General features: G+C 37.6%; 1 protein-coding gene across 4 annotated transcripts; it reads right to left on the bottom strand.

The window, feature by feature from the left end:
* Positions 1-32188: 32188 nt before the first annotated feature.
* Positions 32189-66738, bottom strand: LOC132268167 (ceramide kinase). Of its 4 annotated transcripts, none has more exons than XM_059768940.1 (13): positions 66384-66738; positions 64578-64739; positions 64323-64490; positions 64102-64194; positions 63540-63632; positions 45489-45726; positions 45386-45412; positions 45146-45233; positions 42821-42970; positions 36996-37097; positions 33322-33705; positions 32677-32743; positions 32189-32596 (listed from the first exon to the last, which is right to left on the bottom strand). In XM_059768940.1, exons 1-13 carry the CDS (start codon positions 66552-66554, stop codon positions 32459-32461), a joined length of 1881 nt encoding a protein of 626 aa, XP_059624923.1. In that variant the 5' UTR covers positions 66555-66738; the 3' UTR covers positions 32189-32458. The 4 variants fall into 4 exon arrangements, with proteins under 4 accessions (XP_059624923.1, XP_059624924.1, XP_059624925.1 ...); XM_059768941.1 differs by having other exon boundaries at positions 45146-45230; XM_059768942.1 differs by having other exon boundaries at positions 45501-45726.
* Between the last annotated feature and the right edge of the window lie 5351 nt (positions 66739-72089).

Below are 72089 nucleotides of genomic sequence, written 5' to 3'. Positions count from 1 at the left end.
CTCTTTGTTGCTTTCTACCTCAGAGGTTAGTTTTGTTCCTTTTTACTTTCGGCAGGTTTCTTTTTACCCTTTTAGATCCTTCAATCACTTCCACCATGGTTGTAGATCTAGATGTTCTTCGTATGAGACTTAGACTTCCTGACAACATCCAAGTTAGGGTGTGCCCTAAGGACGTTAATATTATGACCGGTGCCGGCCTCCTCCCCGGCGAAGTTTTATTTTCAAACCTTTAATTGAATGTCGTTAGGTTCCCTCTGCATCCCTTCTTTAATTATGTCTTCAATAGGTAGGGATATCCCCCCTGCAGGTAAACCCCAATTTTTAGAATCATATCCGTTATGCTACTGTTGATTCGTGACAGAAGTCTGGAACTTGACCTCATAGATCTTCTTCTGTGTTATAAGGTCAGTAAGATCCGAATTAACGAGCCCTTCTACTACCTCTACCCGATCGAGAAGATGTCCATATGCACGGACACAATCAAATCTGAAAAGGGTTGGAGGGATAACATTGTGGGTATTAGTGGGGCTTGGTCTTCGCCGGCTGCAGAGGATTATCCAATCCCGAGCGCCTTTGGCGTCTGTTCTGTTTCCTCATATAAGAAATTCAAATCTCACAAAAATGATTGCCCCTGCGAAACATGCGTTCCTCGCTTTTTTACTTTCTTATGCCGCTCCTTAGGAATACCTTGTGATGACTTGAGCTACAGTGTTTGCAGGGATAGGAGTAATTACTTGAAGAAATACGTTCTGAACGATATTCCTTCCTGCTCAGACCTCCTCATTTCAGACAACCTCCTAGCGCTCTCATCCCTCGGCTATAACATGAGCAGGCTTCAGATCCCCTCTTTTGGCAGGAAGAAAAATACTCCCCCAGCCACTTCTGCTGCTGGGGCAACCTCCTCTCCTGCATCAGCCTCTTCCTCAGCCACCATCTCTGACACCATCCCGAGCACGGTGGCTATTGACTCTGTTGTTAGCACCCCTGCTACCAACCCAAGCGTGTCTCATCAAATCACTACAGCCCCTGTTGCCGTTGGGGGCGCTCGGGACAAAGAACGAGGCAAAAGGCCTCATCCTGACAATGGAGTCGACCCTGAAGAGGAACCTCTCATAAGAAGGACCCGGGTCTCTGGGCCGGGTGCTCTCCTGCATCGCCCGATCAGAGCTCCTACCCCCTCCGGGCCTGTTGCAGCTGGTGCCTCTGCTTCTGCTTCAGGCTCCCCTTCTCTTCCCACTTTACCACCATGGGCTCCTCGGTACACCTGAACGGATGGGACGTTCGTGAAGCCGAACGAGACCATGCTAAAGGATGGCCAGACCGCCATGGCGTATTATAGGAGCATGTGGACTCCAAAAGACCTTGAGGCGGCGAAAGGCCTATCCCAGAAGGATGTGTTCAGCCGCTTTCCCCAATCTGCCATGGAGGTGACTTTTATTTTCAACTCATGAATTCCCTCATATTGTTTGGTCTTGCCTTCGCCCGACCAGACTATCGGTTTAACCATTATTAATGTACATCTATGCAGACTCTGTTCGGAATGATGGCTATGCAAAAGCAGGTAGAGATGGGGAACGCCAGGGCTCGTAAGTTTTCTGACAGCCTGGAAGTGGCCAATAAAGAAAACGACCTTCTCGCCAGCAAGAATGCCGAGGTATTGGCTCGGCTTGAAAAAACTGAACAAGAAAGAGATGTCTTGAAGAAGGAGAACGACTCTCTTCAGGATGAGAAGGATGCCCTCCAGCTTGAAAAGAGCGTCTGGCAGACTGAGCGTGATTCGATCAGAGACGAAAAGGCAGAGCTCCAGCGCCTTCTGGCTGATGAACAGTCTGCTCGGATGGCTTTTAAGAAGAGAGCTCTGGACGAGCGTACTGCTCTGATTGATACAATCAGGAGAGTGAACGGTGGGATGCTGGCTCTTCATGCTCGGCTCTCAAGGGTCGGCGCTCTTAGATATGCTCAAGGATTCCGAGAAGGTTTCTCCGACCGAGTTCCGGATGAGGGACAGACCAGCTCCACTCCAGATGAGGTCGATAAGGATTTAGGGGTTGACCCTCTGGGGTCTATGTTGACCCAGAACCCACCGAAGCGGAGCACATATTTGATGAGTGCTAGGACATTACTTCCTCAAGGATCACTACAGCTCCTCCTACCGCTCTGCCTCTAACCGTTCCTCAATCGTCAATTGTGGTACCTCCCATAGCCACTGCTGACGTTGGCCCCCAACAGAATGACTTTGTTATTCATCTTGATTCCCCACCTCGTGAGGGTGAGACGGCTGATGGGACCGAGGAGGCGGGTCGGCACAACCAGGATACTGTCGGTACTGAGGTAGCTAGCTAGGACTCCTCCGGACTCTTCGATTCCATACTTTTTTGTAACAATGTGACTTGAATATTTCATTTTTTGTAAACTCAATGCTTATTATGAATGAGATGACAGAACTCTTTTTCTCTTTTTCCTTTGTGTTGCGCTCTGTTCAAACCCATTTTCAATATAGATATACGCTTTCTCTCTTTTTTTTTCTATATTAACTTTGTCGTGTGCTTGTTTATGGCAAGTGCTTGGCGTTCGGCTAGCAGTGCCAGCTGCCACTTATCGTGCTCAAGTGCCTGGCGCTCGGCTAGAATGCCATTTGCCACTTGGCTTTTTATTTTTTAGCAAGTGTCTGGCGTTCAGCTTATGGTGCCAGCTGCCACTTATCTTGCTTAAGTGCCTGGCGCTCGGCTAGAATGCCACTTGCCACTTGGCTTTTCATTTTTTAGCAAGTGTCTGGCGTTCGACTTATGGTGCCAGCTGCCACTTATCTTTCTTAAGTGCCTGGTGCTCGGCTAGAATGCCACTTGCCACTTGGCTTTTTATTTTTATTTTTTTTTAGCAAGTGTCTGGCGTTCGGCTTATGGTGCCAGCTGCCACTTATCTTGCTTAAGTGCCTGGCGCTCGGCTAGAATGCCACTTGCCACTTGGCTTTTTATTTTTTTTTAGCAAGTGTCTGGCGTTCGGCTTATGGTGCCAGCTGCCACTTATCTTGCTTAAGTGCCTGGCGCTCTGCTAGAATGCCACTTGCCACTTGGCTTTTCATTTTTTAGCAAGTGTCTGGCGTTCGGCTTATGGTTCCAGCTGCCACTTATCTTGCTTAAGTGCCTGGCACTCGGCTAGAATGCCACTTGCCACTTGGCTTTTTATTTTTTTTTAGCAAGTGTCTGGCGTTCGGCTTATGGTGCCAGCTGCCACTTATCTTGCTTAAGTGCCTGGCGCTCGGCTAGAATGCCACTTGCCACTTGGCTTTTTATTTTTTTAGCAAGTGTCTGGCGTTCGGCTTATGGTGCCAGCTGCCACTTATCTTGCTTAAGTGCCTGGCGCTCGGCTAGAATGCCACTTGCCACTTGGCTTTTCATTTTTTAGCAAGTGTCTGGCGTTCGGCTTATGGTGCCAGCTGCCACTTATCTTGCTCAAGTGCCTGGCGCTCGGCTAGAATGCCACTTACCACTTGGCTTTTTATTTATTTATTTTTTTTTAAAACCCTTTCAAAAAGGAAAACTTATTTTTATAAATTTCAGGAATTTGCACATTCACACGTACTTGATTGAAAACATACGACACCCAATAAAGCTGAAACTTAGCTTTTATTGATAGTACCTCTTCAAAGATGTTGCATTCCAGGGCTTGTTGACCAACCTACCCGCCATAGTCTCTAATGTATATGCCCCCTTCCCTATGACTTCTGCAATTCTGTATGGGCCTTCCCAGGGTGGCATCATTTTTTTGACTATCCCCACCTTTCTTTTCAGAACCAGATCACCAGGGGCAAAATCTCTGTGTTTCACTTTTTTGTTGTGACTATTCGCCAACACTTGCTGGTATGATGCTAACCTTATTGCTGCAGCGTCCCTCTTTTCGTCTATCAGATCGAGGTTCAATTTTAACATTCTGTCGTTCTGGTTTCGACTCCATGCTACGCTTCTTCTAGTTGGGACCAAGTGCTCAACCGGTATAACCGCCTCGGTACCATACGCCATTGCAAACGGGCTCTCCCCAGTCGGCCGCCTCGGGGTGGTTCTGTAAGCCTATAGAACGTTCGGGAGCTCATCCAACCACTTCCCTTTATGGTCTTCCAGCTTCTTCTTAATGCAGGCGAAAATTGTTCTGTTTGTAATTTCTGCTTGTCCATTGGCCTGGGGATGACTTACTGCAGCTAACGTCTGATTAATTCCATATTCCTCCAGCAGCTCTCTTACTTGCTTGCTGTCGAGGTTCGTGCCATTATCCATGACTATCGACCTCGGAACGCCAAAACGGCAGATAATATTGCTCCAAATAAATCGTCTCACATGAGTCTGAGTCACGCTTGGATATGGTTCTGCTTCCACCCACTTAGTGAAGTAATCCGTGGCCAGTAGCACATACTTATTCTGAGCTCTTGCCGTTGGCAGAGGACCGACCACATCCATCCCCCATTGCGCGAAAGGCCATGGTGAGGCCATTACGTGCAATTCCTCAGGTGGTTGGTGGATCAATGGCCCATATCGTTGGCATTTATCGTACCTTCGAGAGAACTCCTCCGCATCTCTTGACATGTTCAGCCAAAAATACCCTTGGGTCATTGCTTTATGCGCTAACGATCTTCCCCCAGATTGATTGCCACATACACCTTCATGAATAGCTCGCAGCACCTGCTGCGACTCTGCGGGGGTGACACACTTCAAGTATGGGCCAGAGTAGGACCTTCTATACAGCTGGTTACGCACGATGGCGTATTTTCCAGCATTCTTCTTGATTTTCCTAGCTTCATCCCTTTGCATAGGCAAAACGCCATCTCGAATATAAGTGATGATGGGGTCAATCCAACTTGGTTCATACGGTATGACATTGACTTGCCAAGGGTCAGAGTCCAGAGGTTCTTCGAAAATAGATGGCTGGGTCAATATTCCTATTGGAATCACCCTCGCCAACGTCTCACCAGAACTCGAAGCACTACACGCTAACCGGTCTGCATCTGCGTTCTGCTCCCTCGGTAACTGTATGAATTCAATCTTTGCAAAGTCCTTGGCTTTATGCAGAACGGCAGAACGATATGCCTCCATCGTGTCATCCTTGGTCGCGTACTCACCATTTACCTGCCGCACAATCAACTGCGAGTCACTATAAACAGTCAAACTTTTGACCTGTAGCTCTCTGGCCAACTTTAACCCATTCAGCAACGCCTCGTATTCCGCTTCATTATTGGTGGCTCGGAACTCAAGTCTGAGTGCTTGACTCAAAGAAGTACCCTCTGGGGTTTGCAGTTTAACCCCAATTCCAGCCCCCATCTGGTTAGAGGAGCCATCCACATAAAGTTTCCAAGAGCCGCATCTAAGGTCTTCTTCCGTATCCTCAGAATCACATTCTAGCAAGAAATCGGCTACCGCTTGCCCTTTGACAGTTGTTCTCGGCTCATACGTTATGTCAAATGAACTTAACTCTATGGCCCACTTTGTCATTCTGCCCGAGAGCTTTGGCTTGTGCATAAGCATTCTGATTGGAAAAGTTGTTAGAACAGCTATAGGGTGGGATTCGAAATAATGCCTCAACTTTCTTTTTGCATTTACAAGCGCAAGTATCACCCATTCGGCCTTTGAGTATCTTTGTTCTGCCTCTGTCATTGTTTTACTTACATAAAATACCGGGTGTTGCACCCCTTCCTTGCAACGAATCAGAACGGCACTTGTCGCGACACCAGATACTCCAAGGTATAGAAATAACTTTTCTTCTGGATCCGGGGCTGACAGGACTGGTGGATTCTGCATATATTCCTTCAAATAGGTCAATGCTTGTCGTTGCTCATCCCCCCAGACCTGTCTTCCATAACTCCGAATCGTGTCAAAGAACGGCTTGCAGCGATCTGACAATTTTGAAATGAATCGACTTAATGCAGTTATTCGTCCTGTGAGGGCTTGCACCTCTCTGAATGTCTTTGGCTCGGCATTCTTAATCAAAGCCTCTGCTTGAGCGGGGCTAACTTCGATGCCTCTGCGGTTGACCACGTGTCCCAAAAACTGACCGGAACTCACACCGAACGAGCACTTGGTTGGATTGAGCCTCATCCCATATCGCCTCAGTACATCAAATACATCTTGCAGATGTTTTAGATGATCATCCTTCTTCCTACTCTTTACCACCGTATCATCAATATAGGCTTCCACAATCTTTCCTATTTGATCCTTGAAAATTTTGCTAACAAGTCTTTGATAAGTTGCTCCCGCATTCTTTAGTCCGAAAGGCATAACTTTGTAGCAGTATGTTCCTCGCTCGGTTACAAAAGAAGTTTTTTCTTCATCTGCGGGGTCCATAGGGATCTGATTATAACCTGAATAAGCGTCCAGAAAGGTTAAACGCTCATACCCGGTGGTGGCATCCACCATTTGATCAATCTTAGGCAGCGGGAAGCTATCTTTCGGACAGGCTTTGTTCAAATTGGTGAAATCAATGCATACTCGCCATTTCCCATTCTTCTTCTGCACGACAATGACATTGGACAACCAATCAGGGTAGTGTACTTCTCTGATAAATCCCGCATCAAGCAGCCTATCAACTTCTTCCGCTATGATTTGATTGCGTTCTGGAGCAAATCTTCGTTGCTTCTGCTTCACTGGTTTGAAATTGGGATTGACATTCAAGGAATGACAGGATACGGAGGGATTAATTCCAGGCATGTTTAGGTGACTCCATGCAAATACATCGGCATTGTGAGACAAGAAGTCCACTAGCTCTTGCTGCTCTTCCCTGGTCAGTCTTATTCCTACTCTGGTAGCTCGTTCTGGCCTGGACTGATCGATCTGCACATCCAGAAGGGGCTCTTCGGTCAAGTCAACTGACTCCTCCACCCTGTTCTGCTTGGGCGGAGGTTCCTGTAATTGCTATCTGGGGCTTACCGGTCGGACGGACGCCTTCCCTTTCCCAGCATACTTTAGTGTGACGGAATAACACTCTTTGGCTGCAACCTGATCCCCCCGAATGTCTATCACTTTATCTCCATCGGGTCCGAGGCACCTCATGACCTGGTGCAGAGTTGAGGGTACACATTGGACTCTGTGAATCCATCCTCTTCCCATCAGGAGATTATACGAGGGGTGAATTTCTACAACCACAAAAGTTTCCATAAGAGCTCGTTCTGCAGCTTGAACTTCTACTTCCACCATCCCGACGGGCTCCACCCTCTTGCCATCGAACCCTAACAGGGGATTTCCAGTGGGCTTGAGCCTCTCTGGTTTAATCTCGAGCCGATCAAATGTGTCCCTCGGCATGACATTCGCACTGCTCCCGGGATCGATCAGAACTCTGCGCACCAAACAGTCCGCCACTGTCAAACTGACTACCAACGGGTCTTCATGGGGGACTTGAACACGCTGCAGGTCTGTCCTGTCGAACTTTATCTGCATCGACGTGATCTGCTGGTGTAGAGTATTCACACTGCTGACCCTTTTCTTCATCTGCGCCTGCCGTAGGCGCGCTCGGAGTAGCTCATCTGACTCTTCGCTAGGCTCGGGTCGACCGTGGATAGCATTGATTATACGAACTGGTTGTGAATTGTGGGAGCTTTGTTTATGACTCCTTTTTATTTGTTCCGCCAGTCGATTCTGCTCTATCACCGAGCCTTGAACATAACTCTCGAACTCCCCTCTAGCTATCAACATCTCCACTTGCCTTCTCAAATTCCTGCATTCGTTAGTCTGATGACCGAAATCGGAATGGAAAGCACAATGTTTAGTCTGATCCCTCTGTTCGAGGGGTTGCCTAATTGGCAGTGGTGGATGAAACTTATCTTTGTTCTCCTGATATAGTCTCGCCAGAGTGACCTTCAGCGGAGTAATCAGCTCTTCCTCCCTGGACCTCTTTTCTGCCTTCCAGGAGGTCTGACGCTGCGGCTGAGTTTGCTTCTGCCTGATCTTTGCCTTGGACTTCTCCTCGGTCGACACGAGCGACGCTGTCCAAGCATTGGCTGCCTCCTCTTCTTCTAGGCGCACAAAGCCGTCGGCTCTTTCATTAAGTTCATCCATAGTCGTCGGCGTGTTCACTACCAGACTGGTATGGAACGGAGTGCCACGTGTCATGGCCAACTTGAAGGCTTGAACCGCTGTAGAAGGGTGGCATTCGATCACCATACTCTTAGTGAGATTAAACCTGGTGAGAAAAGCCTGGAGACGTTCATCTTTGTGCTGTCTTATTGTGAATAGGCTTGAGATGTCCTTTGGCGGGCGCTTGTTCCCATAATACTGACTTATGAACCGATCGCACAGATCTCGGAAGCTACCAATGGAGCTCTTAGGCAAGTTCTTGAACCAGCTGAGCACCGGTCCAGCTAGGCTTGTAGGGAAACATTTGCACATTAAAGCATCGTTTTCCGTATTCAGGGCCATCTTCAACTGGATATGGTACACATGATCGATCGGATCGGTTGTTCCGTCAAACAGAATAAACACTGGCATAGCAAACTTCCTTGGATGAGGGGAATTCAGGATCTCGTCAGTGAATGGTGAATCAACCGTTCGAGCTGCGGATCGGAGCGCTTCATTCTCTCTTTGGCGCCCAGTGGTAGCTCTGTGGGCTACGGTTCTGCTCTCCGAACCGCGATGAGTGATTGTAGCCATGGAAGGCCGGTAGGACGGATCGAACGACCGTTCCTCTATGAGTTCTCTTTGCCAAGGCGACGCAACTTGGCGGCGATCAACCTCTATCACCTCCTCTCGGTTGAACCTTTCCCGATGTGGATCTAAGGTCATGGCTTCATTCTGTCTGATCTGCTTATGTCGCGGATCAACGTGAGTCGATCCTTCGTGATCCTCAACTCGACGAACATTTGGCGGCAAATTGTCCATCATCCTTTCATCACAGTGGTGAGCTGACTGATTGTTCTCGTCCTGCTCGCCCTGATGCGCGATATTAGATTGAACACCTCCTTCACCGACCGGAAGTGGATGCGAAACCGCAGGTATTTGCTGATGTTGCATTCCAGCTTTCAATTCTGCATTCTCTTTTTTGAGAGCTTCGATCAAGTTCATCAACTCCTCAAGCTTCGTTTGCTGGATAGCCTCCATCGGATTGGAGCTTTCACCTATCATTATTCCTGAACGGAGTAAAGGCATTAATCTCAGATTCGTGAGTAGATCTGAGCTTCGTGAGTGCGAATTTTTCAGATCTGGTTTCGAATTCTCCGAATTATGCTTACGGTTGACGAGATCTGAATTGTCCGAATTCTAAATCTGTCAAATCCTGCCACAATCGAGCAACTCGTTGTTGCGTTGTTCCGAAGCCACTTCCGCCAAAGCAGCAGGAACTAAGATTTTTCCAGAGTAGGTCACAATCGCTCAGATCTGGATCCAACTCCCAAAGATTGAGTTTCGTTTCCACGAATTGGTCTGAATCCACACGATATTGATCAGTGATCAATCAATCTTCAACGGTTCCCACAGACGGCGCCAATTGAAGATGCAAGAAATTCATACTCTCTTTCTCTCTCTAGAATTCTTACATTTCAACCAAAAAATATCTCCCCTCTTCTTTCCATTACTTCTCCTATTTATAGATATTTACAAATGTTGACGGATTGCTGGATCTGGGCCTGTTCCTCCATAAGTCCTGGTCATCTTTGATGGGCTTATTCGCGTTCGGCCCATATGGCAGTGTCTTTTTATGGGCCTGACCCAGCTATACGGACCGGATGTCGTGTTTGTAAGTCATATCCGGCCCATGTCATCCTGGGCCTCCTCAACAACTTACATCAAGGTTTAAGTAAACCTTAGATCTCTCCTCTAAAGTGAATGTTCTCACTTATTGTAGGTCCCTTAGTTAGATACTCCTCCTTGGATCTCCATCTTCTTGGTAATGATCTTACCTTTAGGAATCACCGACCTTGGAGAGCTAAGATTGTGGGAGCCTCCATTAGATGAGAACATGAAGCCTAAAATCTTAGAGAGAGAAAATAATTTTCTTGTCTTCTAAAAATTATTACACAAAGGCGTAACCTCAAATATACATGGAACCCATGTATCTATATAGCCAAAATAAAAATAATAATTAAAGACAATATATTTTTCTCAATCTCTAAAAGTAACGTGATATCTCAAATCTAATAGGATTCCAATATCAAGTTGGGTTATGATTGAGAATCCTTTAGCTTATTATTTTTTTGGCTACAATGAATTAATAATTAACCCGATCCATGAACCCAATTCAATTAATTTATAAATTAATTTCTACTTCACTAAAAGAAATTAATTGAACTCCAATTAAATAATAAATAACCTCTAAGTTAATATTGCATTTTGAACCCTCTATGCATAATTAATTATCAGATAAATACAACCATCAATCCAACTACTTAATTAATATATTTATTTTGGTTCCTTTGATTATTTCCGGCTTGATCACAATAAAACATTTGTTTGACAAAAATAATAATTTAAATAAATAAATATATAATAAATCATTTTGTCTAAAAACAACGAAGGCCTTCGAATTTACTTTGTGATCAACCATAATCAATACAAAATAAATACAAGTAACAATAATGCAAATATTGAAAATATAACCCTCTAACTATTAATTACATAATTACCCAAAGTGCCGATTTATGAATTCTGAATATTCCGCCGAACAAATCAAAGTAATTACTAATTAATAAAAGAGTCTATACTTCTCTCATGTTTAAGAGTCAAATGCCATAATAGTGATAGGGAGTAATTGCATACGACGGCTCTCGCAATATATCTCAACCTAACGCGTATCTAGTTCAAGTCTTAATTAATAATGAGTCCATCGATACTTACCGACTATGAACTATTGATGATTACTATTTATGTTTATGTATTGATCGCCATCACATACATATATAAATATCTCTTGTAATCAAGTGGACACTATAAATTCCATAATGAATTGAAACATAATACATTGAATTCACCAATTGTATAAATCATAAATATTTCAGATATTTCAGGAACATATGTCACTTTAATCCAAATAGAAATTTGTTATACCAGGGCATATAAATCCCAGCAGCTCCCACTTGCTCTCATAGCCAATTCGAATTACGTCTAACTCCAATGTTATCCAAGTGATGATCTCATACTATTGATCGATGACACATTTATTAATGGATCAACAAAGTTGTGTTCCAATGCAATGTTCTAGCCATGAGTACATTTTCTTGCTAGACAATATCATGTAAGACATGAGACTTCCTTTCAATGTACCTTGTTCCTCTATGGAGCCTTGGGTCATTGGTTTTGGCTACTTCTGCACTATTGTCGCAATATAGCTTAATAGGCAGGCTAGTATGCTCCACAACCTCTAAATCAGTGAGATTAAACCAAAAGGCTTCCTTTGCTGCCTTTAACGCTGCAATGTACTCTACCTTCAGGTTTGAGTAAGCAGTTAAAATTTGCTTAACACTCTACTAACTGATTTCTTGCCATTGAGTGAGTATACACCAAGTCATGAACATCATAGTATCTATATCTGATTAAAAATCAGAACTAGTATATCCAACTGGGACCACATCATCACATCCATAAATGAGTATGAGATCATTGGTTTTCCTAAGATACTTTATGATATTTTTCACAACAGACCAGTTATCAAGTTTGGGATTGGACTGATATCTACTGACTATCCCTACATTGTAACGGATGTCCTGTCTGGTATAGACCATGGCATTTATGAGACTCCCACATGCCGAAGCATATTATTCCAGTCTCATTTGCTCAATCTCCTCTGCTAGTCTTGAAAAACTATTTACTAGAGAGAGCAATCCATATTAATAAAGAAAGAACTCATTCTTTAAGTTTGCATACCAAACCTGGTTAAAACTTTATCAATGTAAAATTGTTAAGATAAACCTATTTTCCTTTTAACCCAATCTTGCAAAAGCTTGACCCTTGGAATATAGCTTACATCTTGAAAATCCTTCATTCCAAAGTAATTGAATAACTACCTCTTTAATTATGACAAAACTTCCACATCATTCAAAATGAGTAGGATGTTATCAATATATATATATATATATATATATAATTTAGGAAAAATAATGACATTAACCTGTCCACACATGGTTCATTCACTAAGAAATCTTCTGGTATCCTCTTGTAGATTAACTTGCCTTCCATATGTATCACCCTACTAGAAAGTTCTATAAGATCTCAGATTTTATTAGAATGTATAGATTCCAACTCTAATTTCATAGCAACTTACCAAAATGATCTGTATCCATATCAGTTCACGCTTCCATATTGCTTACTAGGTCCAACTCATGTTCAACAGGGATGTCAATAAAAGTCTCACCTAAAAAAAATGATTCTGTCGGATTGGATGATAATCCTCCCACTACATCAATGTACCGATGCAGGAAACTATGTATTAGATGATGCTGATGCATCAATAGGGAATTCATCTATAATTCTTAATTTATATAATAAGTGTGTTCATATATGGTGCAATTGGTACTTATACCATATTCTCTAACATTATGCTATTAGGTATGTGATTCATAATATGATCCTCCTATAGATAAACAGTGAGTGTAAACAATCAACTTTTATTATTGTGATCATAAAATAATCCATCCTAGTACTTTTAGAGTATCCATCAAATCAAGCATGCCTATGATCTGCTTCCAACTTACTTGTCCATATCAAGCGCACATGTGCAATACTACCCCATATTTGCATGTGATTAAAACTAAGATTTAGTTCAAAACACAACTCAAAAGATATCCTTGAGATAGACTGAGATAGAATGCAGTTTATAATGTGCATTGATATCGTTAAGGCTAAACTCTAAAATGAAAGAGATAATGTAACATAATTGATCATAGATCTAACCATTTTAAGCATAATTCTGTTATTCCTATTTGACACCTCAATTCATTGAGCGTTAATTGTGGAAAACTGGTAGACAACACCCTTATTAACCATATAGTCTTTGCACTATCCCAAGAAATACTCATATCCACTATCAGATCGAAGTGTTTTGATAAGTTTACCTAATCTGTGCTCCACACCAGTCTTGACACTCTCAGAATATACCAAAAGTTTAAAACTTATGTCGCATCAGGTAAATGTATCCAAAACGTGAGTAATCTTGCTTGGATGTTCATAAGACTACACATGTCAGTGTGTACCAACTCCAATTGTTCTTTATGTCTATTTTATATGGCTGATTAAAACCCTTAGGGTTATCTATCATTCAAAACAAGATTCACAAGTTTAATTTAGGCTCCCCTGCCTCACTAGGTAATAAACCTTCTTTGACCAATCTTTGAATCTCATTTTGACTGATTATAACCCAATAATAGACAATAAAAATACAATGAGTCAGGAATAACAAATTTTCTTTTAACATTCAATCTAGAAGATGCAACATTAATTTCTACATCATGCAAATATTAAGAGCTTGTGATTGTAGTATATTAACTATCTTCAATGTACTAGAAGCAATCGCGCATCTACTCAATTTTATAAAAGCAGTTTTATCAGAAGTAATAGCACAGTTTTTATAAACCAAAAGTGAAACAAGAATGAGATTGCGTCTAACATCTATGCATAAAGATAGTTCTCTAATACTAATATCCTTATACTTTCTAATTTCAGATGTAATACTCCCACTGACTTAGCTATAACCTTGACATCAGGTCAAAACACAAATATATATCCATATCATTGAGGCTTCTGAATTCCTGAAATCCTTCCAACGAATTGCAAACATGTTTAGTGGCTCCAGAATCTATCCATCAGGAATTAATAGATACAACCACATAACATGGCTCAATGATTAAATATACATTTTCCTATGCCACGTCATTGCTTAGACAGTTCGTCCTTGAGTGTCTTAGTTGGCTACAAAAGAAACAGTTTCCTTTGCCCTCAACATACATTACCTTATTTCCTTTAACCTTTTAGATTTCTATGTTTTGTGCTAGCCTAGTTCTATTATCATCCTTCTTCTTTTCCTTTGCCCTTTCACTTGGGCTTGAAGAAGATGACATTGACTAGGTTAGAATGATAGGAACGCCTATACTTTTGATTATCCATTCATATGTTACCAATTCTAAAAGAATATCAGTGAGTGTGAACTCAAACTGGATCCTTATTTAGTTCACTCTAAAAAAGTCGAACGAGTTTAGTAACAAGGCAATAATCATGTCAACTTGAAACTTACCACCCAAGTTAGCCTTATTGACCTCCAGTTAACTTTTAAATAATAAACAATCATTTTTAAAATACGATCTCATATTGGAGTTCCTTGGGCTATCTTGATGGTATTCAAGTCTGACATAGTACCTAGGCATACGCTCTATGTAATCTCATCAAAACATCTCATTGAGATTTAACATGATGCTTGAAGAAAATAAAATAATACAAATGTTAGTTTTAGAGCGTATTCGAGATAAACTCTAGAATATTGCACCGAGTCATGTTATTTGTCTTATTTCACTTATTAAAAGTATTAATGTTCTCTTGGGTATCTTAAAGTAAAATTATTAGTATTATGAGTAGTAAATACATTTTGTACCCTTACGTTGTAAGTAAAATATCTAAATTCCTTTTCCAGCCAATATAAATGAGGTCCAAATACATTAAATATGTTAGCAAGCAGATTAAATAAATTAGACATAATTAATCTAAATATAAATGCATTCATGCAATAAATAAGGTGAATTATTAATACTATCATGCATATTTAAAATTAAAATGAGTTTGTCAACCACATAGTATAATAAGTCTCAATAGAATAGGAGTTCATTATCATTATTGGTAAATAATCCCTTTTAATTAATGCGGGTCTCTCAACTTCGTAGTATAATAAATCACACAATCAATACGTCAATAACTTATCCAGATGGAGGAGTTCATTATTACTATTGTTGAGATTCATTTGCTATTAAGCGAGCACTTCCTTTAAAATAATAATATATGGGTCCCTTAACCACTTTGCATGAATAATTGGATAACTAATACCCCAATAACTTATTCAGTTGGTGAAGTTCATTATTACTATTGGCGGGCAAATCCCATTATTTCCATATCTCTTAAGACAACACCTTGTCTATATATATAAAATGATTTCCGATTATGTTTAGCCTTTTTAAAATCACCTAGTGTGGACCACTCTGTTGGAGAGCTAATACTATTGATTTTAGATTGTGTATATAACGTTATTAATACTCCAATGAAAAATAAAACATTAAATATCTTGTCATTATAATTTAGACTCTTTAAATCATGCGTGGAGCCTTATTTTTAAAGATCTAATTACAATAAACATTTAATATTTTTATTTTCATGAAATAACCATTCTTGTAATATTTAGACTCTTCAAATCATACGTGGGGCCTTATTTTTGAAGATTTAATTACAATGGTTATAATAACGAAGGCCATAGGGTAATGTATAAAAATTCCCGCTCCCACTCAATTTTTAATCATTCTTGATTAGGATTTTTCATTTATTCACATACATGATATGATGCATGCAAAACACCTTGATTTTAATCCAATTAAATTTAGAAAATATTTGGACATTAAATGATTCACTAATATTTAATTTTAGGCACACCTTTTAAAAAATAAAATAATTTTTCATTTCCCCTTAAGTGTCCTCTAATTAATTAGTAATCAAATCCAATTAATTTTCATAATATAATTAATATAAACTAAGTCATTTAAATAAATATCATAAATCCAATGCATGAACAATAATTAATTAACAATTATTTATTCCATGCATTTCATACATCACATAAATAAATAAATAATAGATAAAGCAAATAAAATGGCCAATGGATTTAGATTTTAACATTTAAATGTTATAATTATTAAGTGCTATAATTATTGCACCCCACTAAACTCCCATTATCTTTAAATAATGGAGAATAATTTTAAAATCTAATTTGGGGCAATAATTCACTCTTTAATGAGTGAAAATAACACAAAATAATCGTTAAATCAAGCCTGGAGGTCCACCATAAGGTCATGTGCACCAGCAGAAGACAAAAATAGGTCACGTGTCCACACACGCGCTTGCCATGCACCATCCACGCTCCCCAAGTGCATGTACGTGCCTTTATAAGTTGGCAGCGCATGGGACGCTGAACGCGCTTGGACACACTGCCTTGATGGCACGTGTTGCTCACGCGCTGTACATTATTTTGCAGTACTAGGTGCCCACCATGCGATATGTAGGTGTGCCGCATGTGATTGCTTCCTCCACTAATCATTGATCCAATGGCTGCTGGTGCTGGCACATGTGCACCGCGTCGCACCGGATTAGCCTCCCCTACTCCGGCGCTGCCCTTGCCGCCGGTGACGTCCGGTCGCCGGAAAACCACCGAAAATTCTAGAAAATCAAAAATTAATCTAGAATATTAAATTAAGCCAAAAGAATTCCAAAAGAATTCTAAAAAAATTCCAGAAAATTCCTGAAGCCTAATTTAACCCTCTTGGACCTTCTTAAAGCTTCATAGTATCCTTTGATGAAGATTACATAGCTTTAAATAAATTTTACACTTTGAAATACAATGGAAAAAAAAAAAAATTATATCATTGAACTTTTAAATGGCTAAATCAAAGCATTAATTACAATCATCCAAAGATAAAATTACATTCAATGACCCTATAAGCTTCATCAATGGCTTAAACATACATCAACATCATCCAATCCCAAATATACATACATCATGATTATATATTAATATATACATATGCATATATAAATTTGGATCCATAAATGATAATTTTCTTCAATAAAAAATATGAACTCTATACATTAATCAAACCTTACTCTGATACCACTGTTGGGGAAACGGAAGTTTTTAAAACTTTATGAGAGTTTTTCAAATAAAGATCATGATTCATATGTATAGACAAGTTTTATGCATGAAGAACATGATGATACATTCAGTTAGAGATAGAAAACTTACATCAAGGTTTGAGTAAACCTTAGATCTCTCCTCTAAAGTGAATGGTCTCACTTATTGTAGATCCCTTAGTTAGATGCCTCCTCCTTAGATCTCCATCTTCTTGGTAATGATCTTACCTTTAGGAATCACCCATAAGCCCCCATAAATGACCTTAGAGCGCTAAGCTTGTGGGAGCCTCTATTAGATGAGAACACGAACCCTAAAATCTTAAAGAGAGAAAATAATTTTCTTGTCTTTTAAAAATTATTGCACAAAGGCGTAACCTAAAATATACATGGACCCCATGTATATATATAGGCAAAATAAAAATAATAATTAAAGACAATATATTTTTCTCAATCTCTAAAAGTAACGTAATATCTCAAACCTAATAGAATTCCAATATCAAGTTGGGCTATGAGTAAGAATCCTTTGGGCTTTTTATATTCTTGGCTAAAATGAATTAATAATTGGCCCGATCCATAGACCCAATTCAATTAATTCATAAATTCATTTCTACTCCACTAAAAGAAATTAATTGAACTCCAATTAAATAAAAAATAACCTCTACGTCAATGTTGCATTTTGATCCTTCTATGCGTAATTAATTATTGGATAAATAAAGCCATCAATTCGACTACTTAATTAATATATTTATTTTGGTATCTTTGATTATTTCCGGCTTGATCACAATAAAACATTTGTTTGACAAAAATAACAATTTAAATAAATAAATATATAATAAATCATTTTGTCTAAAAACGCACGAAGGCCTTCCAATTTACTTTGTAATCGACCATAATCAATACAACATAAATACAAGTAGTAATGATACAAATATTGAAAATATAATACTCTAACTATTAATTACATAATTACCCAAAGTGTCAGTCTGTAACGACCTGAACCCGTAGGTCCGAACCGTTAACCGGGTCCTTACCCGAGATCATCTAAGTCAATCCCGTCATGTCTAAGAGTCAAAACATCTTTCTTAAGTCATAATTACACTTCACGAAGGTTCCATGCAACTACCCAAGGCTTAGGATGAATCATACCCAAAAAAAAGAACAAAATGGACAAGGCTGTTGCGTTTCGATTGACCAAAACGGGGCTTCGGTCGGCCGAAACAACCACCCCTTGTACCGGTAGACCGAAGTACCCATTTCGGTTGGCCGGTTGTGGATCCAATAGTAGCTAATACTACTGGAAGATTCGGTCGGTCGAAACAGGCATTTCGGCCGGCAGAAATGGCTCTGTGAAGCTGGGTTCAACTACTGGAATGCTGCAATTGGGAAAATGAAATATAGCTTTGGTAGGTACCCTGAAACTGATCTAAGCCTGTCCCAACACACCTTAAAAATGATACTACCTACCATGGTTACATACATCAACTATTTATCACATTTCCATATCATTTCCCATTCATTTCATATATGAAAAACGTAGTTCTTCCACTTATTATAATTTATAATAAGATACTATCAAGGATGCAAAAATTATATTACAATGCCATGTTTTACAACTTGATACATTTCAAGATGATACTTTTACAAAAGAAATGTTTAATACACAAAAGATACCAAAAGTGAACTCTAGCCCCTTTAAATTTGTGGTGGATTATCATCCGCCAACTCCTTTTCGTGACCAGAAAATGTTAAATATAAGGGGTGAGCAAGTTGCTCAGTAGGAGGTGTTAAAGACACACCTCTTGAAACCCCGTGAATCCATACAATCAACTGAAATATAGAAAACGGGATCATGCTATGGTTGAGAAATACAACATCAATTTCAGGTCCAAAATGAATAATATGATGCTATGGAATGCTATGTCATGCTATGACACTCCCCATTTTCAAAACCATCCATCACTTTTCAAACCGTTAACATAACCCGTCCCTCGGTGACTCCTCGGCGACACGAGAGAAGGATTGGCTATGTCCCTGACTCTTGGTAACTCTGCAGCGTCATTTGGTGCCCAGATAGCTCAACCACGCTAGGGTGTTCTCCCTAATTCCCTCTAAGTTACATTAACGCCACAGACCCTCAATACCTCCTCGGCGTCCGGGTTTTCTCAAAACCCATTATCAAAGCTTTTCCCCAAAAATCCCTTTTTCCTTTCAAAACAATTCTTTCACATTTTCGTTACCCAATGCTATGCATGAATGCATCATGCTTTTCCATATCATGTCAATGTCCATTGTCATACATTCAAATTAAGCTCAAATCACGTAACATAATTTTACAAGAAATCCTAAAGGAAATAACATGCTTTCACATCAAGAAATTTGGCAATTTCTAAACATAATAGGCATGAAATATTACCAATTAAGCATGTTTTTCATATAAATCAACTACTACACATAGTCATAGACTTCATGTAAAATAATTAAATCATTTTAGAGGCAATCAACTCAAATTAACTTCTGGTGAGGTCCCATTTTACTATGTAGGGACTGATGGAGGTTTAAGGTACAAGGAATGTTTAGTGGTACCTTCTACTGATGATTTGAGGAAGGATGTAATGACGGAGACTCACCACTTTGAGTTTTCTGTTCATCCAGGAGGAGATAAGATGTATCAGGATATGAAGCGGCAGTTTTAGTAGGTAGGAAGGAAGAAGGACATTGTTATTTTTGTTTCTCAGTGTAGTACTTTTCAGATGGTCAAGATTGATCATCAGCGGCCGCCAGGAGCTCTACAGCCACTACCTATACCGGAGTGGAAATGGGAGAGTATTTCTATTGATTTTGTGGAGGGATTACCTAATTCTTTTAAGGATCACAATTCTATTTGGGTCATCGTTGATAGATTGACTAAATCAGCTCAATTCTTGCCTATTTGCACTGACTTCACTTCGGAGCAGTTGGCGAGACTTTATATTTCAGAGATTGTGAAGCTGCATGGAATTCCATTATCTATTATATCGGACAAGGATTCGAGCTTTGTGTCAGAATTTTGGAAAAGTTTTCAGCAAGCTTTGAGTACAAAGTTACATCTTAGCACTGCTTATCATCCTCAGACTGATGGACAGACTGAGAGGCCCAATCAGATCATGGAGGATATGCTTCGTTCGCGTGTTCTCAATTTCAAGGGCCACTAAGAGAATTATTTGCCACTTGTGGAGTTTGCATATAATAATAGTTTCCAAAAGACTATTGATATGGCACCATTTGAAGCATTATATGGCCGACCATGTCGATCGCCTGTTTGTTGGATAGAGATTGGCAAGAGTAGATTTTTGGGTCCTGAGTTCATTAAGGATACTTCTGAAAAGATTGCTCTTATTAGGGATCACATGCGCACTGCCTAGAGTCAGCAAAAGAGTTATGCAGATCGTCGTACTAGTGCATTAAAGTTTCAGGTTGGGGATCAGGTTTTTCTCAAAGTGTCTCCTATGAAAGGAGTAATACGCTTTGGGAAGAAAGGGAAGTTGTCACCATGGTTTGTCGGTCCATTCATGATTACGGATCAAGTTGGTGCTGTAACTTATTGGTTGGCACTTCCGAATAATTTGGATCGCGTACACAATGTGTTCTATGTTTCCATGTTGCGAAAATTTCTGCGAGATGAAGATCGGTATAAGCATATCGATGATGGGGAGATTGAGTTGCAGCCGGATGCAATATATTTGGAGTCACCATGTCGCATTGTTGATCGTCGGGATCAAATCCTTCGTAATAAGGTTATCCTTTTGGTGCATGTTCAGTGGAGTTATCACAATAAGGCTGAGTCTACTTGGGAACGGAAAGATGTCATTCACTTGCAGTTTTCTGAAATATTGGAAGAAGGTAAGAGTGAATTCCAAGGACGGAATTCCTTTTGTTAGGGGGGAAGAATGTGAAACCCCTAATTTTAAAATGATATTTTAAAAGGATAGTCCTGGTATTTAATTAATTGTTTAATTACATTTTTATTTGTTTAATTGTTTATTTGTTATTTATTTGAATTAATTGATGAATTGTTTTATTTAAATGAATTGTTTTATTTAATTGTATTTTGATTTTTCTTTAATTGAATTAATTATGTAATTATTATTTTCTTTCATTGAAGTAATTGTTCTAATTATTTAAATGCGTTAATTGGATTACATGAGGGTTTTATAAATGTTTAATTTAGGTTTTATTATTCTTTTATTATTCACGTGGTGGTCAACTAGGATTAATTAGGGTTTTTCGTCTCTAATTATAAGTGGACTAGGGTTTATATTAGCCTACAAATATACTGTGATAAGTCTGTATAGGGTTACAAACAAACCCTATTCATGTATTGAGAGGCATAGAGAAATAGAGAGTGAAACTTAAGAGATTAACAGAGGGTTTCAAGGAGGACGGGACGGATTGCTTCTAGGTTGAACCAAGAGCAACGGAGGTGTATAACGGCAGTCTAGGAAGTGTTCGGAAAACTCAGAGACAGAGTTTTAAGGTTTTGAACGGAAACCTAAAGGCAAGTTCCTATTCTAACTCATTCCCTAAAACCTGTGTTCTGTGCATGCCTAGGTAAACTCCAGGGATTAAATTAATGCTAAAACATATCTTTTATGCATGATTAAACTGTATTAAATCTCATTGAATTAAACTGGTTTGAGTTTTTTCAAAGTTTCTAACTGAATCCTGATGCCTTTGTTTTAAAAGCTTGTGTTCAATTCATGTCGTGGTTGTATAACAATGTTTTATGATTAATCTGGGACTGAGATTAAACCCTAATAACATATATATAAGTAGTACAGAGGGTTTAGATAGCGCAGGAGGCAAAGAAGACGATCAGAACAGGTATAACGGCTCATAGGGAGAGAGAGACGGCTCCCTGAATGAGGGAGCCAGCTCCCTCAATGATGGAGCCGGCTCCAAGGAGTGTGGACCCAGCTCCCAAGGGTGGGGAACCGGCTCCCAAGTGTTTGGAGCAGGCTCTCAACTTTTGAGAGCCTGCTCTCGCCCAGAAACGCATATTAGTGGTTTTAAAGTTTTGTTTAGGCTATACAGGGTATTTTTAATCCGTTTAAATTACGTTAAATGATGTAAGTAATTGCTATAGACCTGTAAAAATTATGGGGAAGCATTAATTCATAAATGGGTTAAAGAATGGAGCAATATGAATTTAAGGAAAAACCTACATGTTGCACACTGTCTGTTAATAAATTTACTTACTGGAACTTAAAGATTCTTTTATATATGATTTGATACTATTTAATCATATTTCAACAAAGTTATAAGTATAGTGGATTAGCTGAAATTAACTATGGTTGGTTTGGATTAAATTGGTATTTAATTTGTCGTAAACTGTATAAATTTATGGACGGTTTGGAGGATTTAAATGCTTAGATTTATGATGTGCGTCTCGCAATCGTACGATATCGTGTAGGATATAGCTCTATGCAAAGAGGATGTCGAACCCACAGAGAGATATAATTTGTATTTAGAGTTTAAATTAGGTTTATGGTTTACAGAAACTTGGTTATAGAGTTTGTTGGTTTTCACGATTTAACAAACTTGAATTAAACAAAATATTAAATTAAAGCAAATTAAACTAAATTGAATGATCAAAGAGGGAAGATCTTAGGGCTTTGACTTCACCACAATCGTTATACTATGGTCAAATTGAATCAACTTTGGGATTTTAACCAGTTCTTTTTTCAAATGAACTGAACTCAATAACATTCATTCAGTTCAGAAAAAGATGTTTTACAAATTTAGCTAACTATAACCTATCTGCGGTTAGCATGGACTATTCACCTACCTACTCTACCTACTTTAACTACTGTGTGAATGAACCACCTTTCCTAAGCATAGATTATGAAAACGTTCGTTTGTAAAATTCATTGGAAAACCATTATATGACCTCTATCCTTATGTCCGGCAGGGCTCTGCCAGATACCGTACAACAAGGTAGGTTGAGAATAGAACATAAATTATTATATCTAAGACAAGGTAATAACAATTTATATTCTACTAAAGCATGAAAAACCACTTGAGTTGTCTCAAGTGCTCATAATCATATAATCAAGAAAACATAATATATTGAAATAAACCCAGAGTCAAAACAATCAAACCATAATATAACATTGGGTTACATCAGTGCCCTAAGAAAGGGATTAGCTACTTATGACAAGGTTGGATAGCATCTATGTTGAGTTCATCTCCATCGTCACGGACAGCACCTCTCTTCTCAGGATCTGCACTTTCAAGGTTACAGAAACCCTAAAAGCCACCACACCTTCAGCCTTCTGAATAATACGTAAAAGAGATTGGAATTTCGGACCTCTTCTATCAAGGCTTACGCCCTCTATATAGAAGAAAATATGTATTTGGTGGGCTTTTAGGTCTTCTAGCCCAGCTAGGATGAGATACGGCTGAAAAGATAGTAATCCCGTAGCTTTTAATCTGACATGTCATACAATGCTCGAGTTTCAGGAACCAATGCTCAAGCTTTAAGGCTCATGCTCGAGCTTTAGGAACCAATACTCGAGCAATACTGGGTGGATGCTCGAGCTTCAGTGAATAGTGCTCGATCATCACATTGACACTTATCCAATTTTCTTCAACTATTTTTCGTCTTTTTAACATTACTCGATCCAAGCTTCTTGGGCTCGATCACTAGGTACCATGCTCGAGCATCAAGGGATGATGCTCGATCCTCTGTTGATAGTGCTCGATCATAAAAGTGATGCACGAGACCTGGGAGCATAGCCTTCAATTCAAAATCAACTCATTAATTTCCGACGCCTCATACTCGAGCTTCAGGGTCAAGGCTCGAGTACCTTTGGTTAAGGCTCGAGCACTCTTGCAGTTAAGGCTCGAGCATCTTTGTAGTAAGGCTCGAGCATCAAGGTACTGATGCTCGAGCATTTGGTCTTGTTGACTTCTCTTCTTTTCTTTGTTGTAATGCTCGAACCTAAACACTTTGGCTCGAGCTCTAAGGCTTCAATTGCTTCAAACTTCACTAATTTAGCTCTCAGCTTGCTCTGAATAACTGGCAACGACTCGGTAAGCTTCGATATCAACATAAAATCCCGGTTTTAATCATTTATTTGGGAAAGTACCTAAAACACACATTAAGCATAAATTAGTCTAATAATGGATAGAATTATCACTTTAGGCCCTAATATATACGTACTTAGGTGCTCGAATATGCATATATTCAGCGCTCATCAATTTATTTTAGCAATTTAAAGGATTGAAACATGATTTTTAGGTCTTATAATGAATGTCTAATATCGTCATATATGTATTAAACTTTATTTATACATATCTTGGAGAATGGTTGATGAATACCTATTACTGTTTTATCAGTTATGTTATTTGGAGGATTGTATGCACTAGTATGGGACGATGGCATACTAGGGATGGATAAGTTCAAACACTAAGTCCTACCTATTCTGGATTGAGCTATGGATTAACCATAAAGGTTAAGTCCTACTCATATTTGTGTCATGTCAATAAACAATTGAATGACATACTTTAGTTTCTGGATGGATTGTTATACATATGTCAGGCCACTATACCAGATGGATGATATTTTGTATTAGGCTTATACGGACTTTATATATTTATGATTATGGTGCCATGATATGAGCTTGAGTCTCAAGATCATGGTTAGGGTGCGTATATCGCCTAGGATGGATAACTGGACATAGTTGTTGTTCCCTTGTAGGTCTAGGTACTCATGACCACGTTATATGCGATTTGCATGGTATCTCTACTCAGGCTGAGACAGACCTATTGGGCTAGTGAGCGTCCTATAGTGTGTATTTATACATATATGGATTATTCTAGTTATTGTTGAGCTATCTAGGATGTATTTGCGTATCGGGTTTCTGTTTGGATTGTAGTAAGGTAGAACTTGCATGTGGGCCTGACCCACTCTTATTTTTCAAGTGCTCGTCAGTTCCAGGGTTAGCACTTGATCGTGCAGAGCAGATATAGTCACTCACTCCACTAACTACGTAGGACTACTTTCCATGTTTAGCTTTATATTTTGTTTCAATTGTTTCCTTTTCAGTTTGGGTTTTTATTAGGGGTCCACTAGATGGATTCCCCGAGTTGTTAAATTAATGGAGGTTTTGGATTATTAGATTTTAATAATAGTATTTTAAGGATTTTTAATTTAGAATTCTTTTAGCCTATTATTTTATTCTTATTTCATTTTTGTATTCCGTGCTTATTTACATATTAATTGGTTGGTATCCATCGGATCTGTGCTCGGACTTGATCACCCGTGGCTCTAGAATCGAGGGGTATCACACTATACAGCTAAAATTGACCACTATACCTCACCTTGAGACTTTCTAAATAGCAGTGCCAACCCAATACCCCACTTATCGACCGAGCCATGCAATCAACTCACCGAGAGTCAATTACCCATATCACCTCCCGTAGTTTCCCCAGAATGGAAATCACCTCTCAACCAATCGTAACCAACACACTTCCTTAGACCGTACCAGAACACCCGCAACACACACCTACAACCTATAAACTACATTCGTGACTCAAACAACTCCTGTCACACCTACCACGACCGATTCGAAAAGAACCTCCACACCAAACCGTGACCTAAGTCGCAAACACTGACCTCCTAAGGTCATACCGAAACCTTTACCCGCACACTTGACCTCCACGGTCGCCAGAACCCATACACCAATGCATGAAACTCACACGCAACAAGGGCACCATGCCATGAAATATGAACCCGTTCTAAAGTTGTGCTCTAAGCACCTCACCAAATGCAACAAGAAGATCAAAAATGACTACACACCAAATAACTCAATCCACTAGCTAGAAGCTCACGCCATTAGTTCGACAAGAACCGACACCTAAACAACCTTGGAGCAACCGAGCTCCTCGTCTACTCAAGTCAAAACTTACACAACCCTCAATGCTGTGTCAAGTGCCCCACCGTACTAGCAACCATCCCATGCTCGACTGCATACATGCATAAAAGTACATAGGTATACATACAAGACATATATATATATATATATATATATATATATATACACACACACAAAATAACTAGAACATAACCCTTGATATGACCGTGTCCTATCACATTAGTTTAAACAATGAGTCCATTAAATTATTATATGAAATTAAACACTCATCCATCCTCATGCATCACTTACATGTCATAACTCATACTCATAGCCTGCTATCTCATCACGCATAACATGCTTTCAATTACTCTCACATTCCATTTTCATACTTAGATCATATAACTACTTCACATGCATGGCCATGTAACATAAATTTCAACATTTAAACGCGTAAGCACTTAGCAAATAGGCATGCCTTCAAAACTATAAACATATTAACAAGTAACAAGTAAACATGCTTCTCAAAACAATAAACACTTTAACATTCAATGCATCTAAATCAACTCAAGTCCCATTTAGGTCAACCCTACCCGTCGTCCTTAGGTTTTCGAACCTAACGCTCTGATACCAAGTTTGTAACAACCCGAACCAGTACATCCGAACCGTTAACCGGGTCCTTACCCGAACCCGAGGTCATCTAAGTCAATCCCGTCATGTCTAAGAGTCAAAACATCATTCTTAAGTCATAATTACACTTCATGAAGGTTCCATGCAACTACCCAAGGCTTAGGATGAATAAAACCCGAAAAAGGAACGAAATGGACAAGGCTGGTGCGTTTCGGTCGACCGAAGTGGGCTCCGGTCGGCCCAAAAAACCCTCTCTTATACCGGTTGACCGAAGTACCCATTTCGGTATGTCGGTTGTGAGTCCAATAGTAGCTGATACTACTGGAAGATTAGGTCGGCCGTAACAAGAATTTCAGCCGGCTGAAATGGCTGTGCGAAGCTGGGTTTAACTACTGGAATGCTGCAATTGGGAAAATGAAATATAGTTTTAGTAGGTACCTTGAAACTGATCTAAGCCTGTCCCAACACACCTTAAAAATGATACTACCTACCATGGTTACATACATCAACTATTTATCACATTTCCATATCATTTCCCATTCATTTCACATATGAAAAACGTAGTTCTTCCACTAATTACAATTTATAATAAGATACTATCAAGGGTGCAAAAATTACATTACAATGCCATGTTTTACAACTTGATACATTTCAAGATGATACTTTTACAAAAAAAATGCTTAATACACAAAAGATAGCAAAAGTGAACTTTTAGCCCCTTTAAATTTGTGGTGAATTGTCATCCGCCAACTCCTTTCCGTGACTTGAAAATGTTAAATATAAGGGGTGAGCAAATTGCTCAGTAGAAGGTGCCTAAGACAGACCTCTTGAAACCCTGTGAATCCAAACAATGAACTGAAATGTAGAAAACGGGATCATGCTATAGCTAGGCAATATAACATCAATTTCAAGTCCAAAATGAATAATATGATGCTATGGAATGCTATGTCATGCTATGCCGCTCCCCATTTTCAAAACCATCCATCACTTTTCAAACCGTTAACATAACTCGTCCCTCGATGACTCCTCGGCGATACGAGAGGATGATTGGCTACTGTCCCTGACCCTTAGTAACTCCGCGACATCATTTGGGGCCCAGATAGCTCAACCACGCTAGGGTGTTCTTCCTAATTCCCTCTAAGTTACATTAACACCACGGACCCTCAGTACCTCCTCGGCGTCTGGGTTTTCTCAAAACCATTATCAAAGCTTTTCCCCAAAAATCCCTTTTTCCTTTCAAAACAATTATTTCCCATTTTCCTTACCTAATGTTATGCATGAATGCATCATGCTTTTTCATATCATGTCAATGTCCATTGTCATACATCTAAATTAAGCTCAAATCACGTAACATAATTTTACAAGAAATCCCAAAGGAAATAACATTTTTTCACATCAAGAAATTTGGCAATTTCTAAACATAATAGGCATGAAATATTACCAATTAAGCATGATTTTCATATAAATCAACTACTACACATAGTCATGGACTTCATGTACAACAATTAAATCATTTTAGAGGCAATCAACTCAAATTAAGCATACTTGACAACAAATAATGAAGAGAAATTTACAAAAGTACAAGAAGTTTGTGGATTAAGAACCCCTACCTCCAAAAATGAGAAAATCCCCAAAATGGGTCCAATTTTTCAAAATCCCTAAGGTGGCCAAAAGTGTGAATTGCTGGTATCTATGTGTAGACCTTGTCGTACTCTTCATTTTGCCGCAAACAACACCCAAAAACTCCAATTAGTTGGAGAGAAATCAAACCTTAAAAGCTTTGTAAAAAATAAAAAAAATAAAAAAAAAAATCCACGATTCTGGAGAAGAAAAAATGAATGAGAAGGTAATATGTGGTGATACAAATGGCCTTAGTGCCATGTGGGGCCCATACACTAAATAAATAAATAAATAAAAATCTTTTAACTTAAATTTTCCACCACAAACTTATATATATACAAACTATGTTACATCCACATTTAAATAATCAATTTATGCACAAAATAATTATGCATAAAATACCATGGATCCAAAACACAACTCCCGTACACAACAATTCCGGTAGCGGGTCCCACATGGGACCGTCCGGCTCGAAAAATGAAAAAAAGGCCGAAATGGCAACCCTTGCATTTTAAAGAATCCTGAACCTAATGAACCTTAACCAGCTCTCGAACACACCCGACACACCCCACGGTGTCTGGCACGTAAAACAAGAAAAGACATAAATGCCCTCACAAAACAGAAAATTCCAGAAAATTGAAAAATGAAAAAAAAATGGGCACATTACACGATCTGTGGATTTCGAAGATTCCACCGAACAAATCAAAGTAATTACTAATTAATAAAAGAGTTTATACTTCTCTCATATTTAAGAGTCAAATGTCATGACAGTGATAGGGAGCAATTGCATGCGACAGCTCTCGCAATTTATCTCAACCTAACGCGAATCCAGTTCAAGTCTTAATTAATAATGAGTCCGTCTATAATTACCGACTATGAACTATTGATGATTACTATTTATTTTTATGTATTGATCACCATCACATACATATATAAATATCTCTTGTAATCAAGTGGACACTATCAATTACATAATGAATCGAAACATAATACATTGAATTTACTAATTGTATAAATTATAAAAATTTCAGATATGTTAGGAACATATGTCACTTTAATCCAAATAAGAATTTGTTATACTAGGGCATATAAATCCCAACACATTATTTCCATTTAAATGCTTCCGGTGTGATCATGTGCAATGTAAAGTCTATTTAGAGAATGAAAAGTCAAAGATGATACATCTAAGTCATAAAATGAACCTTCTTCATCTATGCATGCTTACCAACAAATTTTATCATCTTTGATATCAAATGCATCCATACAAGATGTTTTAATCACATACTCGTCCCTACAACAAGTTTCAAAAACAATAAATCATTTACTTCTTCTTGTTTTTTTTTTTTTTAATTTTTTTTTATATGTAATTAATGAGAAACTATAACAATGCCACATATATACCATCACACACAAACACCCCCAAACTTATTGGGTACATTATGCTCAATGTATGAAGACAACGACAGAAAAAGAAAAAGAATAAGGGATAAAATGGAGCAATACTACCAAGTGAGTCTGGCAACGCATGCAATGTAGCCAATCCCGTGAAAAGATGCCAAATTTCTTCCCCCAAACTTGGACCTAAGAATTTGTCAAAACAATACTAAAGCACACAAGTATAAAAGCATAGATATCCGAGCTGAAATGATGCACACCTGTTTTTATTATAAAACCATGTCATTAAGGAGAAGGAAAATAAAATTCTGCACACAAGAAGTGCACTCACAAGTCATGCCAATCACGGCCCAAAAACATCCACATGCATAACTAGAAAAACAAACAAAACATGAAGTATGATCATTTCACTATAGTTGTATATGGGTTTTGTGAATGTTGTTGGGACAGGTCATATCATACTTAAGCTCACGGGGGAGCCCCGGTTGCATCCAAGGACTTAGGTACCAAAACAAGTCATTTCTGCAGCTCCCAGGGCGCTGACTGGTGATATAAGCCAGCCGACCGACAGTGCATTTTGGTTGTAGACAGAGAGTTGGGTTCTCAAATTTGTTGCTTTGGGACCAACACTATCAGCCGACTGACGCAGCCCAGACCAGTTGTCGTTATATCCTTACTCATTTAATGATGCCATGGTGCACTGCATAGTGTAGTATGATGTATTAGTTGTATTTCAACATGAGAAATAACCGTAATCCCCTTAGATGACCTCGAGTTCAGGTAAGGACCCAAATAATGATCCAGACCCCCGGGTTTGGGTCATTACACAAACCACACCTCTTGAAATCGAAAGACACTAGCCCAAATAACTGCCATCCGAAGAGCATTGGCTTCAGTAATAGTAGCTAAGGAAGACAGGAATTGCTTGAAGATAACAGCCTTAACGCTTGACCCATTTGAGTCTCAAAAAATGGCACCCCCACCTCCCATACCAGTTGAAGAGAAGAAACATGTATCAACATTACCTTTAATCCAACTCAAAAGGGGTGGAGACCACGAAATCGAGGAATCCCGTCGTTTAGCACCCACATTTAACATGCATTAAGTTACCTAGGCATCAACAAACTCCCAATATCTACCAACAGCCAAGGAGGCTACTAGCCAAAGGTCCCATAAAACAAAATCAAACACCAACTTGTTACGTGTTTTCCACAATGCCCAGCAGCCAAAAGAATCCATAAAAAGAGTCAAACCCTTCTTGAAAAAGCCAGAACCTAATAATCCGTTCGTTAGGAAGGAAGTAAATTGGATGGAAGGAAGAGAAGAAAGGAAGGATGAGACATCCCTAGAGAAGAAATTATGGACTTCTCTCATTTTGTTCGGTTGGATGGAAGAGAAGAGAAGAACCTACTAAATTCCTTTGTTCGTTGCGAGAGAAGAGAAGAGAGAATTTAAAATTATTTTTACCATTACAACATGAGATCTGAACACTCAAAATTATTTGCACCACTAGTTGTAGTCGTACAATATATGACAATACTAGTGAAGTAACTACTATATTTCGAACTAGGTGTGAACATGGAGTTTTTTTTTTTTTTTTTTCGTTCTAAATATGTTCTAAAAAAAATACACAGTCTAGATAAAGCATTTTTTTTTTTTTTATTCGTTCTAAATATGGATTTTGTATGGTTCTTTATGTAGACTTTGTATTTTTTCTTCTGAATCCTCTTTTTTACTAATAAGAAAATTATATAACAAACAATCCATATATATATATATAAGATCCAGATCTCGACCAAACAAGGATTACATGACCTGATATATATAACACATGAATCATATCTTAATAGGATTTTTTTGCGTGAGATGAGATGTGTAAGGTTTAATTTTTAATATTTGGAAAGGATAATATTGTAATTTAATAATTTTATAATAGTTCTACTTATTTTCTCTCTTGTTTTCCACCCAAATTTGGGCGGATAAAAATTTGTAAAAAAAGACTGATAAGTCATCCCTCCTATTATCCTTTCTCTCCGTGTCTCCTTCCTACCGAACGAAGGAATTTTGTTCCTTCTCTCCTATTTTCTTTCCATCCCTCTTTCTTCCTCCCTACCGAACAGAGTTCAAGGCATACTCATCGAGAAGAAAAGGAACATATACACGAATTCACCGAATCAAGATGGATCGGCATCAATTTTCACACCAGCAGCGAGTGAGGACATTTGAAAAATATAATTAATATTACTAGCAAAGTAAGTTGTACAAAAGAAGAAAAAAACAATTGTAAGCACTATACCAAATACAAATTTGTACCGGCTGTACTGTTCCTCCGTCTTTGTTTTTCTTTCAACTTGCTTTTTACTGGATAAAAAATTAAGAAAATAAATGACCAACTTATTTGTACCAGTCAAAGCTCTTTTTTCTAAATATATATAATTAATATTACTAGCTAAGTAAGTTGTACAAAAGGAAAAACAAAAAATTGTAAGCTTGAGTCCAAAAAATTAATAAATTTAATATAAAAATATATATATATTTTTTGTATTCAACAATTAAAACTAATTTGACAATTTGTATCTAAGAATATTTGAGTTATTAGATTAGGTACAAGTTAACTCGCTCATTTAACACGCACCCATTTATGACCGATCATTGATAAGTTAATAACGAGTTATTTACTCATCATTGACCCGTCTCATTCATGATCAGTCCAAAATCCATCCAAACCCACCCAATTGCCACCCCTAGATAGATTGTATATTAAAGAAAATTCATGTTTACTATGCAATTGAATCAAACATTCGGACATGCTAATCGGAAGTTGTTGGTATCATTCTTTGGAATGAGCTTCGAATAACAATGCTTACAAGTCTGATAAATCTTATACAACATGTAGATGTAAAAAAAAAAAACAAAACAAAACAAAAAGAAGGGGGAATGTGGATGAAGATGATACAAATAACATCTGGTATGTGGTTGCACAAAACTACACTAACTGATTTGGTTAACAATACAAGATTTTGTAATTAGAGCAGATGTAAGATACAAAAAGAGGGTCTCAGGTTCCGAGGTATTCTGCTAAACTTCAGGGCCAGATGCAAATAAGCTAACAAGGCCTCGAAATACTTGAGCTGAGAGTTGGTGTGCTGGGAACAGCTCACCATCCAAGTTCCAGACGCTCTCCTTCCCGAAAGAAGTGAATGTAAAAGCCACAGTCTGCGCAGGAGACATGAAAAGCTCACAAGAGGTACGAAAATTATATAACAAGTGAAAACGAAAAAAGTGGGGGAACATACTTTATGATGCTCCACAAACTCAAAATTCAGGGGGTTTCCACCCTTCCTTGCAAGCTGTGTAAGGTGCCTGTACAAGTCAGTCAATCGTAAAAATAAGGCTTGCATGGAATATTTATTAGTAGCTTATGTGTATTGAACTAAAAATGTAGTAGAAGAAAAGAACCCAACGTTAATAGGTTCGACCAAAGAGATGCAAAAAAGACTGAAGCAACCATGACTTCAAACCCAACCGACTTCTACCACATTATGTCCAATGATGAAGGATTCTTCACCAACTAAAACAGAAATTTTAACTGACTATTAGTAATTGAGAAGATTTTCAATGAAGGCATTCTTCTATCAGGTAACAAGCTAGTGGACGTGGAAACTGGTCCACTTGACATTTGCCATGTGCCTTGTTATAACAAAACAGAACACAAATTAGAAGTTTTAGACGTGCCTTGTTAAACGCTAGGTAAGATCAAAGGAATATGCAGTTCTTCTAGCCAAACAACAATTTGTTGCCTCAGCCCAGTATCTCTGATTAGTTAGAGAGAGGAAGCTATAGCTCATTCAAATGATCTTTCACCAAATGTATGATGCGTGGACACACACACACACACACACACACACGTATATGAAGAGATATAGATGCTTCTATATTACCACAAATAGAACACGCGAGGGCAGTCTTTAATCAAAATAAGATGCAGGAAACCATCTGAAAGGTGTGCATCAGCCACTAAACCATCAGGTGCTCTTTCATTCCGACAAGAGATTACAGCAGCGCCAACACTAAGAAAACGCCCTCTGGATCTCAACCATCTTGATTCCTCAGGATGCAAATATGGTGTTGGGTAGGGATGTTCTGCCAATGCGGGAATTTTTTTTGTAGCACAAACGTTGCACTTAACACGGCAAGTTACTCTGTCAGATCTTTTAGATAGGCCCCACAGTCCTTGTATTCTACTATTGCGAGGACCTCTCTCAGGAATTGAATTTGTTTTTTCTGATTTAAGTTCTACGTATGCTATTTCTGCCTCGTATGACCTGAAATAAATGACATGGACATAATAAATGAAAAACAAAATTACTGGGTGTATTATTATAAGACAGTATTGAGACGCAGGATATAAAAATGCAGGCTATCAAGCTTGGGATGCTAGTTGCAATGTAAAAGCCCTAGCCATAAGCATGAATACAAGAGTTCCAAGTTTGAGATGGCCATCTCATGAAAGTAAACCAAAGGACAGGTCCGTACACAGTTACCCTGTCTAGCACCATGTAATAAGGAGTCAGGGTAGGGAAATGGCCTCTCTATTCAACGGTAATATGTAAAATATGGCCTTACCCAGAATATGCTCTTACCCAGAATGGCCCAAAACAGAACAAGAAGAACCAATCTGAATTTGTGGCCCAAAACAGAAGAAGAAGAACCAATCTGAATTTCCGACAAAAATAAGGACGAACAAACACAGACACCGTCTTCATGATATAAACTCCGAAACAAGTTAATTAAAAATTCCAAGCCCAAAAGAATTTGACAGAGCAGAAGTGAATGCTTTCAGTTTTGAAAATCTTAGGTCAATGGGACTGAGAGTTCGGACCGGAAACAGAGACTGATAGTGATCGTGCAAGGCCTGTGATCTAGACCCATTGGGGGGTGAATAGGTCTTGTTGTTTAGGTAGTGAATTTTAACAATTATTTGAACTTAAACTAAATATCTAAATTCAATTCATAACCAAAAAAAAAAGTAAAAATTATTCAATTCATCACCCAAGGATGCATAGACAATTAAAGCAGTGAAAAGATGGACACAGAGATGTTCATGTGAAAAGACTTACTCTAGGAAAACCAAATCAACCAAACTCTAGAAACCCCTAGTTACCTCCTTGACACAAATCGATCCACCCAACTCTCCTCGAGTTCTAGGCACATGATCCACTCATCAACAGACTTCGCTACTCATGAATCTACTTCTCATCCATCGATTCAGTCTCAGCCACAAGTCATTCAGTTCAATCTGAGAGATGGACTGCGTATAGTGTTGAACTCTTCGATTGTTGTACACAGCAACAGATGACAACACACTAGATCACATTCTCCAATTCTAATAATGATCAATACAAAAATAAAAATAAGATGCAACTTAACTCACAAAATAGTTTTATGAATGTATGAGTTGATTTGTATTCCGCCCTACCATGATATATTTAATTTTAGGCAAAATATAAGTATGGAGGGAATAGGGCTGGTAGTGTTCCAAACCAAATTGGAAACTGCTTTTTCGCACAATTCAATTGATCAAAAAACACATCGATTAATCAACGCAACTCCAGTGATCCTCGATCAAATGCTCGACCGATCGAAGTCTACATAGTGTTTATACTTGAAAAAATTTCTAGAACAAAAAGTTTACAAAAAACACTTCAATGCATGCTTTGAAAGATTTAGAAAATTAAATAAGATTAAATCATGTAGAAATTAGAAACCCTAACATATATGCATGATCCCTCATTTCTTTTCTTTTTTTTTCTATCTTTGTTTTTTTTTTTTTGGGTATCCCTAATTTGGTGAGTGCATCAATGTGTTAAATTACCTTTTTACCGTTGTCAAAGAAGACTACGCAATTATGTAAAATAACACTAACTTACTAGTGAATATTTCGAATGGAAACTAAAAATAAAAATAAAAGTTACATACTCCAATTTTGTTCAATGAAATTTGCCAACAAAAGTCCAATTAACCTAAGAAAGTCTTGTTGGAAAACATTGTTCAAACTTGAAGTCTGTATGTGTATTTCACCTTTTGATTAGTTTGTTCAAAAGTTATTTCAGTTGGCTGAGTTACCTCTGCCCCAAAAGCAAAAGTGAAATTCAAGTCACAAGAAGGGGAAAAAGATAATTGTAACTCATAATTATGCACTCACCAACATTAGGGTTCGTGATTCATATGCCTTCATGTATTACACATATTAGATTTTAAATTTATATGCTATGATATATAAAATCCATTTTAAAATGCATAGAAGTGTTTTTGCACTAGAAATCCTAATACTATCAAGACAGGGCTTCTTCAATTGATCAAGGAATCCATAAAAGGCCAGTCATACTTCGATCAATTGAATTTGTCTCAATCGAGCAAAAGCTACAGATTTCAATTTTCAATTCAAACTGTTGCAACCCTAATCCCTTTATGATTTTAAACTCTATATAAAGACCATATGTATTCCAAAACGTACAAAAACCAAAGGAAAAGAGAACAACAAGCATACTGAGTGCATCCTGGCAATTTTGATTGCTAGATTTTGTTTCTTTCACATATATCATCATCTAGATGGCGAGTGAATGGTTTGAAAGTTGTTCATCAAACGAATCCTAGTGCTACAAGGAATTTTCAACATTAAAAGGAACTACAAAACAAACACGAAGAACGGACCGAACTGGTCATGGAAATCATTGTACTCGGCTTCGTGAGGAGTGGTATTTGTTGACTGACAATAGTAGAGGATCGTCTAGCATATGTCTGAGTCGAAGGTAACTGGGGGGTTCTTAGGCATAGAGTTGGATTAACCTAGTGTATAATACTTTTTCTCAATAGTGGATTTGATGTGCCTGTACTGGGGTCTGATGGTTTTTTCCCTTGGGATTTTCATGTAAAAATCATGTGTAAATGTGTGGATCATTTAGTTTACTTGCATGTTTTATATCAACATGAATGCTTTTTATATGCTTTCTAGTTAATTAAAGGTTGAAATTTAGAAACTAGTAGTTTAATTTTGAATTTCTGTTGAAGTTCGTTACTTTACTTTTCAAGACTTATTCATCCCCTATAGGTCTAGATCAGTTTTGTTCATACTCTAACACCAGAGCCTAGGGTATGATCCATAGTTTCTTTGGGGAAAAATTAAAATTAAAATTAAAATTAAAAAAAAAATAAAGATTCCAGCAAGGTATTGGTCAGTTAAACATATTGAAGTTGAAAAATATAATTTGAGTTCTTCCAAGGGCCTTATATTATATTATAATTCATTCACAGAACTAAGCATGCAAGCATAAAATTGCTTCCAATTATGAAATTTAAAGAACAAAAGATTAAAAACCTTGATTGCATGGAATTAACTCCAATGCATTTTGTGATTGAAAAGGTAGCTCCATATCTCCTTCCAACCCAATTGTGTTATTTCTATCAACAACATCAAAGCAAAGCCCATATACTAATAACTTACATGTTTCTGAGTCAATCCAGAAAGTCTGGAAAATTTTGAACGAGGTACAAAGTAATGGTCAACTTTCATAGCTCTTACACCATGTTACTACAGTTGCACTTGGAGAAATACCTGTGCTTCATGAACACCTTTGTGCCTGCATAATCATATCGCTTGGGGCCCATCCAGCGGTATCTTTCACTCTCTGTAATGACGTCTCCATAAAATCCATATCTGATCAAATTTAGGAGATTAATAAAAAGAAGAAAATTCTAAAATAATGTTTAATAAATAAGGCATACAAAAAATCTTTATACTACCACTATTCTTGATCATCTTCACTAAATGTAATTATCTATCAAAATGTTAGTTTATTCTTAGGATGTAACATAAAATTATGATTAGAAAAAATGAACCCACAAAGAACTAAGGAAGCAGAAGCACTAGAGTTTTCTCATGATAAAGACAGAATCTCCAAATTTTCTACAAAATAAATAGTTAAAGAGACTAACACATGAGGGGGAGATAGGAAATAAACGACATTTATTAACATAAGTAGAGGAAGGCAAACAAGTAGCAGAGTCAGGAGATCAAAATCTACAGTCATCTATGAAGTCCTGGGAAGAAGTATTCAGTAATATTATGAACTTCAGAGATGAGGTAATCAGTGAGCAATAAACTAATAAAGGCGTCAGCAAATTAAATAAGTTTCATACACCAAAGTTCAACCAACCAAAGCTGCTTTCCCACAAAGACAATTGACGAAAAATTGTAGGGAGATAAAAACCAAGTCTTCACAGAATCACAGTCATTAACTTGAAGAGAGCACATGATAAAGCATCCAAGAGAAGATGCGGCCATTAGTAGGGATAAAATGAGTTACACCTAGACAAACAATCATCATCAAGGACATGCAAGAACGAGCAGTACTGTTGCAATATATTTTGAAGAGGCAACTCAATCTGCTTTCCGCAATAAGTTCATGAACCTTTTTGTTGTTGTTTTGCACTTATGTGTAGAAATTCTCTCTATAAAATATTCTGCCACAGATATTAACATTAACATCTTGTACAAGTATATATATAGGAAAGAGGGAAAGCTATACAAGGAAAAGAATAAAAAATATTCCTACAAATCTGTTCCTAATTTAAAGCAATCAATCTATCCTATTTTACTACAATCAATCTGTCCTACAATCTTGTACTAATTTATAATAGTCAGAAATCAATCAAATCCCTAAAATCAAGGGAAATAATATATATCTTAAAACACTCCCCCTCAAGCTGGAGCATAGATGTCTCGAATGCCTAGCATGTCAAGTGCCAAATTGAAAGTCGTACTTGACACTCCATTTGTCAAAAAATCTGCAAGCTAATGTTCCTTCTTCACATTGTTTATCTTCATCTTATAAAATATTTGCAAACCAGTTATCATCCGTGTCTGTCCCTAATAAGTTACAGGAAGCTCTTGACAACCCCAAGTGGAAAGCTGCCATGATTGAAGAAATGGAAGCTTTTACAGAAAAATTCTACATGGGAACTTGTTGAGCTACCAAAGGGAAAGAAGACGATCCCAAATGGGTATTCACAGTGAAGCATAAGGTAGATGATTCAGTGGAGAGGTTCAAAGCAAGATTGGTAGCTAAAGGTTATACCCAAACCTATGGAATAGATTATCAAGAAACATTTGCACCGATGGCGAAGATAAATACAATAAGGGTCCTATCCTTGGCTGCAATTTTAGAGTGGCCTCTTCAGCAGTTTGATGTGAAGAATGCATTTCTTCACGGCGATCTAGAGGAAGAAGAGCATACATGAAGTTCCTCCAGGCTTTGTTAATTCCTCTAAAAGAGGTAAGGTATGCAGACTGAGAAAATCCTTGTATGAACTCAAGCAGTCACCTAGAACTTGGTTTGGCAAGTTTACTCAAGCCATGAAGAAATATGGATACCACCAAAGCCAGTCGGATCGCACTCTCTTTCTCAAACTTTCATTTGGAGGTAAGATTACTGCCTTAATCGTGTACGTGGATGATATTGTGGTCACTGGTAGTGATGGTGAGGAGATGGATAAGCTGAAAGCATATCTGGCAAAAGAATTTGAGATCAAAGACCTTGGGTCTTTACAATATTTTTTGGATATTGAAGTTGCTAGGTCAAAGAAGGGGATCTTTGTTTCCCAACGAAAATATGTCCTAGACTTATTGGCTTAGACTGGAATGTTGGCTTGCAAACCTGTTGATACTCCAATTGAACAAAATCACAGGTTAGGTGAATGCACAAATGATACACCGGAGAGATACCAAAGGTTGATTGGGAAGCTAATATATTTGGCACATACTCACCCTGACATAGCCTATGCGGTGAGTGTAGTAAGTCGGTTCATGCATGCTCCTTACAAAACACACATGTTGGCTGTACACAGGATTCTCAGATATTTAAAATCAACTCCTGGGAATGGTCTGCAATTCTCCAACCATGGTCATCTCAAAGTGAAAGGATATACAGATGTTGATTGGGTAGGATGTGTAATAGATAAAAGATCAACTTCAGGATACTGCACCTTTGTGGGAGGGAATCTAGCCATGTGGCATAGTAAGAAACAATCTGTTGATCCAGTTCTGAAGCAGAATTTAGAGTCGTGGCTTATGGTAATGCGAGATGTTGTGGCTGAAGGCTTTGTTAAAGGAGCTGGGCTTTAATTCTAGGGATCTAATGAAGCTTTTCTGTGATAACAAAGCTGCCATTAGCATTGCTCACAATCCAGTTCAACATGATCGTACTAAAGATGTTGAAGTGGATAGACACTTTATCAAGGAGAAGTTGATAAGTGGATTAATTTGCACTCCGTTTGTAAAGACAGAACATCAGCTTGCAGATTTTTTGACAAAGGGAGTGTCAAGTACAACTTTCAGTTTGGCACTTGACAACCTGGGCATTCGAGACATCTATGCTCCAGCTTGGGGGGGGGTGGGGGGGGGGGAATGTTGGAAGATACTACGTATATATTATTTCCCTTGATTTTAGGGATTTGATTGATTTCTGACTATTGTAAATTAGAACAAGATTGTAGGACAGATAGATTGATTGCTTTATATTAGGAAGATTTGTAGCAATTTTTTTTTTTTGTAAAATATTCTTTTGTATCCCTTTTGTGCGACAGAATACCCCAAGAAAATATGTTTGAGTGCTCTCGAATCCAGCTTACTCCGGTGTTGTTTGTGGATATGAGTATAACAAACACAGCCAAACACTTTGGGTGGAATGTGAAGAAGAGTTGGAATATCGTGTGTTTTGGATTATGTCTGAAGAGGTTTTTGAAACTGAAGGACTTTTGAAGGCATTCTATTAATGAGATATGCTGCAGTAAGAACAGCATCTCCCAAGAAAGTTTTAGGAACGTTCATAGCAAAGAGTAATGACCCAACAATCTCTAAGAGATGGCGATTCTTACACTCTGCTACTCCATTCTGCTGGGGTGTATCAACACACGAAGTTTGATGAATGATGCCATGAGCCTGAAAATAGACACTAAGCCCTCTCTTAAAATATTCCCCTCCATTATCTGATCGTATAACCTGTACTCTTGTGTTAATATGGGTCAAAACCATTTGGTGAAAGGATTGGAAGGTGGAAAAAACATCACTTTTTTCTTTCAACAAATAGATCCATGAAACACAAGTGCAATCATCAATAAACGAAACAAACCATTTAGAGTCTAAATGATTAGGAACACAGGATGGCCCCCACACATCATTGTGAACAATTGAGAAAGGCACATAATTTTTATTAAAACTTGAAGGAAAAGAAGTGTGACGGTGTTTGGCTAACGCATAACTATCACAATGAAAATTAGAAACATCAATTCTGAAGACTAAAGATGGAAACAACTTATTCAAATAGCTAAATGAGGGGTGTCCTAATCTTTTGTGCCAAGCCAAATCTGCTCTTCTGATGTTGACCTGCCAACTATTTGATTTGCTTTTTGTAAGAAGTCATCTGCACACTCATGTTATCAAGTTGATTTGTCACAATCGAAGGAATGGGTGGTGTTGTACTAGAATCAGAAGATTTAGAGGTAACGACAGACATGTTTTGATGTCTATCGTGTTTAGAATCAAGGCTTTAGGGTGTTGTCCAAGACAATTGCACAGCAAGAGAACAAGAATAGGAGGACAAAGAGAATAGGTCGGCAGTATTTGCTCAGACCCGTGAAACTTTTCTCTCTTTCTCACACTATTGCTCTGATACCAAGTAGAAATTCTCTCTAAAAAATATTCTGCCTCATATATTAACATCTTGTACAAGTATATATAGGAAAGAAGGAAAGCTATACAAGGAAAAGATTAAAAAAATTTCCTACAAATCTGTTCCTAATTTAAAGCAATCAATCTATCCTATTTTACTGCAATCAATCTGTCCTACAATCTTTTTCTAATTTATATTAGTCAGAAATCAATCAAATCTCTAAAATCAAGGAAAATAATATATATCTTCCAATATTATGTTCTTTGATTTATCTATGAATTTACTGGTCATAGAGAAGTCCTAATGTGCACTTTTTCCAAAAGATCTGGATTTAATGAAAAGACTATTGTGAAGGACCATAAAAGAAATTCAAAAAAACAGAATGTGCAAAGAAGAATTCAAAATCTTAAAAGAACCCTTAGTAAAGCAATGCATTAGTAAGAAAATGATTGAAGAAAGAATTGTGGTTAACATAAATGATCAACATATGAACTAGGAAATAAAAAATGATCAACATATGCCATCATTGTTTTGAAATTTTCATTATGTTGGTTCTTTGTATACGGGTACATGGAATTTGAAAAGAAGATGCCTAAAAGTCAGATGAGAAACTGTGGTATGGAGTTCTGTATGAAAAATGTATAACAAACAAATTAACAAGAAAAATCTACAAAGCAGAGTGACCAAGAGCATGAGGACACACGGAACAGAGCATGAGGACATCAAAAAGCAAATAAAAAATCATATCAATGCCAAGTAAGTCAAAGGATGATGGATACAAATTAAAATTGATTATGGAAAAGGAATCAATGAAGTAACATCTTTCAGTGTTACAAAGAAAGGCCAACTAAGATAGATCGGTCATGTCCAGAGCATACCTACGAGGAGCTTAATGCTTTACAAAGAGGTTCTAAAGCATCAAAAGGATGAACTAAAAACCATGTATGTAATCAGTGAGTAAAGATAACAAAATTCAGAGTGACAGATTATTAAAAATAACATAGATTGAAAGGAAGAAGATCATGCAGCCAATCCAAAAAAGTGATCCTGTGGCTGATTTGAACATAATGAGGACTCTCAAAACAGGACTAATTAGTAAGTAGTGCCTAGTCACTTCATACCAGTTCTCACTATGTTTTGTGTTCGTGTATGCATTACCTTATAAATTATTTCTTCCAGTTATTTGGTTAAAAAATGGGATTAGAAAGTGATTATGGGGGCTCACATATGTGACAGTCGTGTCAGCTAAAAGATAATTCACTACGGGTAATATCATAGATGCAGTGCCCCTTGTTAATTGTTACAACATTATATACTATAAACTATTAAGTTATGTACGCGACAGAATCTAGAGAAACAATCCATGGACCATGACTATATCCTGAACCTACACAATATCTCACAGGAAAAGCATGTGTTCGAATAAAGACCATCCATCTACCAGCATTTGGCTAGTCATATATTAACAGCAAATGCAAGCACAAGCACACATAACCAACATATATTTTTATGTCAATGGTTTGCCTGGTACAGATGTTAAACATCCTCCAGAATTAGAGAAACCCAATTGGCAAAAACTGACCCAAACAAAGCACAAACATGCATATGCTACATAAACTCACAAAAAAAAAAAAAAAAAAAATTGCAATATAAACTAAAATATTTAGCTAAGATACAGTACAGTATCAAACTAGTAGTAATGAGAACCTACCCAGCAAAAGAAGCTGCATAGCGCACACAAGGTTCAACCTTCGATGTAGATGTTGTTTTCCATCTTACAACTTGAGCTATATCAAGGCACACCCTTTTACCAAGGATAATATGCAATGCAGATGTCATAGGATCTCGAGTTCCGGTGGTACTGCAAAAGTGAGAGCCAATAATTTCCATTCCCACCAGAATATTATCAGCTAAAACAGTAGCTTACAATGGACACAAAAATTTAGCCCTGCAAACTACTATTGTCAACTACCAAAGTTTCGTTAAGACGTACAGAGAAACATTGAAGATCACATAATATCAGTGTATTGATTATGACATAAAATAATATATCACTGGCCTGTACATTGAAAATCACAGAACAGCAGTGCACTGATTACAATATACAATGTAACTTATTATATATGAAACCAATTCTTGATGATAACATATGTGGTGGGCATATAGAAGGGAAAGCAAAGTGATTTAAGCTTGATCAAGAGTTAATGCCTACATGGATGATTTTAGAAAATTAACAATGTTTTAACTTTCAGAAAATATCTTTTTTCAGGTTGAGTGGCAAAAGGTGACTCATTTAATTTCCCATCAGCACAGGTATCAAGAAAATACCAACAGAACAATAATATAATAAGAAACATAGAGAACATCATGCGAGAGAGAGAGGGGGGGGGGGGGGGGGGGGGGGGGGGGTGGGGGTGTGGGGTTGGTGTAAGAAGAGGATACTATATGAAGAACTTGTCTTGTAACTGGTGCATGACATAAAAAAATCATGTACGAAATCTTATTCCGAACACAAATGACAAGAAAAGGTGAATCATTCAGCACCCTCCTCGGACAACAAAAAATAAATAATAAAAAAATAACCACAGAACCAAACTAGACTTGCAATCATAGTGAAACATAGATTTATATCTGTAATCATGTATACCGACACATGTGGCACAATTGCACAGTACTATGGTCCAGGATACTCAATTTAGGACCACCTTGGAGACTCTTAGACCCAAATAAACCTGAACAGTGTTTATGCAAATTCTACTGGAAACAATTAAATCACAAGAAGTATCAATGATACAGATCCTTGAAATCCTTAAAGTCTCAAAACAATGGGGGTTTCTATTATCAAATTCATTTCAGCTATTATTTTGACATTCACTTCAATATATTGGTAGACACAATTTCAAAGAAATCTGTTACTTTTAGCTCCAAGTTGAAATATATAACCCCCACTTCCAAAAGCTCAAAAAGAATACATGGCAGAGAGTAAGTCTTTCAAATCAACCGAATTCTTTGTTCAAAATCATTAAAATACAACTGAAATGACTTTTTAAATGAAAAATAGAAGTGGTCAACAATTAAAATAGTTGATGGTCCTCTTTAAGTAAACAGCATCTACATTCTAGCACCAGTCCAGTTGATGTTATTTCTTGGTTCCCATAAATGCAATCATTGTCAGTGTTTCAATCAAATATCAACATCCTATACAACTTCTCAAGAAAGTTACAATCACCTATCTAGTGTTTCAGGATTTCATTTAAAATTTTCAATAAAATTGCAAATACAACACAAATTTTACAATACGGAAAAGATTTTGTATGATATCATCTGGTCTCAGAACAATTATGATGCCAATTTATATTATATGGAATCATTTACATGTGTCTAAGCATTGGATTTACAGATTCCTAAAACCATAGTGCACATGTTACAGCTAGTTATTAGGCAATCATATTTTTTAATATTCTTCTTTCTTTTATAAGTGAAATGTTTGTATATGTAACATAGTACTAAACATGGAAACCTACACTCATTTTTTAAGCAATAAAGTAACGATAGGAACATAATAAGAAAGTTTTATGCACAATTATATGTCACACCACATATATGATTCCATTAGAAAAAATATTGATTGTGATTTTAATGACTCTATATCGTTTCAACACCCATCATAGAAATACAAATGCGAACCAAACGCCCATCTGTTTTACATTAACCGTAAAAAGTGTCTAATATTCTGCACAGTATTTTCTGAATGTATTTCCCGTGTGACTCAGGTAAAAGGCAAGCCTTAAGGCACAAGCCATTCATCCACATACAACAACTGAGGCAACAGACTAATAAAAAATCTAAGCTTTGAAAGAATGCCTCCTAAAATATCTATAATAGCAGATGTATATATAATGCTATTATCAATAGGCCATGAAAAAATAAATGCACATAAGAAGTGCATAAACCAAATTCAACTAAGATGAACTAAGAGATATAACATAACCATGCCGTAAATAAGCAACATAGCTCAAGGTAATGCAATACATACCAAATCACAATGGCATCAGTTGAACCCGAAGGAATGATTCCAAACCTAAATCGTTCATTTGGGAGAGAAAACTCAAGATCTTGATCTGCTGAGTTGTCAAAGCACCAATAGACAAAAATCAGGCAATACCAATACAGCTATTTCTGTCAAAAAGGATGTTAAAAGTGCGGGGTAGGAATAGAAAAACTTACTTGTCATTGGTGTAATCACCTTATTTATATATATATGAAACAAACTAACCTGTGTGGGAAGAGCCATCTTCAGTTCCTGTTTACATTCATAATATATCAGAATCGGCTACAGTTGTCAAATCGAATATAAAGCATGCCTAGTATGGAGATACCATGGAACATACTGATATTTGTGAATTGTGATCCATTATGTCTTGAATTTGGGATAAGAGGAGACTGGTCTTCATTAGGAACAGAAGGCTCTGCAACAGTTTCATTTGCATCATGAACCAAGGAACTGCCGTCACTATCGACAGGATGACCTAAATCTGTAGGGGCTGGTGGGTAGGGAGCTTTATGCCTTGAAGAGAGAAGTCCATTGAGGATCTCGTTAAAGAAACCATCGCCACCCTAAAAACAAATCAGAATACAGTATACAAAAAATTGGGCATTAGCTCCGAAGTCCAAACATCGTTTGAAACACCACATTAATATAATTGTCAAAGGCTGCTGTGACCAACAAACAAAACCATCAGCAACTAGCGACTAAGTTTTAAGGCTAAGTCATCTTCTGGGACATATTTCTCCTTAAAATTTTCAATTCTCTATATCCTTTGATATAGTATCAAATTCAACATCCCAGGACGCCTGATGAGGAGAAATCTTAATATTTTGTAGATTGAATAAGAAATGATCCAAGGTCTATTGTATGGAATAGAGTGAAAATCTTACTAAACAAAAACCGACAAAATAACAGAATAAAGGTAATTCATAGTTAACTATGAAGTCCAGACACCGCCACAGGGATGTGACACAATACATACTGATCGAAAGATATAGGATATAAACATGACTAGAATCCTGGAATAATTGTGTGTTAGTGTGTGTCTATTATGACATACAGTTACAATTCACTACGCACTTCAAGTTTCTTTTTTTGTTAATTCTAAGTGCTAACATAACTGGGATCCTCATACTAAAAACACTAAATATGTTTCTCTTACACTTTTGTTATAAGTAAATATGTATTAAAAAGCGTTCAAAACAGGAACACATCCTTCAGAAAATACAGAAGACCTAACAGGGCCTCTAAACTCTCAAAAAGTCCACAAATTCAACAATCTCATCCATGGATTTACAATTTCTCCCCAGAACCCAACAAAAAAGAGTACTAATAATAGAGAACTTCAGCGCGCCAATAGGGGTCTCCTTTCCTTCAAAAGATCGCCTATTTCATTCAAGCCATAAGCACCACCAGACTCATAAAGGCATGACTCTCCAGAAGTTACGAGTTTGGGCCCCCACTATACAACCTCTCCAAGCCTCAACCAAACCTCTGGAAGACTTGAGCATAACCTAAGTCACACAATTCTTCTAAACGAGTGTTATTCTCATTCTCCGCGCTGCTCCCGCTCTCGCGCTCCGCGCATGCTCTCGCTCCCACTCCCACTCCATGTGACTTAGATTTTGCCCTTTTTGCGCTCCCGCGTTCGCACTCACTCTCGCTTCTGCTTTATGTGACTTAGGGCATAACCGACTGAACCCTGAACAAAGTCAACATCAGAACCCAACAATCCCAAGCTACTCGGCAATGCAAAAGAAGATGATTAACTGTTTCCTCATTCTCAAACACATGCAACAACAATTGACCACAACCTGTCCCCTCCTCATAAGATTATCCTAGGTCAAAAAACTCTCCAAAGGCCACTTTGAGAGGAGCCTTAGAACATCATCCCCTGGAATGTAACGACCCAAACCTGTGGGTCCGAACCGTTAACTAGGTCCTTACTCGAACCCGAGGTCACCTTAGGGCACCGTCATCAATCTACATGTCACGACACCTTCTATGGACAATTACAACTCACCACGGGAGCCAAAGAACTGCTACAAGGTAAAAGAATAGCCCTAAAGATGGTGGAAAAAGAACAATGAAGCCCTGCATTTCAGTCGGCCGAAATGCCTATTCCGGTCGGCCGAAATGGACCAACCGGTCGACCAATTGTGGCCAAAGATCAGATGAGGCTACTGGAATGATCGGCCGGCCGAAATGCCCATTTCGGTCTGCCGAAATGGCCCTGCGAGCTAGGAACCTGCTACTGAACTACTGCAATTGTGAGAATGAAGAAAGCTTTGGTAGGGACTGCAAAATTGATCTAAAACTGCTCTAATAAAACTGTAAAAGTAACTTTCTACATTCCATGATTTGAAACATCAACATTTTGATACAGCAACATCATTTTTCTCATTCAATAAGAATTATACATTGTTTTTACGATTAGTCCAAATTTACAACAAGATAGAGTCAAAGCTCAAAGTTATGTTACAAGGCCATGCTAAGCAACTTAATACATTTCTAAATAATGCTTTACAAAAATGGCTCAAGTCTACAAAATGTTTACAAAACACACTTCAATCCTCCTTATGCTTTTTTTTTTTTGATAAGTTCAATCCTCCTCATGCTTGTAGTGGATTGTCATCCGCCACCTCCTTTCCATGAACTAAAAAATGTTAATATAAAGGGGTGAGCAAATTGTTCAGTAGGTGGTGCCTAAGACACACCTCTTGTGACCCCGTGAATCCACACAATGAACGAAAAAACAAAGAAGGCGGGATCATGCCATGCCGGGGAGAAAATAATCATAACATCACATCAATAATCCAAGTAATGGATGAACTATGCCATGTAATGGGATGCAATGTCCTGCAATGTCACTCTCCATTTCCAAAAATTTTTCCGTCATCATATCCAAACCGTTAATGCAACCCGTCCCATGGCGGCACGAGAGAAGGATTGGCTATCTGTCCCTGACCCATGGTAACTCCATGGCGTCATTTGGGGCCCAGGTAACTCGACAACGCTAGGGAAATCTCCCTAATTCCCTCTAGGTTACACTAACGCCACGGACCCTAGGCAACTCCTAGGCAACCGGGTTTTTCGTAAAACCCTTTTTCAAAATTTTTCCCCAAAAAACCTTTTCTTTCCTTTTCAAATCAAATTTCCCTTTTTCATGCCCAATGTCATGCATGGATGTCTCATATGTTTCGATACTGGGTAAATAGATAAATTCATGTTCTTCAAGACAACAATATACATATTTTGCTCCAATAAAAAAATATATATAGACCTCATGCTTTCCGAATCACATACTTTAACAATAAAATCACAATGGCATGAAATTAACATCAAATAACATACTTTATTATCACATACCAAATAACATATAACCACATCTTTTACACAACATACAAGTAACACAAAGCTTTACACATTTTAACACAAACATAGAAATCATGTTTCAAGAAATTATCATTAATTAAGCATGCTAAACTACAATTCATGAAGAAATAACTCACAAATGTGCAAGAAATTGTATATTAGAAACCCCTACCTCAAGAGATAAGAAAACCCCCAAAAAATTGCCCAAATTTTCGAAATCCCTAGGTTGGCCAAAGTGATGAATTGCTTACATCAATGTAAAGATCTCGCCGAGCTCTTCGATTTGCCGCAAACGGCACCCAAAAACTCCAAAAGGTTGGAGAGAAATCGAAGCTTGAAAGCTTAAGAAAAAGAAAAGAAAATAAGAAAATAAAGAGGAGAAGAGACAGCTGCCGGGGAGAGAGAGAATTAGAGAGAGAAAATGTGTGTACGGCACGCAAAACGTGAAAAGACGAAAATGCCCTCGTAAAATGGAAAAATTCCAGAAAATAAAAAATGGGGAAAATCGAAAGCATTACATGGAACCTCCGTAAAACACCTAAAGAAAGACCGAACCTCAAAACGACCCTGAGAAGATGGAACCCACACCACAAAATCAGGAACTCCGTCCACAATCTCCTGGCGATATAACAACTCCAAAAAACCAATGTGTAATGACCCTCACCCTAGCCAAACACAATATTATCTGCTTTTGGCTCCCCCGGACCGGATTCTAACCAAGGGGTTACGATACTACTCCAGGTTAAGCTCGCTTAACTCCGGAGTTCTGGTAGGTTCACAGCCATCACGGCTTTAAAACGCGTTATGTCATAAAAGAGTGTTGAATCTACATATAGCACTTGCTCCATCCACACCCAGGCGATGTGGGATTGTGCACCTGTAGCTCGTTCAGTGTGGTAGCCTACTGGTGCCACCTGCACACGCTCACACACACCCGCCGACAAGGTCGCCACAATCACCCCCCCCCCCCCCCCCCTTTCCCCCCTTTAGAGCCCTGTTGGCCACACTTTCGGCTGGGTTAGGCTCTAATACCATTTATAACGACCCTCGCTCTAGCCAAACACAATATTGTCCGCTTTTGGATCTCCCGGACCAGAGACTTCCCAAGGGTCACCCATCCTGGTACTACTCCAGGTTAAGCACGCTTAACTCCGGAGTTCTGGTGGGTTCACAGCCATCACAGCTTTAAAACGTGTTGTGTCATAAAAGGATATTGAATCTACATATAGTACTTGCCCCATCCACACCCAGGCGATGTGGGATTGTGCACCTGTAGCTCACCCAGTGTGGTAGCCTACTGGTGCCACCTGCACAACTCACACACACCCGCCCACAAGGTCACCACACAATAGCCGCCTCAATCTCCCAATCCTAAAAGTTCCCCAAAAAACGCACATCCCAGGATGTTCTCCTATTATCAAGGTGATAGCAGTTAAACACCAAGGCGTGTATATCCGTGGCAATTCTGGGAAAGGAGAGGGTAAGAGGACACTCACCACACCAAATATCCTCCCAAAAATGAAGCCTGCCACCATCCCTAACTTGAAACCTGATGTGTTTAGAAAAATCATCCCAACCCATCCGGATCAATTTCCAAACCCCAACACCACCTAAGATTCTCACCTCAAGAGAATACCATCCACCAAAATCCTCCCCAAATCTACTCGCAATCACCCTCCTCCATAGTGTATGTCTCTCCACCCCAAAACTCCAAAGCCACTTCCCTAAGATAGCCTTATTGAAAGGCACCAGTCTTCTGATACCCCAACCCACCCTTTTGAATTGGACTACAAACCCGCTCCCAATTGACCAAATGATATTTAAACTCTCCTACTTCCCTCCCCATAGAAAGCTTTGCTGCAACTTGTCAATCCTCTCAACCACAGAAGAAGGAATCTGAAAAAGAGATAATAAATAAGTAGGGAGACTAGGAGTCATTTACTAACGCTTTCACTTTCTTACTTTTACTTTATTCAAAAGTAAAATCATGACTTTACTTTTTTTAGATGAAATAGAAAGTAAAATGATGTTTAATAAGCAGATTTTATTTTTAATATTTTGAAAGTAAAAAACAAAAAGTAAGTTTAATAATTTTGATATTAATTTTGCTTTCATGTTATCTTCCTCTCTCTAAAATTTTTTTATCTGGGTTTGATGTAATAGCTGCTCACTGCACTGGTCTAGGTCTATCTAGGTCCATGGACTTTTCCCATTTGCTTGGGGGAGGCACCAAGTCATTTATTGCAAACAAGTTTTTCTACAACAGTGAATAAGATGGCGCTATTCAATTGTACAGGGAGACGAATTCACTTTCCTTCTCTTCCTCTGCCACATCCCTTCGAGTCAGGGTGCTCCGTTTCGGGTTCTTAAGAAATCCATTGATTATACATATATTCACTACCGCTTGCTACGCCCTAGCTAAACAACAAGAAATCGAAACCCTATGAGTACAGAGTGTGTGTGTGTGTGTGTGGTGAGTTTCATACATGGCACAGGGATGGGTATATTGTTGATGGGTTTAGGGAGGAGAGAGATGGTTGTGGGCAGTGGGAGGAGGTGGGAGGAGGCGGTGGCCATGGTGGGGAGGGGGGGGAGGAGGTGGCGGCGGATGGGCAATGGGAGGATTTTGGGAATTTTTTTTTTTTTTTTTTTGGATAAATAGTGCTACAGTAATACTACAGTAAGGAAAGTAATTCCTATGTACAATGCAGAAATCACAGAAAGCATCACTTTCTCACTTTCTCTTTCCTTCATTAAATTTGAATGTACTTTTTAAAAGTGGAAAAGTAAAAGTATATTAATAAACATAATTTTTACTTGTACTTCACATTTTTAGGAATTGACAGTAAAAAACAGAAAATAAAAGCGTTAGTAAACGGGCCCTAGACAAAGTGCTCTTCATCAAATAACCCTTCCCCCCTTCAAAAGATACTGTTTCTTCCAGCCTGCCAACCTTTTCTCAAGCCTCTCCACCACGGGATCCCAATTTCCTTGATCGCACCCCAAGTGGTACACCCAGATAAGAAATGGGAAAAGAACCAGTGCAACAGCCCAAAGTGTCATCGGCTCTTCATAAAATCTCAAGTTGAGAAAGAACACCTCTCCCCACCCGAAAGCCTCACAAAAATCCCAAATTCGCCGACATCTTCATCATCCTACTAAGAGCCTACATAACAATAAGAAAAAGAAAAGGACAAAGGGGATCTCCCTACCTCAATCCCCTTGAACTACCAAAGAAACCCGTCAGATCTCAATCCATCTTCTCCATTTCTCTCCAAAGCCCATCCGCTCCATCAAATAAAGAAGAAAGCTTCATATGACATCATCATAAGCCTTCTCAATGCCCAACTTGCACAAAACCCCAGGAACACCGTTGTATAATCTAGAATCAGCACACTCGCCCGCAATAAGTACTTAATCAAGAATCTGACAACCTCCCACAAAAGTGTTTTGGGAATCCGAAATAACCTCATCCAAAACCTCTCTCAGTTTTGAAGCAAGAGCTTTAGTAATTAATTTATAGATACATCCCACCAGGCTAATAGGTCTAAAGTCCTTGAAGGCGCAACCCCCCCCACCCCCCCCCCCCCCCCCCCCTTTTCTGTTTTTGGGGATAAAAGCAATGAATGTTATATTCAAACTTCTCTCAAAATGATCCCAAGAATGAAAGGCATGAAAAGTTCCCATAGCTTCCCCCTAACAACCTCCGCTCTGTAAGAGGAATCTCATGGAAAAACCATCAGGACCTGGGTCTTTATCCACATTACAGCCTTTCAGCGCCTTCAACACTTCCTCTTCAGAAAAAGGCCTCCCCAAACCAACACTCTCCACCTCAGAAATCGAATTGAACTAGAGCCCCCCAAGCAACAGTCTCCAAGTGTGAGTCTCGGTGAATAACTTCTTGATAAAAAGAGGTAATTCCGCTATAAACCTCCTCATCATTGCACATCAACTCCCCTTCCACAACATCCTCCCAATATGATTGCCCCTTCGATGTGCATTAGCAAGTCTATGGAAGAACTTCGTATTACAGTCCCCCTCCTTTAATCACAGGGCTCTAGATTTCTGTCTCTATGAAATCCCCTCTAACACATCAATTAAAGCAATCTCCGCCTGGAAGAACGCCCTCCTATTTCTCAAAGCCTCACCAAGATCTCCCAATCCCTCCAAGCGATCAAGATCGGCAATCTTCAAGAACACTCGGTTCTTCCTCCACTCTAAGTTCCCAAACTCCTCCTTATTTCATTTTTTAATGTTCTCTTTCAACCGACATAATTTTCCAGCAAGAATGAAACTTGGAGTACCAATCACATCATATCCCTTCCATCAAGAGCAGACCCTCTCAATGAAGCCCTCTGCTCGAAACCACATATTCTCAAATCTAAAGGGAGAGCTTCTTTCCCGTAATCCCCCACAATCCAAGACCAAAGGAATATAATCCGAAGTTGATCTAGCGAACGCTGCTTGAACTACATCCACATATTTCTCCTCTCAATCTCCGGAGAAAAGGAATCTATCCAAACAAAAGAGAGTAGGAGACTCTCTACCACTAAACCAAGTGAATGTCACACCTTTCAACAAGAAGTCAATTAACTGCAAATCGGTAATGAACTCAGAAATTTGCTCCATAGCCAAAGTCCACTTGCCCCCCATCAACCTTTCTCTAGGGGAGCGAATAACATTAAAATCCCCTCCAACACACCAAGGAAGAGGCCATCTTATCCAAACAGAACCAAGCTCCTCCCACAACAAATGGCGATGGGGGGCATGTCCCTGCGTGAAACGAAAGTTGCCTATCGAAGGCGAACATAGAGTTTCGAGCGATGAGCGGTGCAGATAGAAAAGTTCTTTTCTTGATAGTTAAGTCACATGTATAAGACTAATTGGGGAATTAGCTATGGCCAAAAAGATATTTTAGAAGCTCATAAAGGTCGATTTACAGGCCAGGGCCATAAAGGCCTATATGAGATCCTAACAACGTCATGGCATGCTCAATTATCTCTAACCATCTTTCACAATCCCTGGAGAGATGGTTCACTAATAGATCGAGGGATAAGTAATTCGACTCATTCACATCCTGATCATGAATGTTTGGAATCCATATTATGCAAGGAGACATTTCTTTTTCTTTTTTTTTTTGATAAGTAAACAAGGAGACATTTCTTTTGCTAATTCAAATTGAAGGATATATAAAATCGGTCTATTTCCATAATTATATCAATAGTTAACGCATTCATCATAGTTAGCAGCTCTAGCTCCAGCTCCAGCTCCATATCAAGGTCATGACTAGTGTCAGAAATTCCCCGAATTGGCTTGCCGTTAACATAAAGGATATTATCCCTTTCCTGCAACAGATCCGAGGCAAGACAAGATCTCCCATTCTATAGTTACCTAAGCCAAAAAAGCATTCACTTGTTACTCCATTCATTCACAAGTCACTTTCTTCTTGCTTCTTTTCCCAAATATGAATTTCTTAATGATAGTTGGCGCCATCCTCGTTGGGAGACACCCGAGAAAATCCAATGGAATCCATTCTCCTCCATAGAGAACATTGACGTAGTGAAAAGCGATAGAACATTCACAAGGAACATGGTTACCTTGAATCCACAAGGGCAGTTGGAATCCACAAGCTAGAAGAAAATTCATAAAGAATTCTGAATTATTATTGATAAAAGGTTAAAATCTGCTATTGCAGTACATGCATTTTTTAATAGAGAAAGCCTAATGCTACAAGGAAACTAATTCCTAAAGGAAAAATAAATTAAAAAAAAAAAACAAAAACAGAAGGTAACTAGTATTATAAAGATTTTAAAAGTAAAAAAAAAAAAAAATTTAAAAGAAAAATAAAATAATAAGAAACTTAATTAAAACTTCTAAATATGTCCTACATCAGTCCCCTCCACTTCAAAAAAACTCGTCTCGAGTTTCTCATCGTATATTAATATAAACCAAATTTTGTACCACTTAGAACCCGATCTCAACCTTCCATAAAATTGCTTCGATTTTTCATCCCATTGTCCCTTTCGTTTCTTCAAATCTTTCCAAGCTGTTATTTCCTCATGCTTTGGGTTCCCTTTGGGAACCTTTCCTTTCAGATACCTGGGAGTTCCTCTAATTACTACCAAATTGAGGGCTATTGATTGTAAATCTCTCGTTGATAAAATTGCTACAAAGATTAATTTTGGGGGTAACAAAGTTTTTTCTTATGCTGGTAGACTTAAATTAATCATAAGTGTCCTATTCTCGGTCCAAGTTTACTAGTGTAGGAAAATCTGCCAGCATGTATAGGCTGGTACAAATGTACAGTTGTAAAATTGACTGTCTAGGATTTTTTTTCCATATTAGTTTAGTTGATTTTTTCCTGTCATAATTAGAAAATTGTATGTACCATTGTCCTAGGCTATTTTTAGACATAAAATTATGTAGTTATATGTAGTAATTCTATTTAGAAAAGAGTAAGAAAGTATTCTATCAATTAGAGGTTTGAATGCAAACATGGTATCAGAGCCAAAAAAATTTATACTCTAATCGGGTTCTTCCTTTCTTCATTTGTCTGTGCCCTACGCCTTCACTGCCCAAGGTATATTTTCTAGATTCATTTTATCAATCTTGACCTTCATTGTCAAGACTGATTTCCTTAATTCGGCCTTCATTGCCTTCCATTCTATCCTTCATCCTGTTGTTAGGGTGATCTTCGTTTATTTCTTCAGATTCAAGTCTTCCCAACCTCCTTATCATGTTGGGTACATCAGAAGTTAATTCCTCTGTTACAAATGAGTCCACAAACCAACAGCCAACTCCTGGTGAATTCTAGAATATATCAGCCACCTTCAAACTCGATGGAGGGAACTATTTAGAGTGGTCAAAGTTGGTAAAAACCTATATAAAGGGGAAGGGGAAAAGGAAATTGAGTAATCTCATTGGACCGGTGGCAAGGATGATCCTAAGTTTGCTGCTTGGGATGAAGAAGACTATCAGATCATGTCGTGGTTATGGAACTCAATGCAGCCGGAGATAAGCTGCACGTGTATGTTTCTCCCAACAGCAAAGGAAATTTGGGAATCTGTTTATCAAACCTACTCCAAAGTGAGAGATGCAGCACAAATCTTTGATCTTAAGACAAAGATCCATAACACCAAACAAGGTACTCTTTCTGTAACCGAGTACTATAATGTTATAAAAGGCCTATGGCCATGGCGTGAGTTTGATCAATACCAGAATCTGAAAATGAAGTATAGCACAAATGTTGCAATGCATCGGGAATTTATTGAAAGAGAAAGAGATTTTTATTTTTTGGCGGGTTTAAATGTGGAGTTAGATCATGTAAAGGTTCAAATCCTAGGGAAAGAACCATTGCTGTCCTTGAATGAGGCCTTTGTAGTTGTAAGGGGAGAAGAGGGCCGAAGAAATGTCATGTTATAAAAAGGAATTATGTGGATGGTTCTACCCTAACTATCTCCAAGCAAAATGGAAATGAAGGAGGTGCGGCTGCCGATGTTGTAAATTCCGGAAGATTTGAGGGAAAGAAACCTATTGATGAAGATTCCCTTTGGTGTAGTTATTGCCGGAAGAATAGACACACCAGGGAGACTTGTTGGAAGCTTCATGGTAAGCCTCCCAATTTTTTTGGAAAAGGAAATGGAAGCAGAGGAGGAAAGTCAGGCTACAAACTGCAAGCAACAGCCGGAAGAAACTGCTGGCCAAGAAATGGTGTTCAATAAAGAGGAGATAGATAAACTCAAACAGTTTATTTCAAGACTGGAAAAACCTGAGGGGTACAGCCATTTTGCACAAACAGGTAAGTATTCTATAGCTTTAAGTGCCTCTAAAAATCAGTTTTCTAGTTCAGGGGCTTCAGACCATATCACCAATTCATCAATTTTTTCTCTTAACCAATTTTTTTTTTTTTTTTTTTTTTTTTTGATAAGATTGATTTTATAAAAGGCGCTCAAACGGGGAGCGGTCCCAAAGAAGACAACAGCCGACCAAAATTGACACTATAGCTTTAAGTTATCCGCAAAATCCAAAAGACAATCCATTGAATTACAATCCCGCCCATTTACCCAAAAGAATAAAGAAGTAAGAATATTGTATTTAATAGCCCAAATAGGAGACTCCTCTCCTTCAAAGTATCTGCTATTTCTTTCGTGCCAAAGACCCCACAAAATACAAAGGGGAGTGGCCCTCCAAGCATCTCTGACTTGGCAAGTCAACCGATTCTGTGAAGACCCATGGAAGACCAAACACAACCAAAAACATAGCCCAAAAATCCCTAGCCATTGAGCATTGAATAAGATGGTTAACAGATTCCCCCATCTTCTTGCACACATAACACCTGTTATCCATAATATGACTTTTTTCTAAGGTTATCAATAGTAAGGATGCTTCCCAAAGCAACAGTCCACGAGAAGAATGCCACCTTCAGTGGAGCTTTCGTCCTCCAAATGGCTTTCCAAGGAAACAAAGGGCCAAGACGCTCCAACATACATTTGTAGAAGGACTTAACCTCAACTTACAGCCCTTGTCCAGGAAATCAAAAAATAAAAATTGTTGATGGAACTTTAGTCACTATAGTTGGTCGAGGGAACATCTCCTTAACTCCGTCCTTAACTTTGAAAAATGTTTTACATGTTCCCAAACTATCAGTGAATTTATTATTCATTCCTCGGATTACTAAGGATCTTAATTGTTTAGTGACATTTACATCACATAAATGTGTTTTTTAGGACCTTCTTACGGGGGGAAAATGATTGGGTATGCTAGAGACTATACTCCCTTGAAGCTAAAAGTGGCACAGTAGATTATACTCCTCTATCCTACCTGTCAAAAAGCCCTACACTTGATGAGGATCAAGTTTGGTTATCCCATTTTCATCTTGGTTGTCTACCTTTTTATTGTTGAAAAAAAACGTTTCCTACCTTGTTTGAAAATTTTAATGTTCGAAACTTTCATTGTGATGTTTGTGAGTATGCTAAACATCATCGTGTGTCATTTCCTTTGAGTAACTAGAAAAGTTATGTTCCTTTTAGTTTGATCCATACCAATGTTTGGAGGCCTACTAGAGTTCATGGTATTTATGGGGTAAGATGGTTTGTTTTTTTTGTTGATGACTGTACGAGGTTTACTTGGGTATACCTCATGAAACAGAAATCGGATGTTAGCACTATCTTTCCCATTTTTCACAAAATGGTAAAAACCAGTTCGATGCCAAAATCCAAACAGTGAGATCTAACAATGGAAAAGAATATTTCAATCAATAACTCACACCATATCTCCAAAAAGAAGGAATCATTTAGTATTCCTCATGTAATGATACTCCACAACAAAATGGGGTAGCCGAGCGCAAAAATAGACACTTACAAGAAATTACAAGGGCTCTGATTTTTCAAATGAATGTTCCAAAGATTTTTTGGGGAGAGGTTGTTTTAACCGCTACCTACCTCATCAATAGGCTACCCTCTTGAGTTCTCCACTACATTAGTCCCGTGAATCTCCTCTGTAATTATCTTCCGTACTTTGACGGTTTTAGCCGAATTCCTCCAAAAGTGTTTGGGTGTGTAGCCTTTGTTCATATTCATCCTCACCAAAGAACAAAACTTGATCCTAGAGTGTGTGTTTGTCGGCTATTCTCCTTTAAGTGCTATCATCCGGCTTCTCGGAGGTTTTTTGTAACTATGGATGTAACATTTAATGAGCAACCACCTTTCTTCACTAATACGTATCTTTAGGGGGAGCCTTTTGCAGAAGATAAGGTATTTTTTCCTAGCCTTCCTGTCCTAAATGACTTCACAAAAGCTGTCCAACCTGAGAAATCAGATTCTATATCTCAAACAGGTCCAGAAATTGAACCTGAATAGCCAGAACAGCCCAGCCTTGAACCACCTGTACAGCCACAAGAACAACCTGAACAGCCCGGCCTTGAACCTTACCCACAAAGGTGAGAGGGGGAGGATCATACAGTGCCACTCAAAGTCTACTCAAAGAGGATACAACCAGCTCCAGAATCTCTACATGTTCCAGTTATTTAACCGTAAAAAGGTACTGTTTCCAATTCTAATGTTCTTGATGACCTTGATCTACCCATTGCCCTTAGGAAAGGAAAAAGACAATGTACTCAGCATCCTTTGACCAACTTTGTTTCCTTAGACAATCTATCCTCTCCATATCAAGCCTTTGTATCAAAATTAAATTCTATAGAAACACCCAAAACTGTTCAAGAGGCACTTAGAGCTGAGAATTGGAGGAAAGCTATGATGGAAGAAATGAATGCACTAATGAAAAATAATACATTGGAGATTGTTGATCTTCCTGTGGGAAAAAAGGTGGGGTGCAAATGGGTGTTCACGATTAAAATGGAACACTAGAGAGTTATAAGGCAAGATTAGTAGCAAAGGTAGCAACGGGCTACACTCAGACTCATGGAATAGATTATCATGAGACTTTTGCACCTATTGCAAAGATGAATACTGTTTGCATTCAATTCTCTAATTGAGATAATACTTTCTTAATCTTTTCTGAATATAAATACAGAATTTTACGTCTAAAAATAGCCTAGGACAATAGTACATACAATCTCCTAATTATGACAGGAAAAAGTCAACTAAACTAATATGGAAAAAAAATCCTAGACAACCAATTTTACAAATATACATTTGTGCCAGCCTATACAGGCTGGAGATCTTCCAGAATTTTTCATACAAGCTGAAAAAATTTCCAACACTCCCCCCCTCAAGCTGGTGAATAAATATTCCTCATTCCCAAGTTGCTTATAATTTCTTGAAATGACTTGAGTCAAGAGTCCATTGGTCAAGATATCAGCCAACTAACATTCTCTGTAGGAATATAAGGAGTACAGATCAGTCCTTTGTCAAGCCTAAGAGGTGTTAATGACAATTCCGTTAATAGGCATATTCAACTGTCTTGGAAGCTTCCTGATGGTGTATGTTGGGAAATGGCTTTTTCAAAAATGGTGGTAGCATGAATAAAAACCCAAGGACATGCTCTTGCTTGGTTCAAATGGGTTTGATGAAAATACATATTATGTGATATATATAATGTGTAAGTGTAAGAAACTTACTATGGTGATATGAGAATATCACAAATTAATCCACAATGGTATAGTATAACCAATAGAAGATCCTTCCAAGCTTTCTTCTACACTTTAATGGTGGATTCCTTGCCTTCAAGAATCACCCATATCCACATCAAAGAAGTCCTGCAAGCCTTTGATGGTGGGATCAAAAATGAGAAATAAGAACACTAGATCTAGAATTGTAAAAGGATATAGATATAGGGGTGTTGTAAGTATAGGTTGTATCCTACACTTTCTCTCTAGAATTGTCATGTGGAATGCAATTCTTACGTATCTCATTTCTTATAGTCTCATTTATATAGATGTCTTGGAGTGGAATTAACAACTCCTACAATCTAACATGGGTGCTCATATCAATTCATCCAACCCACATGGGCCCCAATCACTTCCTACAATTCTTTTGTCTTTTTTTCATTTATTTGAAAATCATTACTTGGGTTATAGGTGAGGATCTTTTGAGCTCACTTTCTTCATGGGACTAATAATTGACCCGCTCAACCTCCTTTGACCCAATTCAATTAGCCCATTAATTAATTCTAACTCCACTAAATAGAATTAATTGCACTCCATTTAGAATAGTGATTTCCACGAAGTCAATTTGCATCATGACCGCTCCATACTTAATTAAGCTATCAAATAATATAAGTCATCAATCCGACCACTAAATTATTCCTTTATTTCGACTACTTGATTATTCCGTTTGAATCGAATCTACGAAGTGGAGCTAGAGTTGTGAGAGTCGTCGTAACAACTCACTCCATATCACCATCATCACAAATGACTCTTAAGCATAGAGAGGTATTGACTCTTGTATTAATTTGTAGCTACTAATTAATAGCTTGGGAACGTACTCTCAAGAGTTGCATCGGTGTTATTCTATTTTGACTTGATTGATTTGATCACGAGGAATCCGGAGGCCCCGGTGGTTTTGATAAAATGTTTTTGTATATATTTATTTATTAAATATATTATTTTATCAAATAAATCTTTTACGTGGTCAAACGAAATAATCAAGGAGTCCAAATAAAAGAATAATTTGGTGATCAAATTGACGACTTCTATTATCCGATACCTTAATTAAGCATAGAGGGATCATGCAAATTGACTTCATGGAAATCACTATTTATTCCATGTTGGCGTGCAATTAGTTCTATTTAGTGGAGTTAGAATTAATTAATAGGCTAATTGAATTGGGTCAAAGGAAGTTGACCCGATCAAAATTATTAGTCCATTGGAGCCATAAAGAAAGTGAGCCCCAAATATCATTACCCATAACCCAAGTAATGGCTTTCAAGCAAATGAGAAAAAGGCAAAAGAATTTTAGGAAATGATTGGGGCACCCATGTGGATTGGATGAATTGATATGAGCACCCGTGTTAGATTGTAGGAGTTCTTAATTCCACTTCAAGACATCTATATAAATGGAACTTGTAGAGATATTCACATAAAAAATGAGATAAATAAGAATTGCATTCCACATGACAATTCTAGAGAGAGAGAGTGTGTGATAAAACATATACTTACAAGACCACTATATCTATGTCCTTCTACAATTCTAAATCTAGAGTTCTTATTTCTCATTTTTTATCCCACCATCGAAGGCTTGAAGGACTTCATTGATGAGGACATATAGGTGATTCTTGAAGGCAATGATTCCACCATTAAGTGTAGAAGAAAACTTGGAAGGATCTTATTGTTTATACTATACCATTGTGGATTGATTTGTGATACTCTCGTATCATCATAGTAAGTTTCTTACACTAATACATGTATATATATATATATCATATAGCATGTATTTTCATCAAACCTATTTGAACCAAGTGGGTTTATTTTAATGCTTCCACCATTTTTGAAAAAGTCATTTCCCAATATCACCTCCATAGATAAGCATATAACCCTTAGTCCTTCTCAAATACTTGAGAATACCTTTGACTGCAATTCAATGATCCTGCCCAGATTAGACTGATACCTGCTGACCATCCCTGCTACAAAGCACATGTTCGATCTGGTACACAACACAACATACATGAGACTACCTAGTGCCTCAGCATAAGGTACCCGTCTCATCTCCTCTTCCAGGTGTCCAAGGACACTGCTCCTTAGAAAGATGTATACCATACCTGAAAGGCAAGAAGCCTTTCTTTGAATCATGCATACCGAACCTGGTCATAATCTTGTCGACATAGGATTCCTGAGATAAGCCTAACATTCTTCTTTTCCGATCACGCAAAAGCCTAATCCCGAGAATGTAGCTTGCTTCTCTAAGATCCTTCATCTCAAACTGATTAGATAGCCATATCTTGACAAATGATAATGCCCCAACATCATTCCCAACGAGTAGTATATCATCCACATAGAGAATGAGAGAGATTACACATTCTCCCCAGATCTTCTACACATAAGGTTCATCAACGTTTTGTTCAAAACCAAATGATTTGATTGCCTGATCAAAACGGCCATTCCAATACTCTAAAGCTTGCCTCGGCCAATAATTGGACCTTTGCAACTTACACACTAGATCCTCCTGGCCCTTCGCAATAAAATTGTCTAGTTGTTTCATATAGATGTCCCATTCCAGATGGCCATTCAAGAAGGCCGTCTTGACATCCATTTGCCGTATCTCGTAGTCATAATGAGCATTAATGGCTAAAAGAATCCGAATATATTTAAGCATGGCTACCAGCATGTGTCCTCATAGTCAATCCCTTCACGTTGAGTGAAGTCTTTGGCAACCAGCCTTGCTTTGAATGTTTCCACATTCCTATATATTCCTATTTTCCTCGTGTAGACCCACTTACAACCAATAGGTTTTACCCCATCAGGAAGTTCTACAAGTTCCCAGACTTTGTTATAATGCATAGATTCCAACTCTGATTTCATTGCAACCTGTCAATGATCTGCATCCACGTTTGTTATTGCCTCATTATAGCTTACCGGATCCAATACATGTATGTCCGGGTGAAACTCGTAAGCTTCTCCCAATAACATGTACCCGACGGGGTCTAATAACCCTCCCACTACGCCAAGGAACAACTGTGGATTCCGGTGTACTAGAAGATGAAGGTGCCTCAACAGAGATATCCTGTGAACCTTCATTCTCAATCTCTGTGATAGGCATGCTATCCCTCTAACACAATCCAGCTACTAGGCTTGTGATCCATAATATAATCCTCCTCAAGGAATATAGCGCGAGTGCATACTATTATCCTCCTATGCTTCAGATCATAAAATAGTCCACTTCCCAACCTGATCTTCCTACAAACAAACATTTATCTGATCTAGATCCCAACTTCCCAACCTGTCTCTTCCAAACCAGACTTTAACTCACAAACAAACACACAAAAATGATGATTTATATCTCACACAGAATCTACACTTGGACAGAGTTAGTCGTCAAAGTATAGACCAGTGTTCAAATATTACATCTAAAATGAAAACAGGAAAAAAGAATATTAGGTTTTTCTTATAACTTTTAACTTAATATTAGGATCCAAAGAAATAAATTCAACTGAGTTTGAAAATCCATCAATCCAAAAGCATTTCAAAACCATGCATTCTTACATCTTGTCATATGCCTTCCATTTCTTCTTTGTCTAAAAATTTTCCCCAACTTTTCCTCTTAAGTTCCTATGTAGCTGATTCCAGTACACACCACTGAGACTTCAGCTCAAGTGGTATCGTTTCCTACTCCCATGTGGGAGGTTGAGAATTAAATTACCTAATAGGGACAACAGAGTACTGTGTGTGTGTGTGTGTGTGTGTGTAAGTTGAGTGTGAGTTGCAAATGCTCCAAAGGAGTTAACAAATTGCAATAACAGTAGCTTAATGAAATCCAATTATTTCTATATTAAACAGTGCTCCTCCATGAAAACTCAATGTGCAAAAGATGAATGCAAAAGGTTTCATACTTACAACAGCTACAACGCCATCGTATGAACTGAGCTCCCTGTTTGTAATAGATGACATCACCTCAAAAGCATGCCCTGCCCTTTGTGTCACAGTCACCTGACAGAAAATTTAAAAACAATTTAAAGCATTACTCCTATAAACCCAAATTGAATATAGACTAAAATTTACCTTTATTCTTTACAAAATTGGACAAATGCAACCTTGATTGCTACCAGATTTATTAAAAAAAAAAACTCTACGTCAAAAGTTTAAAGCTTGTATGCCTGTACAAGACATTTCATCCCATATTCCATGAAATTTTAACCCCCCAAGTGACAAAAGTTCAACCCTGAAGCTTAATTTTGAGACTTTTGTCTTAGAATTCAGACAGTCAAATTGAGGGCAACATATTCCAGGGGCAGGAGATCCACGGACCAAGATGGAAATATCCAATTCTTGCACAATTGAGAAACAAAATTTCCACAAAGACACATGCAAATTCAAATATGCAAATGAACTCTGTGAATCAGTATTAAGTCGTGTGCCCAGATTCAAAAACAAAATCAATTGATATGCTAAAGTTTACCTTAGTTTTCACTTTCGCACAAGAAAATAAAGGAGCCACCGCCTCCCAAGTTCTACATCCATTTCCTTTCCCACTCAGTGGATGAACAAAAACCTAGGCAATCACAAATAAGGTCTGGAAAAAATTTTGCTGCTAGTTTATTTCCATTTACATCACCCAAAGATGAAACAAATCAGTCTGAAGACAAAACACCAGCATAATTAACCCAAAATAGAACATACCAGAAGACTCTTAGGTCGCCCTGTTTCCTTGTTCAGAGAAGCATTAATTTGATTCACCCACATTTGACATGTCTGCTTATCCTTGTGACCAAAAGTGTAAACAGATGGGGCCCAAAGAGAAGGCTGAGTCTTCGACTTCTGGACACAATGTACCATAAAACGATACATCTGTAGAAGTAAACAGAAATTTATCTAGAATATAATCAGCACATAACAAAAAGCGTGTAAAAATGCCAATATAAGAATAACTATAACCTCAGATGCATGATCCATGAGACATCCTCCCGCATTTTCAAGAATAGACTCATGAACCAATCCCCAATTGATGACCTCAACAGCATACACATCAGAAAACTTTATTGCAGTTGCACTCTTCGAAACAAGTTTTATACCCAGACAAGATGATCCATCCTGCTTCTACAAAGATTACACAGTACAAAAGTTAGGCCATCTGGTTAATCTCGGTAGGATTAAGAAAATGTATTAAACATAGTGAATAAAAATCTGTTGACAAATTAATTGCCCAACAATTTAGATGGACTAGAAAACAGAAATTAAATTGAAAAAAAAAAAATTCTACAGGGAAAAAAACCAAGAGAAAAAGACCTAAATAGTATAACAAAAGATGATTTTTAACATTCTAAGAGGCTGAAGCCAATCAACTTTTGATTGAACAACATGAAGAAAATATAGCATATCACAGAAAAAAATTTTGACGTACTCTAATTTTAAATGTGCGGAATTTCTATAGATGAAGTATTGAGATCTTCATCCACAAGATCAAATTAATCCCAAATGCACTATTTACCTCAACGGATGATTTTTCAGTACTGCGTGAAGCTACATAGCGCTTTAGTTCTGATAGTAATGATTGTAAACCAAAGTGTGTTTTCTGACAACCTCAACTAACACCACTTTGGTCATCCCCTCATCATTTGTAGCACCTTCTATCTAAACAGTTTCATAGAAAATTGACAAAAGGTAAGCTATCGTCAGCCTGATACAACCCTAATCTTTCCCGGGCTTGAGACTAGTTGCACAATGATATAGGACACCAACTGTATTACCGATACCAAATTAAAGATTTTTAAAAGCACCAGAGCATGGTTTCCTTTTTATTTCAATGAAACTGCATGTTTTAACTAGAGTATACTAATTCAGCTCAAAGAGACTGACAAACAAACTTAAGACCCAAGGATCTTCAATGTTAAACTTAAAAGTTCATAGACCCAATTGCTAAAAGATCAATCCATCTTCAATGTAGTCAAGGTTTGTCAGTCTCCACAACAATGAGAGATCTTCCCAATTCATAAATCTCAAAATGACCAAAAATTGTAATCAGAAAACACCAAAGGAAATATAAGAAATATATTTAAGCAATCAACCCAATATATAGTTAGAATCAAAACACTTGACAGAAGACCAGAATCAGAAGAATGACTCAAAATGACCAGAAAATAAAAAATAAAAATAAAAATTAGAAAACCATTCTTTTAGCAGATTTAAGTAAACCCATTTTCACAATCCACCTAAGAACCACAATCTCAATGTATAGTACATTTGACAACGGATACAAAAAATACATACATACATGCATATATATAGATATATATATGTGTACATATATTTATCCGTATCAATCAGTAGGATGAAAAATAAATGATGAGAAATTCAGGACATCCATATTTCCAATCCACTTAATAAGTACAAGTTCTTGCTTAATCAAGAAAATTAGGAAGGACACGCAGTTGATTTATAATCCAACTTAGATTATCGAGAACATTCAAACAATTTCCCCAGCAACCCATCTAAATTCGAAAACAAAAGACGAAAACTTTAGAAAACTAACTTCTAATCAGCAAAATAAATAAAACCCAATACAAAATCAGTAACATTGTCAAAACTTGCTTAACAATTTCAATTAACATTTGACATTGTCATGAATATATGATGAGAAACCGAGGATACTCATATGCCCGCCCACCTAGTAAGCACGAATTAACATTCCAGCAGATTAACAAAATAAATACAGTTACGCAATTATAATTCTAAAAAACTTACGTTGTTTGTGGATTCAATCAATTTCCACGATAACCCATCAGGATGAAGGGTGACAACAACTTCCCCAACATGATCCAAGAAAAAATTTGAACTCAGAGCTGACCCTTCACCATCAAATTGAATACTTGGGTGAGATTTATCACCTACAAAACAATCTCCGTCTCTCTCCATATATATCAGATGATCCGTCAGTATTTTAACTAAATCTCACCCGATTTATTGCAAATTCATGTCGGGTTTAGAGATTTAGCAATAATACCCATTTAGAGAAAACGAGTCAAACTCTTTGAATTTTGACCGTCTAATTGGCAAGTTAAAATTTAGCATGTACCAACAAAAATATAAGGGTCCGAGACTCCGAGTTAACAGGCACCAATACTTTGGCACAATGATTCCTTGCTTGCTAGAATGTTTTAATTAAGTGGTGACTTAATTACATTGAACTTACAACATTTTTTTAGACAGTGATACCCGTGTGAGCGTTTTCAAATTAAAAATGTTATGAAATGTTTAAATTGCCTCATCTTTAATGCTTTTAAATAAAATAAAGGGTTAATTACAATGACACCCTTTGAGGTTTGCTATAATGACAATTATATACAAGTTAATTACAATGACACCCCTTAAATTTTATAAGGTAAACAAAGACACCCCAATGGTCCTTACATATGGGTGAATTGGCATTATTGTCCTTTGATACATTCAATTACCAATTTATCCAATAATTTTTTTTTATTGACCAAAATACCCTAAGTAAATTAACCGTACCACACCCACTATGACCGGTTCACAGCCCTACCGCCCCTTTTGTAGAAAAGCTCAATTCTCACTGAAAGTAGAAAAGCTCAAATCTCACTGAAAGCTTGCTTCATTCAATTGGGTTCACTCTATACCATTCATCTTATCTCATCTCATCTCCTCCTCTGTTAACAAACCCATAATCCAAACAACCCCCAAACCCCAATCCAATTTTAGAATTTTTGCCACCTATGCCACCGGCGAGGGCAAAAAGATTGCGGTTGAGACACCCACAACCTTTGCTTTCAAAATTTTGATGGAAACATTCACAGTTGATGAGATCCGTCTAGATCAGAGAAGATTGGTTCGCTTTGAACTTCTACAAGTCTTTCTCTTGGGCTCCGGCGACGACCAAAGTAATGAGATTGGACTTCGGCGATGGTGGCTAGCAGCGGCGATGTGATTCCGGTGTCAGCTGAGGTTATGTGTGTATGTGTGTTGTAAATGTCACGGGGAGAGAAGAAGGTGAAGGCAGCGGCGTCAGGGATCTGTACCAGAGGTCGAAGTTGTCAACGGCTGTGGTGAAGGAAAAGTGGCAGCGGCTGTGGTTGAGAAGTGGTGGCGGTACAAGGAGGGACATGTTGGCGGCGATTATGGTTGAGGGGAGATGGCGGCGACGGTTCTGGTTGGGGAGATGGCGGCGGCGGATGTAGTTGGGGAGAGGCGGTGACGGCGGATCAAGATGGCGGCAACGGATGTGGATGGGGCGGTAGCAAAGGTGGAGGAAGGAGGTGGTGAGATTGTGGAAGTGGAGAGGCGATGGACGTTGCAGTGGAGAGAGAGGGTGGAAGTTGCGACGGTGCTGGACCGTAGGTGGGTGGAGACGGTGTTGTACCGTAGGTGGGCTGAGACGGTGGGTATATATATATATGAGGGTGATGATGTAATACTGTGTATGTATAAGGGCAAATTTGACTTTTCACGAATTCTGATATTTTACCATTAAAATGAATTAAACACTGATGGGCAAAGTAGTATTTTCAAACATTTTAAGGGCTTGTTTGGATCAAAATTTTCATAAGGGGTGTCATTGTCCAAAATGTAGCCAAGTTATATATGGCTGTCAATATGCCAAACCTCAGGGGGTGTCGTTATAATTAACCCTAAAATAAAAATAAAGAAATCAAAAGATCATGTTGCCCCTAAACCCAAAATACCATTTTTGTAATGCTTTTCTCACCTTATTATGTCTAACCCCAACACCACCATCAACGCCACCTCCCACCGCACCAGTGGCCTAGTCATAAAGAGAAGTGAGGACAACCAAAAGCCCAACCGAACTTTTAATTTTTTTTATTTTATATGGAAAGATTTTTATATTTGTATAATTGTCTCCTCTAAAATTTGACAGTGCACATATATATACACTATATATATATAACCAAAAGCTCATTCAAGGTTTTACACACACAAAAAATAAATAAATAAGAATATAATCGTGACACAATTGTAAATATATATAATATAGCTATCAATTTATCACTTTCCCACAAAATATAATATTTTTTTTTTACTTTTCTAAAATATTATATTCTTTTCCACTTTTCCTGAAAAAAAAAAAAAACATTTCATCAAGATATTATTTCACACTTTTGACTTTACCACAAACAAATAGATTGTTTCCATCACATTTTTAGTTTTTCAAAATTTTCTTTTCCGCGAGTCTTCAACATTTTATAAATTCACAATCCAAACAAAGTAAGCATAGCAACCATTTACCAGTAGACAAAGACTTAGTCATTCATACTGCAGTGCGGCAGACAGGTAATCTTGATATATTTTTTTATCATATAAATTTACAATTATTATTTGATATTGTAATTTTAATTAGAAAAATTATTAGTTATTACTATCAAAATTATTTTAGGGCTTGTTGTTTTTTTAAAATTTAGTTTGTGTAATTGTGTTACTAATTATTATTCTCTAAATAAGACTTAGAATTTTTTTTTATTTGCAGGAATTTTTTTTTTATTTGTAGCCCAAATCAATGAAATCACTGATTCACTTACTCTATCAAATTTTTCGATTGATTGGATTATCTAGTTATAACTTATAAGGTTAGTTATCTTCATATCTTGCGTTTTATTTTATTTTTTTGATTTTTAATTTGAATGAATTTTTACTATGAGTAGATTGACAGTCTGACATAGTAGTTATTAAGAATGTTTGTTACCATGAAATTTTTTGGAATGAAATTGGTTATTATGGAATTTTATTTTTATTTTTTTTATATATGTGATATATTAGAACACTTAGATTTAAATAATTGTGTTATTTTCTTTTTCATTTCTTATTCTTGATTCATTAAATATGATTTTTTTTTAGTATATTTAATTGAAAGAACTCAATTTTGAAACAGTAATGAATAATCTGAAAATTTATCACAAAGGAATACAAGACTTACCATCCCCTCAAGAAAGAAATGATGACAGCTCAAAAAAAAGTCAAATGGAAATTGACTTAGCAAATCTTCCTTCAGATCTTGGGTTACGAACTAGGATTACAGATTATAATCCCAATATTTAAGACCAAATTCACAGAGCATATATACTAAAGGGTCCTTGTCAACATCAAAAACATAAATTTCCGTAAAAGAAATTTGGACAACCATCAGCGTTAAGACGATTTAATCTTGATTGGTTTAATAATTAGTGTAATTGGTTAGAATATAGCATTTCAAAAGATGCATTATTTTATTTATATTGCTATCTTTTTAAGCATAATATAGGACAACAATCAGGTGGTGACTTTTTTGTTAGTGAATGATTTTCAAATTGGAAAAAGAAAGACATACTTCAAATTCATGTTGGAGGGCCAAATAGTGCCCACAACCAAGCTTGGAATCAATATGAAGGTTAAAGAACCAAAATTAACACATTCAAACAATAATTTTCAAGCAATCAGACCAGACTCGAATTGATTATCGAAAGCGTTTAATTGCATCAATTGATTGCATTTAGTATTTGTTATAGCAAGTCCTTGCATTTCGTGGGCATGATGAATCTGAGCATTCAAGTAAAGTTTCTTGTTAATCATAATGAGGATGTTAAATCAGTAGCATTGAAGAATGCTCTTGAAAATCTCAAGTTAACCTCACCTGATATTTAAAAGGATATTGTGAATGTCGCTGCCATTGAAACTATTATGTTATTATTAGTAATATTGGAGATGAACTATTTTCTATCATGATTAGGGATGGCAACGGGAGCAGGTTTGGGCGGGTGTACCCTTCCCCGCCACCGTACCCATTTAAAAACCCCACCCCCATCCCAGCCCAAAATCACAAAAACGGAGGCACTTTCCATCCTATCCTAACAGCCGTTTAACATTTTTACCCCCACGGATACCCGCCCCGCCCCATTTAAGACCATAATTTATTTATTGTTGAAATTGATTTGCTCTTTTTTTCCCCCTCATCTTCAGTTCTTCACCATTGCAACTTTCCTTCTAATTAAATTCATTTGTTACTTTAATATTGTTATATAGAGTACTTAATATATATACCGAGAAATATATATACTAATAAAATAAGGGTACTTAAGTAATTTGCCTATCTAAAAGGGATGGGATGACCTCCCCTGCCCCCGCACAAAACCTGCGCGGGTTTTTATTACATCAAACCATCCCCGCCCAAATAAGCTAAACGGTCCCCAAAATCACCAAAAACGGGGCAGGGCGGGGCGGGTCAAATTGCCATCCCTAATCATGATTGATGAATCTCGTGACATATCATCAAAGGAACAAATGGCTATTGTATTTCGTTATGTAGATATGGATGGTAATGTAATTGAACGTTTTATAAGTGTGGAACATGTTACAAGTACCACTACTCTTTCACTTAAGATGGCAATTGATGAATTATTTTGTAGGCATGGACTGAGTATAACTAAATTGCACGGGAAATGATATAATGGCGCTAGTAATATGCAAGATGAGTTTAATGGTCTTGTAATAGCCCTAATTTTAAAAGGATAATCTCGGTGTTTCTTTAATTATTTTATCACATTTTAATTGAATTACTTGATTATTTGATTTCGTGGCCATTTGCAAATGTGTTTTTATTTAAATTAATTGTTGTATTAATTTTGTTTAAATTAATTGTTGTATTAATTAAATGTTTAATTGTTTTATTAATGGTATGTTTTAATTGTTGTATTAATTTTATTTTAAATTGTTGTATTAAGTTTATTTTTAATTGTTGTATTAATTAGATGTTTAATTGTTGTATTAATTTTATTTTTAATTATTGTATTAATTAAATGTTTAATTGTTGTATTAATGGTATGTTTTAAATGTTATATTAATTTAAGTGTTTAATGGTTGTATTAATGGTAAGTTTAAATATTGTGTTAATTATGTGTTTTATTAGGGGTATTTAATTTAATTAAATACTAATAGTCTGTGGATTCATCTATGTATATAATTATATATTTATATGCTATAATATTGTTTAAACTAAATTACGTAGTATCAAATTTAGGTATATATGTATATATAGTATATTTATTTTCCTTTTTCATTTAATTAATTTAAAGTAATTAGAATTGAGAAAGGAAAAAGATTATAAGATATTAGTATATATTTATAAGTTGTATGTCTGTGAAAGGGTTGAAAACCCTATTCACGCACACACTAAGGGAGCTAGGAAAACAGAAGGTTTGAAAGAAAAGAGTAGATTTGGGACTTTAAATCTAAAAATCCAAAGGCAAGTTCTATTTCTTCTTTTCCTCTTTGACTTGTGTTCTATACAGGCTTAGATCAATTCCAGGAGAATTAATTGGATTAAAACAAACTTTTACATGTTTAAAGTCTGAAGTTACAATGTAAATATGTATGCAATGGGTTTGTATATTTTTTTTATGATTTGATAAATTGATACATGATTTGTGTTCTGGATTATTTAAAATA

Source organism: Cornus florida, unplaced genomic scaffold (genome assembly GCF_030987335.1).
Source record: "Cornus florida cultivar Cherokee Brave unplaced genomic scaffold, ASM3098733v1 CherokeeBrave_3.0.0_Hap2_Chr08, whole genome shotgun sequence".
NCBI lineage: Eukaryota > Viridiplantae > Streptophyta > Magnoliopsida > Cornales > Cornaceae > Cornus > Cornus florida.
This window is presented reverse-complemented; position numbering and strand designations above follow the sequence as displayed.

Coding starts and splice junctions, on each gene's coding strand:
- LOC132268167 (XM_059768940.1), bottom strand. CDS start 66,554: ATGGAGAGAGACGGAGATTGTTTTGTAGGTGATAAATCTCACCCAAGT. Junction 64,491..64,577: donor TCATGGATCATGCATCTGAG/GTTATAGTTATT, acceptor TTACTTCTACAG/ATGTATCGTTTTATGGTACA. Junction 45,413..45,488: donor AAATATCAGTATGTTCCATG/GTATCTCCATAC, acceptor GAATGTAAACAG/GAACTGAAGATGGCTCTTCC.